The sequence below is a fragment of the Sarcophilus harrisii genome, chromosome 4 (genome assembly GCF_902635505.1).
Source record: "Sarcophilus harrisii chromosome 4, mSarHar1.11, whole genome shotgun sequence".
Classification (NCBI taxonomy): domain Eukaryota; kingdom Metazoa; phylum Chordata; class Mammalia; order Dasyuromorphia; family Dasyuridae; genus Sarcophilus; species Sarcophilus harrisii.
Window position 1 is genome coordinate 307416386 of NC_045429.1, and position 72089 is coordinate 307488474.

The 72089-nt window shown below is 39.5% G+C and overlaps 2 protein-coding genes across 2 annotated transcripts in view; one reads left to right on the top strand and one right to left on the bottom strand.

Annotated features, from left to right (window-relative positions):
- Positions 1–8265: 8265 nt before the first annotated feature.
- ACTG1 (actin gamma 1) lies at positions 8266–12387 on the bottom strand. The gene is made up of 6 exons (XM_031965627.1): positions 12229–12387; positions 10732–10865; positions 10380–10619; positions 9652–10090; positions 9347–9528; positions 8266–9232 (listed from the first exon to the last, which is right to left on the bottom strand). Exons 2-6 carry the CDS (start codon positions 10852–10854, stop codon positions 9089–9091), a joined length of 1128 nt encoding a protein of 375 aa, XP_031821487.1. The 5' UTR covers positions 10855–10865; positions 12229–12387; the 3' UTR covers positions 8266–9088.
- A 56445-nt stretch (positions 12388–68832) lies between these two features.
- FSCN2 (fascin actin-bundling protein 2, retinal) overlaps positions 68833–72089 on the top strand; it is a 20305-nt gene continuing 17048 nt past the window's right edge. Inside the window, exon 1 of the mRNA XM_003768614.2 lies at positions 68833–71188. Coding sequence (XP_003768662.1) covers positions 70366–71188 — 823 coding nt within the window. The 5' untranslated portion in view covers positions 68833–70365. The remainder of the gene's footprint in view (positions 71189–72089) is intronic.

Sequence of the window (72089 nt, forward strand, 5' to 3'; positions counted from 1 at the left end):
CCCAGGCCAAGACTTACTCATAAAACAGGGGTCTGTTAATACACTCTTTGCAAAATTCCTCATTAGGAATTTGCCCCCCTAAGAGAGCTCCTCCTTAGTGAACAATAAACGTTCCTTTTCTGCCATTCAGACTTTTCAGATTCATGAATTCTTTCACACTGGACCTGTGCCCCAACAGAGGGGATTCCCCACCCCGATTCTCGAACCTCACTACTACCACTAACCTCATCATTTGCACCTGATCATTTTGGTTCCCTGGCTGGGAATCCCTGAGAATCTGGACCAGGTAAAACCTTTTCTTGTTTTATTCTATAGCCAGAACAATCCAAATTCCCAGGAAAATCCTCTTAATCAGGGAGCATTTTGTCATCTCTCCATCACTAAAGATGTCTAGAGACAGATGAGGAACTATAGAATCGGGGAAACTAAAGGCTTTTTGTCAAAATGGGACAAAACACCTCTGTTTCTAAGGATCCTTCCTTAGGAAGTCTCTTAAAAAAACAGAGACAAATTTGGCTGGAAAGATCTCAAAACTAAATAGCTTAAATGAAAACAACATTGCAGGATGCTGCTTAAACTTGCTGGAAGGAAATCAAACTCCCTCCTTCCTGCTCCTCCAGGGACACGAGAGTCCCCCTCTGCGTCTCTATGCAGTCCCTATCAGGAGGCTTCTGAATCCTTTCCAGAACAGGACCTTATGTCTGGCAATATCTCTTTAACTCTATCCCCCTCACCTGAACCAGATCCAGCCTTTTTTTCTCCTCTGCCTCAGGATGCTGATTTTAACCTCTCCCCCCTGGGAGAAGCAGCAGACTCTCAGGGAGACACTTAAAGCAGAGGTGCCTTTTTCAATGTCAAATCTCTCCCAGACCGAGGAGAAACCTGGCCATTCTGAGGACCGCACCCAGCTTTTTGAGGGGTCCAAGGCCAATGCCCTCCTTGATCTGTCCTGGGGAGATGTTAATATTTAACAATCTGCCCGAGATATACGGAGGAAGCTGCAGAAGGCAATTCTGGGCCCTCAGATTTCTCCCCCTCCACTGACAAAAACAGCTGTTGGAGTCTTTAATGATAGGGAACAAACTGCAGCAGAGGAGAGAGGTCGCAGAATTAAAGCGAGATTGGGAGAAAAGTCCCTACTCTTGGCTACTGACATTTCCGGGAACCACAGAGGTTCCTGCTTTAGGTGTCATGGAAATTATCCGAGGAAACTCCCCAGTCCTTGCCCTGAGTTTGAGCTGGAGGAGGGACTGTCTACAGGGGCTGAGCTGCCCCCCTCCAATGCCCTCCCTCCAGCAGGAGTTTGGGGCTTGGTCAAGCTCCCCTTTGCTCCATCTCGACAGCCCAACCCCTGGTGGCCCCTAAGACAGTTGAATTTCTCTTTGCTATGGGGACTTCATTCTCGCTCTGGTCTCTGGTCTCACTTGCCCCACCCCCATAGAGTGGGAATTGCAGGGGAACATAATTGTCTTGAGACCTCTCCTCTGCCTCACTAATTTAAACGCTCGTTCCTTATTATTCCCTCCTACCCTGCTCTCTTATTGGGGCGTGATTTAGATTTAATGGTGAAATTGGGGACCCAATTTTCTCTTCTCAGCCTCCCAGATGAATTTCTAAAGCACAGAAGAGATCTGGAACCTTAACTGAATTCTTATCTTGATCTGCAGTCCTGAGGAGGGCCACACCCTGGCCCATCCCAGACCAGCCATTGCTTAACAGCAGTATCACTCAGTACATGGATAATATTTTGCTCTGGAGTCCCTAAATGCAGCCATGAAAACCCTAAATTTCCTACCTCAAGGGGTCTCCTTACCCCAAGCCCACATTGCCTGCCAGTCTGGCAAATGTTTGGGCCACAATCTCACCCCCACTTCTCGCTCTCTGAGGAGAGAAAACAGACCATTTTAGGCCTTCCAGACCTTGCCTCAAAGAAACAGCGAGGCACTCTCCTGGGCAAGGCTCTGCAAGATCTGGATTAAAACCCTGAAGGCCAAACTGAGCTCCTCCCCTGCCCTAGCCCTCCCTAATTTAGAAAAGCCTTTCACTCTGGATGCGGATGAAAGGCACAGACAGGCTTGGGGATCTTAACTCAAATTCTGGGACCTGAATGCAGACCCATTGCCTATTTCTCAAAGAAATTGGACTCGGTTTCCCTAGGATGGCCCTCCTGCCTCAGAGTGATGAGGTCTAGATTTGGGGTCCCTAAATGAAATTAGGGTTTAATTGAGGTCTAGTGGCAGGTTTGGGGTGCAGGGAGTTAAATAGAGCTCCCCTGCAACCCCCTTGGAGGCGGTGCAAGGATATGGAGTTAAATAAGACCTAGAAGTGGCACGAGAGCCCAATAAAGGAATTTATTGGCCCCAAAAGCTAGATTGATAAAAGAGGTTTATTATGGGGTTTGGAAGTAAGGTTAAAGTCTAGACTAAGTCTAAACACTTTTGAGAAGGGTCGGGGGGAATGGGAATGGAAAGAGAAAATAGAACAAATGGGAGGAAATACAGTTAGCAATAGTAATTGGAAAAAAGTATTTTGAAGCAAGTTTCTCTGATGAAGGCCTCATTTCTCAAGTCTATAGAAAAGTTGAGTCAAATTTAAAGAGCCACTCCCCAGGTGATAAATGATCAAAAGATATGAACTATGGCCAAAGGACTATGAAATCATGTATGTTATTTGACCTACCAATACTACTAGTAGGCATGAATCCCAAGAGATTTTTTTTACAGGAAAAAGCCTATATGTACAAAAATATTTATAGTAGCTCTCTTCTCAGGGCAAAGATTGGAAATTGAAGCAATGCCCATCAATTAGGGAATGGCTGAATAAATTATAGTATATGATTATGATGAAATATTATTATTCTATGGAAAGTGAGCAGGATGTTCTCTCAAAGGCTGAAAGTCCTTTGTGAAATCAAACAAAGTGAAATGTATTGTGTACAAAGCAATAGCAATGTGGTGGGATGACCAGCTGTAAATGACTTAGCTATTCTCAGCAATACAATGATCCATGACTACTCTGAAAGTTATGATGAAAAAGGCTACCCAAACCCACTCAAAAAGGAACTGATTTGTCCGAATACAGATTGAAGCAGAATCTTTTTTTAAACTATATTTTTCTTAAGTATTTTTTTTGTGTGGGGGGGGAAATCTATTTTCTTTCACATGACTTATGGAAATGTTTTGTGTAATTTAATCAGGGTTAAAGGTAGAGAGGAAGAAGAGAATCTGGAATTCAATGTTTTAAAAACAAATTTAAAAAAGCAAAGGACAGGGAAATCAAATCTGACTCTTCTAGGTGAGGAATCACCTATTGAAGAATCTTTTCTCAGAGAAACTACTTTGCCACAAGTGAACCTGGAGATGTATATCAGTCTCTTTTGCAATAGATCTCAACCTGGGAGGTCTCAGGAAAGAAGTAGGTGGGATAGAGTCAGGGATGTACCAGCTCTATCTAATCAGGAGCTGATTGTTAAATTTTCCATGCACAGTTATACCTCAGAAATAGGCAAAGATACACATCAGGCATTGATTTAGTGTTTTGTGGACTATTGAGACTTAAGAAGTGATGGGAAAATTGTTCTCTATCTCAGTTTTCTTTTGCAACATGGCTAATATGGAAATATGTTTTCTATAACCTCACATGTATAACTGATATTGCTTTCTCAATGGATAGAGGAGGAAGGAGGTGAGGATAGGAGAAAATCTATAAGTCAATATTTTTTAAAAATGAATTTAAAAAAATTTTTATGTAGGAATATGGAGAAAATTTTAAAACTTCAGATTAAGCTGAATATTTTTTTCTCCCATAAAACCAACATTTATCAGCATACCTCTGGATAGTATGGGCAGGAAGGAGACGAAGGCTATAAAATACTTATAGGAAGTAAGGTTAGTGATAGAACTTCTGGGTAGAGAGGCAGCTAGGTAATACATTGTTTTGAGAACTTTTTTCCACTCTCCACCCCTCTTTTACTAGACCCAGAGTATGGAGGTATACAAATCAAACATTTACTGATAATAAATCATAATTTCATAACCCCCAAATTCAGTTATAACTTCATATGAGATTGAGACCCACAGTTTAAGAAGCTTTGGAATAGAAAACCAGCTCCGGAGTCAAAGGGACCTGAGTTCAAAGCCCACCTCAGACACTAGTTATATGACCCTTAGCAAGTTACTTAACCCTATCATCTCAAAACAAATTTAAAAAAAGAACTTTTGAACAGTAGGGAACATAGCTATTTTTCCTTGTGACAATTGTCTAGGGATGAGGCCAGTGAGATCAATAATCACCATTTTGTGGGGGAGAAATCTAAAGATAATCTGTGAAAATTTAACAATGTAAATTAATGTAAATAATCTATGAGTGTTTAACAGAATGGAAAAAAACAGAAACCCGAAGTTCGGTACCATCTCTGACCACTGTTCCCAATCTAATCATTGTTTGCCTTCCTAATTTCTGGGCCTCAAGTTCTTGATGCTTGAGATAATCTCCCACTGGGGCTTCTTTCTGCCTTGAAATCTCACCAGGCAGTCTGTTTGCCCCTCTGTAAAATGGGCTTTGTGTGGGGTAGATCTGAGCTACTTGGTATCGAGTGGGACCTTGGGAAGGCCCCTTCCTTGGGTCATGTCTTCCGCATTTATGGGTCAGCCAAGCCTAGGGCAGCATTCGTCCCCCAGGATTCAAAGGAGAGGATATTGGCAAAGCATCAATCATCAGGCTCATCATTAACTCCAAGGTTTCCTAGTCCTTGGTCCCATCAGAACAAATGATGTCCACCAATAAGTAATCCTGTGAGGTAGGTAGTGCTAGAATTGTCATCCAAATTTTTCATTAGAGAAAACATCTGAGGAGCTATCAGATTGGCTAATAAGACAAAATGATGGTTATGTGGAGAAATTAGGACATAAAATGAATTGTTGGTGGAGTTGTGAATTGATCCAACTACTCTGAAGAATAAATTGCATCTGTGCCCATTGGAATACCACTACTAGATTTGTATCTCAAAGAGATCATTTAAAAAGGGAAAAGAATCACTATGTACAAAAAATATTTATTGCAATTTTTTGTGGTGGCAAAGAATTGGAAACTGAAGGAATGCCCATCAACTGGGAAACAATTGGACAAATTGCTATATGATTGTAATACAATACTATTGTGATATTAATGAACATATTTAAAAAAAAAAAAAACCTGGAAAGACAAACAAGAACATGATGCTGAATGAAGTGAGCAGAATCAGAACACAAAACACAGTTACTACAGAGATCATAAGTTAGCTCTTTTGAGCAATGATCAAAGACAATTCCAAAATATGCAGTTTGGAAAATGCTATCAAAATCCAGAGAAAGAACTATGGATTCTGAATGCAGATGAAAAGAAGCTATTTTCACTTTTTTTTGTTTGTTTGTTTTCCCTTATGTTGTATGTCTTCTTTCACAATATGACTTCCATGGAAATGTTTAACATGATTGAACACATGTAATCTATTAGATTGATGTCAAGGAGGGAGAAAAATTGGAACCCAAAAATCTTATTTTAAAAAAAAAGTATTAAAAACTGTTTTTACACATAATTTTAAAAATTTTTGCAAAAAAAAAAAATTTAAACTAAAAATATGAAAATGAAAACTTAATTATGTTGGGTAATTCGCATAACCAAGGTCAGGTATTTCAGATTCCTCACCCTAATCCGCTTTTCTAAAGGAGACATGAATCTGAATTGGCACCGATTGCCAAACTGTTAGTGAATTTACCCCTCAGAAGTCAGAAAAACACAGTAAATTGTTTTATTAGTTGTCAATGTTAAAGAATTGATGATGCAGATTAAAGTTGGATGTCACTATGTACATTCAGAGAGCTGGTTGTTGGAACAGTATTACTAACACACTCCTGGGTATTATTTAGATTATGGTCATTGCCATATGTTAAATCCTTATCTGCCTTGGTGGTTGTGCATAAATTCATAAATTCTTAAAGACAGGGACCAGCATGTATACTTATTGTGTATCTAATTTAATTTTAATATATTTAACATCTACTGGTCATCCTGCCATCTGGGGGAGGGGGTGGGGTGGGGGTAAGCGGTGAAAAATTGGAACAAGAGGTTTGGCAATTGTTAATGCTGTAAAGTTACTCATACATATAACCTGTAAATAAAAGGATATTAAAAAAAAAAAAAAAAAAAAGACAGGGACCAGTATTCTTGGTACAGAACCAGCCCATTGCCAAGAATGACTTTTTTGGGTAATGATGTAGTTTTTCTATTGTTAATTCTAATCACTCCAAGAGTCATGTGCATGTTTTTAAAAAAAGGGATCATTTCATAATGTAGCTTGAGATATGCACTTGGATTGGGGTAACACATATCTGAAGAAGGCAACTTTGCATTATCAAATACATTAAAATTTCTGCAATATTTCCTTGCCCACTCTCTGTGGAGAATCACAAATCTGAAACTGCATTAGGTTAGAGTGATGAGGTTGCTTTCCGATTCACTAAATGCCCCAAGTTGTCAGCTCCAAGGTTCTTGCACTTACACTAGAAAATGCTTTAAGCACTAAAATCATGGGATTTCTAAAACTAATAAGATCATCAAATTTATTTGAAACCAGGTCCTTGAACTTCAGGTCCAACACACTATGCAAAAAACACCCCTTACCTCCAATTGTCACCAACCTTCCCAGGGAAGGGAACCAGGGTCCTTCTTGAAAGCTTCTAGTTATTTTTGTCAAGTTGATAAATGGCCCCGAGGTTGGTTTTCCCTTTCCAAGTCTCTCCTAGAAGACTTCTCAAAGCCAAGCATTTGACCCCAATTCATTCCTCTTAAATTCAGGGCACATAAATGCACCATCTGACAATAAATTTATATTATTCTTAGGATTGTATTACTTCTCATTTGGTGGTGAATCATCTCCCCTCTCTTCCCATCTGTTTCCTGGATTGGAATTCTATCCCCTCTGGTGCAGTGATTAATACATTCTCTATCTAGGTGGTTAAGAAAATAACACATATCCTGTACTGTTTACCTTGGAAAAGAAATTAAGACCACTGTACATTGCCAATAAAAATTTCTGTAATGGATGCTCAACTTGATGTTTGTTGTCTCCTAAGATGGAGGAAGCCATTGTACAAACCAAAACCTATTTCATACCCAGCTTCTAAATGCATTTGGTTATTTTTAAATACAATTTCTTCCAGCTTTTTTTTCCCCTAGGAAAGTTGCCCATTAGAGTTAGAACTCAAGACTACTGGCCCAGTCATAAACTGCTTAATAAAAGGCCCAACTCAGAATCAACCCTGATATTTTCATTCCATTAACAACCAGCATGCTGGCAACTGATTTCCTGCATTTGCTCAACACTTTGAAATGGTTTTTACATGACAGTATACTCCTTTGCAGACTACTATTGATATCCTCAAGTAGGCAGTGTTCCCATTAACCATCTTCCAAAGAAAAATCACTGGAGAAAGGCCAAGACTTTTAAAACCCTTCCCCTACTTTATTTTTGTCTGCCTTTGAGAACCATATTTTAATACCTGGTTAATATGGCCAGATGTCAACTGTACTCAAATATTTGTAAATATATGCCAAGCCACATACTTGGAATTCTCCAACCTCCAAGTTAAACCAATTTCAGCTTTTTGGTCCCAAGCCTCAAATTGTTTTAGTTGAATTAGTTCAATTTTAAATTGTGAACCTTTTGTGTAATGTGCATTCACTATGAACCATTAAATTTCTTTCTCCTCAATATGATGGCACAAAACTCTCCTACACAAATTTCAAAATAATCCCATAAAATCCTGTAGAGGCCTCTACTATTCAGACCCTTGAAACATCAGGGAGGGAAGGCATGTAAAACAAGCACTATTTCCAGTAGCTAGAAACAAAACTCAAAAGAAAATGTGCACTTTTGATCAGAATGAATAAATTAATAAGATCCAGGATGTGTAACAAAAAAAAAAAAAAATCACTTTTGCTGTGTGCAAGTGAATTATAGATGTGGGGAGGGGTATTTTAAAAAACCATTTAAGTCAGTGTAGCAACTGGAATTACATTGTCTTTTTCTTGTTGAGCCTTTCTACCACTATCCAATAATATCAAACTAGATATATCAAGTTTAATACCCATACTTTGTTCATGACAGCACACTAGTGGCAATTGATTGGCACAAGTCAGAGTAAGAATTTATATTGCAATATTTGCAAGCTTTTCATTATGAACTTAGTTCATATTTCAGCTTAAATAAAAATACAAACACCTTTATTCAGTTTACTTGCAGCACTTTTATTTTTCCTTACACAATGACGTGTTGGGCATTACAATTCTCAACTCTTAGGATGACTTACAAATTTTGGTATTCTACTGTCATGTGAGAACATTAAGGCAACGTACAAAAATCTTACATAAATTAACTAGATGCACAAATTTACAGGTTGTAAATGCAAACTTTTTTTTGCAACTCAAGGTTGAGTAACTTAGCCCCATGACATTGGGGGAAACAGTGGGTTAAGAGGAAAAAAAAAACTGGTTCCTAAGGCTTGGATCCAATATGTATTCTTGCTAGGAGGGTGGCAAGATATAACACACATTTAATAAACTCTTGCCAGCCTTAGGAGAGAAATTCTGTAAGTCAGCTCTTTTAGATGCTGGAAATCTGACCTTTAGATACCCTGTACAGATCTGATGCTTTATAGAACTAAACTGTACAGCTGTTGAGTGTCAACCAGCCAAATACTATATTGCCATATCAGGTCATCTCTATAGAAGTTAACTTGTAGCATTACCTGTCAAAATGAAGTGACCTGTATCAGGGTTTAGATCAAAGATATGTACAAGGTATGCTAAAATGTACACCAAGGGAACAACTGTTAACTTGAATACGAGGTCAAATCAGTAACGGTTCAACAATCTAAAAAGTGCTGATATTTGTCTAATATCAGTTACAACTTCCCCAAGGACAAGTTTCTTTTCGAAGAAGGCTTATTCCAGTTTCATGAGGCTAACATGAGGTGTATTATTTGCCAGGGCAAATTTTTACTTTGTGAATACTCATGCAGCAAATGCGTAGCATTTACTAGCAGTCCATTTAGAAGCATTTGCGATGGACAATGGATGGGCCAGATTCATCATATTCCTGCTTGCTGATCCACATCTGCTGGAAGGTGGACAGAGATGCCAGAATAGAACCACCAATCCAGACGGAATACTTACGTTCAGGAGGGGCAATGATCTGAAGAAGAACAAAAATATTTAAGTTTAATATTTTAACAAAATTTTCTTCAGAAATAAAATTGTCCTAAGCTTATTAAAAGATGTAGCTGATAATGGGACAATGCATACTTACCTTAATTTTCATTGTGCTAGGGGCCAGGGCTGTGATTTCTTTCTGCATTCTGTCAGCAATACCAGGGTACATGGTAGTACCACCAGACAATACTGTGTTGGCATACAGATCCTTTCGGATGTCAACATCACACTTCATGATGGAATTGAAAGTGGTCTCATGAATGCCACAGGATTCCATACCTAAGGGACAATAATCAAATGTTTACTACCTCTTGTTTTACATGCCAAAGTTCATAATTTTTTTTAAGGCTGTCAAGAATGATTGACCAATATATTCCACATTATTTTCCAAAAGCGCCTTACCCAGGAAGGATGGCTGGAAGAGGGCCTCTGGACACCTGAACCTCTCATTGCCAATGGTGATCACCTGGCCATCAGGAAGCTCATAGCTCTTCTCCAGAGAAGAGGATGAAGCAGCAGTGGCCATCTCCTGCTCGAAGTCCAGGGCAACGTAGCACAGCTTCTCCTTGATGTCACGGACAATTTCCCTTTCAGCTGTAGTAGTGAAGCTGTATCCTCTTTCTGTCAGAATCTTCATGAGGTAGTCTGTCAGGTCACGGCCAGCCAAATCCAGACGAAGGATGGCATGGGGAAGGGCATAACCCTCGTAGATGGGCACAGTGTGGGTGACACCATCACCAGAGTCCATAACAATACCAGTGGTACGACCAGAGGCATACAGAGACAACACAGCCTGAATTGCAACATACATGGCTGGGGTGTTGAAGGTCTCAAACATGATCTGAAAAGTAAAGAAAATTTCTAGTTTAGTCAAGTTCAAGAACGCCAACTAATCCATGCTTCACACACACACCACATGCCAACATGCAACAAATTAGATGTGTGGAAAAAAAAAGAAAAGAATGCAGGCAGAAACACAAAGAAGAAACCTTGAGACTTCAGGGAAGAAATGCCAGGAGAGGTACAGAACCCTGGAAATATCGAAAGAAAAACTTGGGTTTTAGAATTAACAAAAAAGGGCTTGTATAACAGATGGTGTTGATACTTCAAAACCAATGGACTGAAAATACCTGTGTCATCTTCTCTCTGTTGGCCTTGGGGTTCAGGGGTGCTTCTGTAAGCAAAACAGGGTGTTCCTCAGGGGCTACACGAAGCTCATTGTAGAAGGTATGATGCCAGATTTTCTCCATGTCATCCCAGTTGGTAACAATGCCATGTTCAATGGGATATTTCAGAGTCAGGATACCTCTCTTGCTCTGGGCTTCATCACCAACATAACTGTCTTTCTGCCCCATTCCTACCATGACACCCTGGTTTAAAAAGAAAAAGCTGAATCAGACACAACATCTTTACACACTTGCTGCAAATCAGATTTTTAAAATGTCTTTAAAGGCAACGGAGTCAAGGATACTTTTCACTGACCTGATGTCTTGGGCGTCCAACAATGGAGGGGAACACAGCTCGAGGAGCATCATCCCCAGCAAAGCCAGCTTTGCACATACCAGAGCCATTGTCAATGACAAGAGCAGCAATTTCTTCTTCCATTTTTGTTTAATCTGTTCAAGACACATGAAAAAAAATGTAAGTCTTATGGTAGGAGAATGTCAAAATAAATGTAACCAATTACTCCTAGTCCACTTACCAATAGTCAACCATTCATTTCCTTTTAAACCATAATCAACTTAAGCGTTTCACTTGCCCCCGCCCTAGGTCCAAGGCATACAAGCGTGCCCAGGAAAGCACTGCTCCATGGCAGTTCTTGGGGAGCGAGTTAGGATAATAACTGGGGCACCGCAGCACCACCGCTGCCCCTGCCAAGGAAGGAAGCGGCCGGCTCCCCAACCGGCGCTGCTGCATTGCAGCCCCTCCTTCCCGTGAGCTCATCACCACCATCACCCAGGCTCAGCACAGCGCCGCCAGATGCCCGCCGGGGCTCCGCCTAATGCGCAGAAATCCCACCACAGAAAGGTCTCCTCCTCTCGGGGCCACCAAGGGAAAACCCCCCTCGCTCTGTGTCTCACAAACTCCTAGCCTGAGCAGCCCCTCCCCCGCCCAGTAGGTTAGCGCTTTGTTTTGCTTGGGGGAAGGGGGCGGGGGCGAGCACCAAGGCTGAGGTGCCCCTACCGCACGATACAGCAGCTTTGCCTCCTTGGTCCCCACCCAGTAGGATGCACAATGCACGCGCCCCCGCCAGCTGGCAGCGCGGCAACGGGCTGGCGCGAGGGGCACCCACGTCATCCATCCGACCCCCACGGGGCGCCGCGCGCAGCCGCCGCGGCCGCTCGGCCCCACCCCATCACCACTCCCCAACGGACGCGCGCTCACTTCCGCCGGAACCCCGTTCCTCTCCTCTCCCACCGCCCCCCCACCTTCTGCGGCCGTTTGAAATTTACCTTTCCTCCTCTGCCCCTCCCCACCCGAACCAATCCCCGCTAGCCTTCGTCCCTCTCGGCCACGCCCACCTGCTCCGCCGGCCGGGCGGGCGAAGGGGAAGAGGGGGTCAGGGTCGCACCCTTGTCCCAGATAACAGGCTCCGCCTTGCGTCTGCCCCCCCACCGAGTATGGGGGGCGCACGAGGCCCGAGCAAGGACAAGCGGACAGGGGGAGGGGAGTTAACCCCCGAGGTGCCGCGCGCTTCTCGGCTCAATAACGAACCCCGAGATGGGGCCTGGTCGGCCCGCACGACTGGCACAGAAAGACACAGAGGGAGGAAAGGTGGGAGAGGGGAAGGCAAACGCCCAAAGAAAAGACTCTTCCCGCCCGGTCCCTAAGCAATGGAGGCTGGGGCGGGGGGAAGGGAAGGCCGAGGAGGCAGGGACACATTACAAAGCCCAACCCGCCCCACCGCAGTAACACTCTAGCCCCCGGCCCCGGCCCTTTATCCACCGCCGCCTCCTTTAGAAGCCACGAGCCGCTTACCTGAGGTTGCGAACCGTCCTAGTCTCAGAATTTGGAGCCGGGAGAGAGGGAAGGGGCCAAGTAAGGAGGGAGCGTCCACAGTAGCCTACAAGTGCTGCCGGCTACCACTGAGTGAGATAGTGCTCGACCTCCTCCGCCGGTATTTAAAGGGCGAGCGAGGCACGAGCGCGCGGCGGCGGCGCGCGCAGCCCTAGAACATGGCCATATATGGAGATCTTTCCGAAACACGAGCGTCCATTGGGCTGCCCGGCCGGGGCACGTGGGGCCGCCGCCACCAGACTCCGCCTCTTCGCTCCCCACCTTCCTATTCCCCCTCCTTTTTTTTCTCCTCCCTTCCCCCAACCTCCACCCGGCTCCCACCCCCACCCCTTCTCCTGCATACAGCAAAGGAGGAGGGGTGGGGGTGGGGGCTGCGGCCTGGAATGTCAGGCGGAACCTGCAAAAGGCTCGAAATCGATCCCCACCCCTCCCCCCTCCGTATTGCACCAAGGGAACCCTAATAATTCAATGGGGAGCCGGCGGAGGGTAAGGAAAAAACTCCAGGACGCCCCTTTTTACACTCCTTGGTGACAGCTCTTGCTCCTGCCCCCAGGGTCTGCAGTAAATGGGGAGAGGAAGAAAGGATGAGAGTAAACCCACACCCAGATACACACGCCCTCCGGGCCCGTGAGAGGGCCCCCCACATTTTAGAGACAGGATGGGTCTGGCTTTCTGCAGGGGCCTCGGACAAAAGGGGCTCCCTTTCCTTTGTGTGGCTAGCCCCCACCCCACCCTTCTCCGTTCCGCAGGAGGGGCGCCCACCGGCCTTCTGTGGGGGAGGGGATCCAGATTGCCAGAGAGGAGCCTCACCCTAGGATACCCGTGCCTTTGGGTCGGAGCGATTCCCCCGTAAGGGCCCTGCAGAGAGCCTCAGGCAAACTGGGGTTTTCCAAAGGATTTCCAAAATCCTTCTTTGTTTTTTGGATTCGTCTCTAAAATAAAGCTGGAGAACATTTTCGGGGTTACAAGGAGCTGAGGTGGGGCTGGGGGAGGCGGCCCTTCTTTTAATGGGTCCCTCCATACAACAGACTTTGCGTTCCTGCGTTTGGGGCAGATTTTTAGAAGCCAGTTTCAGATCTGAGGGAGTTGGGAGGCCTTTAAAAACCATCACATTCCCTTTCTTCCAAACAATGGAAAGGGCACCGTTTCCCCTTCGGAGCCCAGCTCCACTGAAATCCCGCGGAGAACAATCACTCCTCTATCCCAAACCCTGAAAGAAGGAAGGTGGCAACTGTGAAAGGCAAAGGAAGAGAGAGAGAGGAAGGGAAAGAAAGAAGGGAAAAGCAAGCAAGCTGAATTCACTGGGCATTAATCATCCCCACAGCCTGGGAAGGTTTTTCACAGCTATAACCCATCCAGCGTCTGGAGAGAGCTGCAGCGGATGCACGTTGGAGTGGGAAGGAAGAACATGTTCTCATCCACACTTCATTGCTAGAGCTCGCGTTTTCACCCCTGCAGGGAGATGAGGGTCCCCTCCCATCTGGGGCACTGCCATCGTCAAATCTCCCGTCCCGTAGCCCTATCATTTATTCTCTTCCAACACAGTTCAATAAACCCATTTACTTCGCAGACAATGCATAGAGAAAGACAGACAGACACAGACAGACAGACGTGTCCAGTCCTTGCAGACAGGAAAGCAGATTGTCACAGAATATGGGCTCATCATCCTGACCGAGAACATAATCTCCCTTCCTCCTGCCCAATTGGCCAGATGGGGAAGAGTGGACTGGAGTTACCTTATTTTTCTCCAAAGAAGTCTGCATCTAAAGAATAAAACCTCTTTAATCTGAAAATCTCTGGTTATTCATTTTACTTATACCTCCAGGTAAAGGAATAAACCCACACCTAATTTTTAATCCTGTGGCCAACTGGGGATATTGAGGCAAGGAAAAGCACTTTCTCAGGCTGGTGGGCCAGGGCCAGGAATCTAACCCAGGAGTTCTGATTCCCAGCCTGTAACACTGAATCCCTTACGTACTCCTTGAATGAGACAGTTCTTTAGCTAGTCTGTCCTCGAGCTTTCTCTAAGATTTCAGAAAATTACGTTGGGTCAAAGGAGGAAAAAAGAATGAAACTTAACATTGTCTTTGTTCTCTAATAGTCCTGGAAGTACTCTCCCTTTTCCCTTTCACCTGATCTATTCCTAGCTGCTGTTTTCCTCCCATCCCTCAAGGAGGACATGGGCCATGAGGATTCTTTTTGGTTGTTCACCATGTATTTATTTATTTATTTGCCAGCAAGCCCTGGAGTCAGCAATCTGTCTCCAAAGCTGTGACTGGAGACTCAGCATGGAAAGCATCAACTCTTTAATGGATGTGCAGACCTAGTTCTACCTTTTCCTATCATTGCCGTTTTATCTCTTAGTTTATCCTTAACCAAGGATTCCAGGTCATCTCACTTCAATTCAATGAGCATTTATCAAGAATCATTTAAATGTGCCTAAAAAAACTATAAAATTGTGACCCAACAATTACCCTTCTATAGAAAGATTTTTTTTTTTTTTTTTTTTTTTAGAGGGAGGGTGGGAAAAGGATTTTTATATACAAAAAATTTTATGGCAACTTTTTTGGGGTGGCAAAGAATTGGAAATTGAGGAGAATGTTCATCAATAGAAGAATCACTGAACAAATTGTGGTATATAATTGTAATGAAATACTATTGTGATATAAGAAATGATGGGCACAATGCTTCCAGAAAAACCTGGAAAGATTTATATGAACTGAGGCAAAGTGAAGTGAGCAGAACCAGAAGAACATCGCACACAGTATCAGGAACATTGTTAGGATGATCAATTGTGGATGATTTTACTATTCTCAACAATACAAAAATCCAAAATAATTTCCAAGGACTTGTGAAAAAAATAAATAATAATGCTATCCACCTCTAGAGAAAGAACTGATGGAGTCTGAATACAAATTGAATCATAATACTTTCTACTTTTTTTTTTTCATGGAATTTTTTGGCCTGTGTTTTCTTTCCCAGCATGATTGATATGATATGTTTTTCATGAAGGCACATATATAAATTGTATCACATTGCTTGCCTTTTCAATGAATTGAGGAGGGGAGAGAAATAATTTGGAACTCAAAAAAATGTTTTAAATTGTTTTTACATGTAATTGAAGAGGGAATGTTAAACAACTGAAGAAAAAAAGAATCTAAGTATAATGTACTAGCTAAATTCTGGGGATTCAAAGGCTTTACAAGCCAAGTTGAGTTTGTATTTTGTATTTCAACCTAGAAGCAGACAAGCAGCCTCCTGAAGATTCTTGAGCCAATGAATGACATAGACTTGTGCTTTTAGGAAGATTATTTTGGCAGGAAGATTATTTTGTGTGGATGATGGATTGGGGAGGGGAGAGACTGGAAGCGGGAATGCCAGTTAATCTAGATGAGATGATGAGGCCCTGAATTAGGGTGGTGGCCCTGTGAATAGAAACTGGTAACAACAGATAAGAGAGGTAGTTGAAATAGAATCAAAGAGACTTAGCAACTGATTGAATATAGATGGGGAGATTATTAAAGACTGCAAACCTGAGTGATGGGAAAGATGGTGGTATACTCAAAAATCTATTCACTTCTGAGAAAAAAAAAAAGGCCCCTATGCTTAGGTTATAATGTTTACTATTTTGTATAACTATATACATTTTATATAGATCACTTATTCTCAGTACAAATTTCTCATTTTCCTTTCCCAAATAGACCTATTTTTGCAAAGATTTGTCAAAGAAACCAAAGAGAAAGCATGATTTTACATAGACAAATCCTCAGAGCCTAGGATTTGAAAGGAAAACTGAACTGTGTAGTTTCTGTTTCCTTTGTTATTAAAGCTTCTGGCCACTTGAAATGTAAGGATTAAAAATCAGAAAACCACCCAATGGAAAGAACACTTGACTAGGAGAGTCAGAAGTCAAATCAACTGGCATTTATTAAGCACCTGCCATGTGGCAGGCAGTATGAGAAGAGCTGAGGATATTAAGGCAAAAACAGTTCCTGCTTTTTAGGCATCCACAATCTAATATGAGAAACAACATGAAAACTATGTACAAACAGGATAAATTGGAATTAATCTTAAAAGGCACCAATATAGAGGAGAATGGGAGAAAGGCTCCTTGAAGAAGGTGAGATTTTATCTGAAGCTTGAAGGAAGCTAGGATTCAAGTCTAGGCTCCATTACCAGTTAGCCTTATGACACAAGCTAGGCACTTCATTTTCTTGGTTTTGAGTTTCCTTATCAATAAAATTAGCTGATTAGATTAGATCAGGGCTTCTTAAACTTTTTCCACACTTGACCCCTTTTTGCTCGAGAAAATTTTAGGTGATCCCAGGTATATAGGTATATAAAATAAGTGTACAAATCAAACATTTACTGAGAATAAATCATAATTTCACGACCATCGAATTCAATTGAAAGATTCCATATTAGGTCATGACTCACAGTTTAACAAGCTGGAGATTAGATGGCCTTTATGGTTCCTTCCGATTCTAATAGTCTGTAGTTCTGTTCTAATAATAATAACAAAGTGTCAGGAGCTTGTCAGGGAAGAGTAGGAATGAATGTTGTTTTCTGGTCTCCTATTGCTATTCTCTCTGCCATCTTTATACATGGTTCTGTCTTTGCGTCTTTGAGTCCCAAAAAGCTTTGTTTGTGATGGAACTTTTATACTCTAGGGGTGTTCACTAATATTTGTTGACTTAATAATAAATGGGAGCTATTTTATACTTCTTTTTCACCACATACCAGAAGAGTATGAAATGGGGAAAATGAGGCTCAATGAAGAGTAAATTCACTATTCCAGGATAACCCAGTTCTCTGTAGTTGAAAATCAAGACCCAGTCCAGGTTTTATAGCCTAAGGACCTGCTACTTGAGATATGGAATATATTTGACCTCCCATTTATTTACTAAGGACCTCAATATGGAATCTAATGGAAAATCCTGGGAGGATCTGATTAATAGTGATGAAAAAATTTATACTATGAAAATTGAGAGATAGAAGCCTTTACTTTTATGTTTTTTTTATGTTGATCTAATCCTAATTCCCTCTAATTGCTTGATACAATAGGATAATAAACATCTAATCTTCAAATACTAAAGCCCTAACCTGCTTCCCTAGAAGGGGGTGAAGAGTATCAAATATAACATTTTTGAGCTCCTCCTCCTCCTCTTCCCCAGTGCCAAAGAAAAAAATAATAATGTCCTTGAGGCCCTTGTAACACCACAGTGTTGTGTGTGAAGATGAAAAAATTTTCCAAAGGGAAACTGATTTTCTTTTTTGTTTCCATGGAGTTAATCTTAACTCACTCAGTGTGGAAAGGTTCTGTTTATTTTTCAAAACTCCTCAAACAGAATTTTTTACAATTCTCTTTTTTAGGGTATCCTTGGCTTGGGCTCCACATTCCAGTCTCTGCTCTATCCCTAAGGCTTATCTGCATCTCTATTTCCCCCAGAGACTCCAACTCCTAAATCCCTTTGGGTACAGGAGGGAGGGGAGGGCAGAGGGTGGAGCAGGTTGTTGAAAAAAAATCTGGTCTCTCAGACCTGATGCCTTGTTCCAGGGAACTAGGACTAGATTCCTAGAGTTCTTTGCAGCCTTTCTCCTAAACCTGGGGCATTAGTTTGGTGTGGAGGCCTTATCTTTAATCCCTATTTTGGTTATTCTCCTAACTTCCCACCCATGTTTAGAATGAAAACAAAGGGTAAAGGGAGGCCTTTGATGATTATCACCTAAATGAGATATATGGAGACTTGATAGTTTGAGAAGAACTTAATAGGATTGTGAAATCTAATGGACAGTCCACTAAGCAGATAATAGCTGCAGCATATAATATTAGGGAATTTATATTTGTCCATAAATGAATGAACCAATCAACCCTGAAATGATGTGAAGGCCTTTGTTGGACACTGGGATTCCCTATAACTGGCCCCAATTTCCCAATCCTTTACTCTGATTCCTCAAGGTTGCTCAGTCCCTGACCTTTGATTGCTCACACAGCATTAGATCTAGAAAGACCTTAGAGATAAATGTCTATTGAACAAAATTTTAGAGATCTTCTAAAATCAGAGGTTCCTAACATGGGACCTATGAACTTGAAAAAAAATTGATAATAATTTCAATATAACTGACTTCTTTGAATATATTATATGGAAACCATTGCACCTTCAGAGGACAAAAGCATAATAGGGGTGAGCATGTGTGTGGGCAGGGGATGATTCTTAAGAATTAGCAGGGAGCAGACTAAAATGGGTGCTTTCTTCCTTTCTCTTCCCCTTCCCCCAAAGCGTTCACGGATCCAGCCAGCTGTTAGAGCAACTATTTCCTCTAAGGCAGCCAGTAGCAAATCACCCCAGAGAATGTGTCATTCAGACGGGTGGCCTGACTGGGAGTGGGGCAGGGAGGTGGATGTTGAAACCCAGGTGGGGCCAGCCGGTACAGGTGTACTAGGAAGGAGGAGGCTGGGACTGCCAGCTGCATGTCTATATTTGGTGATTTCAGGCTGCAGCTCTGGAGCTCCGCCCGATGCCGATACCTCCCACCAGCAAACACTCCCACGGGGCTGGTGTGTGCTCAAGGGCTGGACTTTCACTCCCCGGAGAGTTCCTGAGTCACTGACACAGCCCGGTCCCAAACTCGGGGTCCTGGGTCCTTCCTACCTTTTTGGCCCTGTTATTCAAACACTACAATGTAACCAAACTGGCTTTCTGCTGTTCTTCACAAACCCTACATCTTGACTGGTCTTTATGCTTTTATACTGACCTGTCCCCATGCTTCCAAAAAGACTCCCTCCACACTTCCCCCTCTTGGGTTCCCAGGTTTCCTTCAACGATAGACTCAAAAGCATTCCACAGGAGACCTTTTCTCATACCCCACAGCTGTTAAAATCTACCCACTCAGCTACCTTTTATCTATTTTCTATAAACTTATTGTAATAACCAGCCTTCTTCCCATTCAAAAGTAAATTCCCTGAGGTCTGGATCTACTTCTATAAACTTCTTGAGGGCAGGACGTATTTTGATTTGGGTTGATAGTCTCCTTACAGTCCCTTAGTAGGCTTGCTAATATACTGACCTAGTTCCCTGGGAATTCCTGAGTGGGAGGCAGGCTGAAGTAGCTTCTGAGTCCCGGGCTGAAGACTGAATTGAATTAAGAAACAAAGCAAGAGGCTGGAAATATAGGGGAAAAAAAAAGCTAGATCATCCAGGGTTTCCCCTAAAACTTAGTAAATTATGAGTTTACTTTACTGTGGTATTTTCCTTATTTAGTAAAAATCCCATAGCCAGAATTGTTCCATAAGACTAAAAAGGGCATTTTCCTTGAGGCCATCTCCCTAAACTTGCCCTATTCCCAATTTCTGTATTTCTTTTGAATGCATCTTCTGAGTCACCCAGAATCTTTATTTAACTCTTTAACCCTTAATCTGTGGCCAAGCTTATTTATATTTGTCCTCACTCTCTTGCTACCACTGAAACTCTAAAGTATTATACTGGCTCCTGACTGGTTGTAAAGCCTTTGGACTTTTCTGTAACTCCTGGGCTTGAAGGCAGAAAGCTTGAGTTCAAATCCTATCTTGAATAATTATTCAGTTATGTGATCCTGGTTAACATCTCTGTTTTCTCTTCTTGAAAATAATAGCACTTTAGCTCACAGGGTTGTTATAGGGATCAAATGAGTCCACTGTACTTTACAAATTATAAAGAATTATATCAATGTTCACTATTATTTTCGTTTTCATGATCCTTCACACTTCTACCTCTCTATTTTCCTTTTGTTTCACTATGTTCATGTCACTATTGACAAAACCTTCAGTGCTTTCCCCCTTTCCTGACCCTGGGATTCAAAGCCCTCCACAATCTGACTCCAATCTACCTATTAAATGTATCTCATGCTACCTTTTCACATATTCCAAAGTTGAGCCAAGTTGAACTGTTCCCCAAGATTGAACTACCCCACATTCTCCTAAATGCTTTTGTGTAGACAAGGTGCCTACTCCTCAAGCTGATTTACTGTGGGGAGTAAGCCCTCCCTTGCCTTCTCTTTTCCTATTTCACAGAATCTAAGAATCTCAAGAGTTGTAGGGAACCTCAGAAACCATCTGTTCTACCCTATCCCTGAACCAGAATCCTCTCTGCCAAATGACCATCCAGCTGATGATTGAAGACCTCCGGTATAGGAAAGCCCTCTCTTTGCCTGGGGAAGCCGCCCATTCCACATTCCAAAGCTCCAAGTTTCCTTACAAGGAGAGGAAACCTGCTCCTACACCTTCTTTCCACTACTCCTGGCTCTTCTCTTGAAGCTGAGAAGAACAAGACCAATCCCTCACCTCTAATGACATTTCTGAAGATACTCAAACAGCTGTCACCCCCAAGTCTTCTCTTCTCCAGGCTAACCCCCTCTAGTTTCCTCACTTGATGGTTTTATAATAATGGTCTCACATTTTTTTTCTTTATCCTGGTCAACCTCCTTGTGCAGGAGAACAGACACTAACTAGCTCTGTGATCCTAGCCAAATTATTTAATTTCTTTCCTTCTGATAAAATGGAATAATAATAACACCTACTCAGACGGTTATTATGAGGATCTAATGAGATATGTAATACATGAAAGTCACCTATAAATACTAGCTTATTATCATTTCAGCTTTTTCAAAGTCCTTTTTCCCTTCTCTTATTTTCAATTTATCTGTCCATAATTTGATAGTTCATAGACAGTGATATGTTATCTCTTCTTTGCTGTATTGACATTGAAATGGTTTGCCATTTCCTTCTCCAGCTCATTTGATAGATGAATAAACTGAGGCAAAAGCCAGTAAAATTTGAGACTGGATTTGAACTCAGGTCCTCCTGACCCCAGGCCCAAATATTCTATGTACTGTACCATCTACATATTTGTTGACTATTGGCTTACTGACTGAATAAGAATTAAATAAATATTCTAGATGTGGTCTGATCACCACAGATACAGGAGGGCTATCACCTCTCTCCTTCTGTACCTCATCTTAGCTGGAATAGGCTGAGAAGTGATTTCCTTCTTTTTGATCACTACATGGCTTATAATTGTCCACTAAAGAAGACTGTTGAGAAGATCAAATAAGATAACATATATACAATGAATTTGCACGGCTTAAAGTCTATGTGAATGTCAGCTCTTATTATTATCCTTAAGGGTTTATTGGAGATAATACATGAATATAAATCTAACACAGAGACAACAAATCTTAATTGGACAGACACAATCCTCTGGGAATAAAAGAATAGAACTAAAAATCTGGTAGAGCAGACAAGAATTATACCCATGAAACAACTGGAGAAGTATACAAGGCAAAATAAAATCAAATAAAAGACTGTGGGCCATTGCCTTGCAAATGGGAATTGAGGAACAAATTCTCTTCTCTCAGCCCCAAAAGGGGAAAATATTCCATTTGACACCAGGACAAATCAATTAATTTCTCTGGGCCTCAGTTTTCTCCCTGTAAAATTAGGGAGTTGAGCATGATGACAGCTAAGTTTCCTTCCAGCTTTAAATCCTAACCTTCATTTTGGGACAGTTACCTCAGGTTCTAGATAGTCTACAGGCCCATCCTCTCAAAACTATATAGCTCGTTGTTTTCTTTTTTAAAAAAACAAGTTTTTAATCATGCCCTTTACTTTTTACATCTTCAGAGGAATATCCCTCAGCATGCCTTCCCCTCCTGCCCTGTCCCATATAACAAATTATATTTTTAAAAAGTAAAAATAGAGGTGGTGAGGTGGCTCAGTGGATAGAGCATCAGTCCTGAAGTCAAGAAAACCTGAGTTCAAATCTTGTCTCAGACACTTAATACTGCCTAGCTGTGTGACCCTGGCCAAGTCACTTAACCCCAATTGCCTCAGCAAAAAATAAAATAAAAATAGGGAAAAAGTCACCATAACTGATCAATATATTTTAAAAACCTAAAAATATATGCAAACATACAACATTGGTAGGCCTTCCCCTTCTGCAAGGGAATGGACTAATTTAGTCTTTTCATATTTTTTCTTTCAAATCATGCTTTTCTTCATAATTGTGAAACATTCATTTTTGTTTTTTGTATAGATGGTTGTATCAATTGTACATATTGATTTCTTTACTCTGCTCATCTCACCCTTCATCAGTTCATAAAGAATTTTCCATGCTTCTCTATATTCATCACATTCAATATTTCTTACAACAAAGTAATAATCCATTACATTCACATGCACAATTTGTTTACTCATTTCCCAACAGCAGGTATCTTCTATATTTTTAATTCTTTATTATCGTAAAAAGTGATTCTATAAATACTTAAATGTATTTAAATGGGAACTTTCTTCTTATCAATGGCCTCCTTGGAGTAAAAGTAATAGAATCTCTGGTTCAAAGGAAAGGGACATTTTAGACATTTTATTTGCATAATTCTAAATTGCCGTACTGATTCACAGCTCCCCCAACTTCAATATTATGTCTTTACTTTCAATTGGCAGCCAGCTTATCTAATGAATCCAAAGCAAACACATTCATTGAAATGACATGATAAGAACAGCATTCCTTCCACAAACTTGAGGTTCACTCATCCAGAAACTCACATAAAACCAGTAGGAAAAGTGAACATTTAGAGAAAGTTTATAAAAGAGAGGTGTATATGTAGGGAATATTCCTGGCTAAAGCACTTCATAACTGGCACTTCAATGCTCTGTTATCACTTCTATTCATTCTTGGATGGAGGGCAGTTTGCTCAGCTGCCATCCCTGGGTCTGCTCCTCTGCATAGCTCAATTTTGTGCATTAACAGATCTCTCTGGGATTTCATTTTGCTGGACTCTGGATGTCTTAGGAGCTGAATTGCTCCATCACAAGAAGCCACTAATCTTGAGGGTTGGGGGAAGGGAGAAGAAGAGAAAAATACCCTTCCCTGCTCCCTTGACTAGAATTCTCAACTAATTCCAGCACTGGCAAGCTTGTTTTTTAAAGGTCAACAGGAATGTGGCTGATACTATGATTCTACCAAGTACAATTGAGGAACTTCTAAAGAATCAAAGAATTGTAACCACTTCTTCTTTTTTAAAATAGTAATTTTGACAACTTTTGTTATTACATCACTTATATTTCCCCTTATATTAGATCTACCTCTTTCTCCTCTCAGAGACATATCTCTTATAATTTGTATTTTTTTTTTGGTTAAGAAAAAAAAAAGAAAAAGTAAGCAAATCTGATCTATAATACATTGAAAAATTTTGACATTATATGCAATGATCCACACCTATGGATCCTAACTTCTGTAAAGGAGTGAGGGGGAGTGTCTTCTAATTTTTTTCTTTCTTTTCTTTTTTTCTTTAAGAGAAGCTTGCTTTTTTATAATTTTGCAACATTTGGTTGTTCTTTCCAATTACATTATTGTAGTATTGTGTATATTGTTTGTCTAGTTCTGCTTGCTCACTTTACATTAGTTCATATTAAACCTTTTCATGCTCTCTGCATTCAGCATGTTTATTGTTTCAACAGAGTAATATTCTATTACATTAATGTACTGCAATTTGTTTAATATTCACCAGTTGATGGACATCTGTTTTGTTTCCAATTCTTTGCTGCCACAAAAAGTGGGTGTAACCCCAGAATTCTTTTGATTTGCATTTCTTTTATTCTTAGTGATTCCTTCTTAAGATTGTTAGTTGATGATTCTTGTTCTCTAAAGAGTTAAAAAACAAACACAGAAAAATATATGAATAACTACAGGAAATGATTATCTGGGTGGAAGTGAAGAGAAATTTAAAGAGAATAGATAATTGAGGGGTGTGTGTGTGTGTGTGTTTTCACAGTAACTCCTGATCTGGATATTGAAGGATGAACTTGGAAACTTGGGAAGGGAAAAGTTAATTCCATAGTTATGGGAAGGTAGTATGGGTGAGGAACATGTTCAAGGTCACATAGCAGGTAAGTAACGATCTTTTAGTTATACCATAGTTGTCTCTAGTTTGGACCAGCAGGCTGTGCTGTGTTATATTTGCTTTGCATCTTAAGTCCAAAGTTATTTCAAATAGACTTTGACTTTTCCCAAGGTCACCAAGTAATTCAAAGGCAGGATAGAGATAAAAATCAGCTCCAAGGATTTCTAGTAGTCTAGAGAACACAACATGCCTTTTCCTGGAACATCAACCTTCTTCCTAAAAGGTAAAGGAGAGGAGAATAAGCATTATATACCTTGATGATGCTTCTAAGTTTCTTTTAGGTCTTACCAATCATGATGACCTTGAAAAGATGTTGAATACCATAATTTTCCATACTAAAAAATGGTAGATTGCTTTGTGAAAATGTTGGTGCAAACCTCAGCTTTCTTCAAATTTTAGTACCATAATTTTGGAAGGAAGTCACTGATAAACCAGAGGGTCGTCCAAAGAGGTTAACTGGGATGTTGAATGGCTCAGATATTATCCTGTGTGAGAATCTGTTGAAAGAATTAGTGATGTTTAGCCTAGAGAAGAAAATACATGAGACAGTTGATAGCTTTATTCATATAGTTGATGGACTGGTACATAGAAAAGCAGAAAATAGACTTGATCTGCTTGCACCAGAATGTGGAAATCAGGACAAACAGTTGTTAGCTTGGAAATTGAGATTATAATTACAAATGTTAACTTTATAATCCAACCCATAGTTGGCTTGGGAAAGCATGAGGAGGGAGTTGGAGGAGTGGTGATTTTTAAAATATTTAAACAATCTTACTGATGATATTAAAATTTATTGAAAACAAAAAAACTGGGGTTCCTACCTGAAGGAGACTTAAGAGCCTGATTCCATCACCCTGTCTTACTGCCCATGCTCTTGAAGGAGGTAGAAAGACATGGGGCACCATCAGTCTGTCTTTTGTATATCTGCCAGATTAATCCTTCCCAAATAGCAATTTCAATTTGTCATTCCCTTCTTTAAGAACCTCCAAAAGCCTTTGCCTCCTTTGCCTAAAGGAGAAAGCCCAAAGGTCTTTGGTTATGGTGTTCAAGGTCCTCCACCAGCTGATTACACAGACCCATCCAGCTTCATTTCCCACTGTTATAGTCAGGCCAGTTTCCTTCCATAATCTATGCTAGAGAATTAACTAGGAATTATATTACCTGGAGCAAATTCATTTGAGGGGAGGAGGGTCAGAGACCCCAATATATCCCAAGCCCAGGACACATCGGCATTTCTTCTGAGTCTATTGCAAGTCTCTGGAGAGTATTTGTTTCATCGATCCCACTAGAATGCCAGTATTGTATTGGGTGACTCTGGGAAACGGCCATAATAGTGACAAGACATCTTGGAAGGTGATGGTCTGGAAGAGAAGAAACAAATTTACTTTTCATAGTGATCTTCTACTTCCCAGTACCCCACCATGACTTCCTTGAGAAGAAATGTCCCTGTTATGACATCCACTGAACAAAGCCTTAGTGGCCTTAAATTAAAGGCTTGGTTTCTGCTTAATTCAGATGAAAAAGGATTTTTTGAGTACTTTATATGTGCTTAGTGCTAGATAATGCAAGAATATCTACTCATCTGGTCAGGACCCATGGCAGTAGGGAAGGAAGGGGAAGAGAAAGCATTTATATAGTACTTAGTATGTGTCAGGGACTATATTAAGCACTTTTTGCAAATATGCTTCAATGGACATTGAGACATTCACCACATTTGGCCTAACAAAACTGGAAAGTCTTTGTCTTGTAGGCTAGTTGTTCCTTTAAAAGGCAATGAAAAACTTAAATCTCAAGAATTAGTTGACTTGGGGACTAAAACTTGAACTAGCTTCCTGAGTGAAAAGTCCTGTGCACAAATAATCAGCATTCCTCAGGTTTGTCAGTTACCTGTTGCTATGTGACTCAACCCATTTTTCTTACCAGATATGTGATTGTGGTAAACAATGGTAATGTGGTAAAGTTTATTTATAAACTCCCAAATAAATCAACACTATATCTTTACTGAGTATCCTTTCCACATGATTGTTAAGTAAATTTTCTTTTGGGAAAGTTTATGATCAATGATGGTTTCATTCTTTTTTTTTTTTTTTTAATTAAAGCTTTTTTATTTTCAAGATAGATAATTTTTAACATTTACCTTTGCAAAATCTTGTGTTCCAATTTTTTTCCCTCTCTTCCAAATTAGAAAGAAAACACAAGCTAGCAAACAACAACAAAAAGAGTGAAAATACTATGTTGTGATCCACACTCCTCTCTCTGGGTGTAGATGGCTCTCTTCATCAGAAGACTATTGGAACTTGCCTCATTATTGAAGAGAGCCATGTCCACCAGAATTGATCATTTTATAGTCTTGTTGCCATGTACAATGATGTCCTGGTTCTGCTCATTTCACTCAACGTCAGTTCATATTAAGTCTCTCCAGGCCTCTCTGTATTCATCCTGCTGGTCATTTCTTACAGAACAATAATATTCCATAACATTCATATGTCACAATTTATCCAACCATTCTCCAATTGATGGGCATCCATTCATTTTCCAGTTTCTAGCCACTACAAAAAGGGCTGCCACAAACATTTTTGCACATGTGGGTCCCTTTCGATGGTTTCATTCTATTCCACTCCTAAACTTCAACCATCACACCAGACTGAGTCAGGCTTGGCTCAAAAACCAAGAATAAAGAGTTTGGATTCCTTCACTAAGTAGTTGGGAGCCTCTGGAGATTTTTGACTCTTAGACCTGTGCCTTGGACACATTGTTCTGGGAAGTCTGTAGAGAAGATTGGAGGGAGAGAAACTGCAGCCAGAAAAGCCAGTAGCAATAATGAATGAAGAGGAAGAAGGAGATTATGGAAGTATTTGGAAAGAGGAATCTATGGAACATGAAGACTGATTGAACTGAGAGAGGGAAAAGTTAAAGATGACTGATTCTGGAGTTAACCGCATGAATGCCTATTTTTCTTATTAGTTTGCACCCCTGGAAGTCAGGACTCCTTATTTCTCGTTGTATTCTTCACAGTTTTGGATTATACCTTACACTCAGTAGAGATACAAGAATGTTTGTAGCAGACCCATTGATCTAGGAATCTGGGGAACCCTCTTTTTAGTAAAGCGACCCTTTGCCTGATTCATCTCTACCAGATTCTGCCCTGGAGGAATCTGACCTCTCAAGAAAGAAGTCTTTTTTTCCTGGTCTCTAGCTCTTTATACTTCCTTAAGAAAAGAGTACTTAAGTCTTTTAAAATTGTTTATCTTTACAGTATCTCTTTGCTGTCATATAATTTGCTCTATTGGGTCTGCTCACCACACTGTAAATTATTTCAAACAAATCTTTCCAATTTTCTTTGAAATCATACTTTTTATCACTTCTTAAGGCACCATAGTATTCCATTATAGTCATATACTATAATTTGTTCAGCTATTCCCTGTGGATGAGTCGAACTCAGGGAATAATTTCTTAAACTAAGTTTGAGCTTGGTGAACCATCACTACCTGCCCTTCCCTCTCAAAAAAAAAAAAAAAAAAAAAAAGGATTAACAGAGTCCCTTTCAGAAAGGAACATCAGATCTAGAACAGCTATTTATTTCCTTATGACTAAAGAAATGCTTGAATACAAAAGGTTTGTGAATGTGCCCTGACAAATACATAAAGCATGATACAAATAAATACAGACAAGCATTTTTTCTCATCTCAGATCTGCAGTCTGCTGACTCATTCAGGACCCATACCTTCTGGCCAGCCCAGTAGGCATACCTCGTTCTGCTTTTGGGGACATTTTTTTCCTCCAAGAAGTTGTAGCTTCAGAAAGAACCTCCTGTTGGGAGCCAGCACTAAAAGAGGAGTCCAGGAACTCTAGAAGTAACCACTAGGCTTGGAAAATCCATCTCTTGTGATGACTATTTGGTCACTCGTATTCAGTGCAGAAGAGGCCTCTGGGTCCTTAAGATCCAACCTTAGTCTCATCTAGATCTAAATAATACATGCTTTTGCTACCACAAAGAAATAGCTGCTATAGTTGTTGAGATTGAGGGAGGTAGGAGATGGGAGGATGCTCTCCCTTGTCCACCATGAGAAGCCCAAGGGAAAGGCTCCAACCTCAACAGAAAGTAAAAGGGAAAGCTGCAGAGAGCAGAGTCACTCCTTTTAAAATCTACTGAGCTGGCAGTGAAGAGGATCAAGGATCTAGTGAAGGTCATCTCAAAGGGAAAGTCTTTGAGGTTGAGCCAAAATACAGAACACATCACCAGAAGCTCATTTAGCCTTAAGTATAGCACAGTGATCTGCTAACCAAAGTAGACTATGGAGGATTCCTTGATTACCCCCATTACATATTTATTGATAGTTTGATAACTATTTTCAGCCCTTTCTCTTTTTAATGAGCATTTTAAAACATTTTAATTCCTTAAATTTCTTTTCTTATTATGAACTTTACAACTATCAATAAATATTTCCACATATGAAGACCAATAAAGATTTCATATGAACATGTCCATTTCTCTTAAACAGTGGTGTGGGTTTTTTTTTTAAGTGTACATTAAATATAACCCAAAAGTAACAACAAAAAAAAAAAGGCCTCTTTGTGTCCTTTTCTGAAATTCTTTTTATTTTTTTTCTTTCACTTTAAAAAATGTCTTATTGATCTTCTTTTGAGGATTCCCAAATCATTATTCACGCTACTCTTCTTTCAAATAAAAAATCCTCCTTTGTAACACTAATTAGCTCAGAAAAACAGTTTTATCACCTTTTTGAAATGCATGATTCCTTATGAACCTTTAGTCTATCAAACTCTCTGCCAAGAAATGGATAGTATGTTTCATAATCAAGATTCTGGAGCCATATTTGGTCACTGAATTAATCAGAATTCTATAGTCTATAGTCCTATACATGTAGTAAGGTATGTAGTCATTATGTGCTTACAGTCCTTTCTCTTACTCTCTCCCTTCCCAGCCCCTTACCGTATTTACAATGATGTATCTTCCTTTGGGACTCAATTCATCTCTATGTGTTTTGTAAGACAGATCAAGTCTGCAGTGATTTCCTCCCTTTTTAACTCCTAAAGCTTCTATAAGAAATTTTAAGGTTTTCAAATTGCTTTACAAACATCTCATTTTATCAAACTAGGGAGACAAGTGTTATTATTATCTTCATTTAAAAAATTTGGAAACTGAGGCAGACAGTGATTAAGTGACTTACCTAGTTAAGTATCAGAGGATTTAAAAAGAAGCATTTGAATTTGGGTCTTCTTGACTCCAGACACAGTACTATATCTGTGTGCCACCTAGTTGCCTGACATTAATAATGCATTTACTTTATTTAGTTTTTTATTGAAGTTTTTATTTTCAAAACTTATGCAAGGATAATTTTTAACAATGACCCTTGCAAGACCTTGTGTTCCAATTCTCCCTCCCTTTCCTCACCCCCTCGCCTAGATAGCAAGTATTCCAGTATATGTTAAACATGGAAAAATATATGTTAAATCTAATATATGCATATATATTTATACAGTTATCTTGCTGCACAAGAAAAATCAAATCAAAAAAGAAAAAAATGAGAAGGAAAATAAAATTCAAGCAAACAATAACAAAAAGAGTGAGAATGCTATGTTGTGATCCATACTCAGTTCCCACAGTCCTCTCTGGGTGTAGATATGCATTTATTGTGTGCTGAGCTTCATACCAATTCCTGGGAGGGTGAGGGAGGAGGAGAGAACTGATTTAAGTAAGATACATGATACCATGATAAAGTTAGTAGAGAAATGTATATATTGCTGTTGTTTAGTCATTTTAGTCATGTTCAACAATTTGTGACCCTTTTTGGAGGATTGGTTGGCATATATATTGGAGTGATTTACTATTTTCTTCTCTAACTCATTTTGTAGATGAGGAAACTGAGGCAGGCAGGGTTAGGTTGCCCAGAGTCACACAGCTAGTAAGCATCTGAGGACGGATTTGAGCTCAGGTCTTCCTAACTCCAAACATATTGTGATACCTGAAAAAACCAAAGTTAACAAAATTAAGAACATGAAGATTTTGCTCCAATGTTAGCGAATATAGTCCAGCAATTCTTTTATATATCAGTTTGAGCGTACATTTTTGAAGAGGATGTGATCTTCTACTGCTATTATTAATGAGATACATACTCTTGAAGTAAAATACTTATTTGCATGTGTTAAAAGTACTATGGGGGAAGGGATACATTTCATTGTTGCATCTCTGGGAATTTCATTGGTATTTCCATTACCCAGAGTTCAACTTTCTTTTGGTGATCTTTTCATTTACATTTTCATAATTATGTATATTATTCTCTTGCTTCTGCTTATTTGATTCAGCATCATTTCATACAAACTTTCCCTGATTTCTCTTTATATTTTACATTTCTTACTGAACAATACTATTTCATTACATTCAAATTCCTTCATTTTCTTTGGCTATTCATAGATCAATAAGCACTCTCATTGTTTCTCCTTGTCTTCTACTGCAAAGGCTGCTGACATGAACATTTTGGTACATATTGGACTTTTGTTTCCTTCTCTGACTTCCTTGCCCTGTAGTAGGATTGCTGAGTCAAAGGGTATAGATAGTTTGGTCACTTTTCTTGAATAATTCCAGATTGAAATTCAAAATAATTGGATCACTAAATAGATCCGCCAGGAGCACAGCAGTGTATTTATATTCCCATGGCCCTTGCATTTATTTTATTATTAGGCTTTGGAGTATGTGGTCATTTTATCTTATTAATGCTTTGGAGCATGTGAAACATTTTCATCAGATCATTTTTAGTTGGCAAATCCTTTTTTTCCTTTCTATTTTCTCTTTTTTCTTTATTTTAACCTATTCACCACTTGCCTATTAGGGAATGTCTCTTTTTGTAATACATCTGCATCAACCCTTTTATTATTTGGATATCAGATGTTTATCAGTGATTTTTGATGCAAGTGAAAATTGACATAGTAAGGAGAAAAACCTGGCCTCAGAGTTAAGAAGACTTTGTTTAAACTCTTTTCTCTTCTGTACACTGGTTGTGTGACCTTTGGTAAGTCACTCTGGGTCTTAGTGATCTGGGGAACTTTATAAGAGTATAAATTTCAGAGCGGATGCCAATCTGAATTAGGATCTACTTCCTGGAGTCTCCTGTGCAGTGAAATCCTAGGTCTGGTCTAAATGAACTTTTTAATGGAAACTTTTTTCCTACTCATATTCCTCTTCTGTTTTCACTGATTATATTTATTCCAAGGTTTTAATGTGGTCAAAATTCTCTACTATATTTTTATGATCTTATGATTTTGAGTTTGAAATATATCTGCTATAATTGGTTTGAAACGTTTGACAGACAGCTGGTAAGACGGAAGTGAAGTTCAGAGGAGGTTCTAGGGCAGATTATAGAGATTTGGAAGTCATCTGCATAGCAATGTTAATTAAACTCAGGGGAGCTGATGAAGTCATTGAGAGAGAGTATAGGAAAAAAGGAAGATCCAAGGCAAAGCTTTGGGGAACACCTACATTTAAGGGGTAGGATTGGATGGTGAAGGGGGCCTAAGAAGAACTAGTTAGACAGAAAGAAAACTAAGAAAGAGTAGTTTGGTTGTTGCGGTTTTTTTATTTGTTTGTTTCTTTTTTTTTGGTGAGGCAATTAGGATTAAATGACTTGCCCAGGGTCACACAGCTAGGCAGTGTCTGAGGCTCCATTTGAACTCAGGTTCTCCTGATTCCAGGGCTGGTGCTCTCTCCATTGCACCATCTAGCTGCCCCCTAGTTTTACAAAAAATATAATTTCTATCTATACACATATAAATGTATGAATCATGTATATATATATATATATGTTCAAAAACAGTGTCCAAAACGTGTCACATACATATATATACATGGAGCATCCCAAAAGTCCTGTTTGTGTGTCTGCCTGTCTCTCTCCTATATGTATGTGTATATGTATGAAGCTAGAGATAAGATACATATAAAGTTATATGTATATATGCATACATATGCATATATGAATACATATTGCCTAGGTATACACATATATGTACACAGATTTCTGGCCCATGCTTTCCCAGGGTCAGACTTGCTACATCTGTTCCTTAGGGTTTCAGGGCTACTCTGAGGGGTTTGGTGGGTAATCTCAGTTGCAACTCCTACCTGCTTTGTTCCCTCCCATTTTTAGATGTCAGTGTCTCACACCCCAGTTCTATTTCACCATTTAACATCTGCTAACTTTTTACAAAAGGATATTTATTTTGAAAATTTAACAAATGTAACAAAACCAAAAGTACAAACATTTCTCCCCAATACTTTGGGTGGGAGTACAGTCTCTTGTATCCCAACTGTACTTCTGAGGGAAATGGGCTTAAATTTATCTTGGTTTCTATCCTTTTGGTCCTACCAACTTCATGTTAAAGATGGCATAACCATTGGATGAGTCTTTATCTCAGGTCCCACTGGATACTTCTTGTCCCTTGAGGCTTTAATGCTGGCTGCAACATTGGGATAGTGGAACTCTGGCGTTGAGGCCAGTTCTCACTATTATATCACACTGCCTCTACTATGCATATACACATTTATAATAAATTTGCCCCATCTTTTAAACCCACCATTGAAAAAGTTCCATTTGTTTTGCTAATGCTAATCTGAACTTATTGCTTTCTTCCAATTCTGCCTCTCTTCCAGTTTCCTTGATCAATCCCACATTTCTTTGGATTTACTTTGTCATTGTCTTTTTCTACTTTGCTTTGCTCAACACTTCCTTTTCTCACCTTGGAGAAAAATATGGTCTTTAATCTTCCCATTTTTTCATCCCTCCACTTCATTCATTCTTTCTTAGTGATATTATTTTGTAATGTCCATTTTTATAGTATTTTATTTTCTTTCTATTATACATAAAGACAATTTTTAACATTCATTTAAAAATTTGAGTTACAAATTTTTCTCTTTCTGTCCCTCACTTCCCCTCTTCCTAAAATAGTAAGCAATTTGATATATGTGCAATCATGTAAAACCTATTTTCATATTAGTCATGTTGTGAAAGAAGAAAGAGAACAAAGGGGGAAAAACCACACACACACACACACACATATGCAAAACAAAGAAAGTGAAAATAGTATGCTCTGATCTGTATTCACATTCCATTAGATTTTTCTCTGGATGTGCGTAGCATTATCCATCATGAGTCCTTTGGAATCACTGAATTGCTGAGAAGAGCTAAGTCAATCATAGTTGATCATCATACAATGTTTTTTTTGCTTTGTTTTAAAATTTCTAATAGCTTTTTATTTACAAGGTATATGTATGGGTAATTTTACAGCATTGACAATTGCCAAACCTTTTGTTCCAGTTTTTCCCCTCCTTCCCCCCACCCCCTCCCCAGATGGCAGGATGACCAATACATATTAATATGTTAAAGTATAAATTAAATACAAAATAAATCATACAATCATCATACAATGCTGCTGTAACTGTGTATAATGTTGTGCTCATTTTACTTTGCAACAATTCATGTTAAATCTTTCCAGGTTTTTCTGAAATCTTCCTACTCATCATTTCTTAAAGAACAATATCATGGATTCCATTACATTCATATACCAAAACTTGTTCAGCCATTCCCCAATTGATTAATTTAATGTCTATTTCTTTTTTTTAATAATTTAAAATTTTTTAATGCAAAATGAGAAAAATAAACATTGCTATGTATATAGCAAACTATAATCGAGGATTCAATATAAGATATTTCCATTTCAAGAAAACCTACATAATATATTTATGGTTTTTTGTTTTATTGTTTTTGTTTTGCTGAGGCATTTGGGGTTAAGTGACTTGCCCAAGGTCACACAGCTAGGCAGTATTAATTGTCTGAAGTTGGATTTCAACTCAGTTCCTCCTGATTTCAAGGCCAGTGCTCTATTCACTGTGCCATTTAGCTGCCCCTAGATATTATTTTTAAAGCTGCCCAGATTTTCTTTGATTCCTTTGTTGGTTTTCTATTGTTCTCTGCTGTATACTTTTAACTTTATTTTTACCCCTTCCTCCCTCTACCTCCTTAAAGAAGGCCACAATTAAGCATGGATATATATATGTATACATACATATCTATAAACATATAACACACACACACATATATATATATATATATACACATAGATATTCATACACATATATGTAAGTGTACTTTATTTCCTTCTATCATGTTTCTCTGGAAATGAATAGCCATCTTCATAAGTCCAAGTATTTCCATATTTTCCTAAATCAATCAGCTCATTATTTCCCATACCACAATAATATTCTTTTTTTTTTTTTTTTTTTTTATTTAATAGCCTTTAATTTACAGGATATATACATGGGTAACTTTACAGCATTAACAATTGCCAAACCTCTTGTTCCAATTTTTCACCTCTTACCCCCCCCCACCCCCTCCCCTAGATGGCAGGATGACCAGTAGATGTTAAATATATTAAAATATAACTTAGATACACAATAAGTATACATGACCAAAACATTATTTTGCTGTACAAAAAGAATCAGACTCTGAATTATTGTACAATTAGCTTGTGAAGGAAATCAAAGATGCAGGTGTGCATAAATATAGGGACTGGGAATTCAATGTAATGGTTTTTAGTCATCTCCCAGAGTTCTTTTTCTGGGTATAGTTAGTTCAGTTCATTACTGCTCCATTAGAAATGATTTGGTTGATCTTGTTGCTGAGGATGGCCTGATCCATCAGGACTAGTCATCATCTAGTATTGTCCACAATAATATTCTAACCCAATCGCATTAGAGAGATTGTCTGTGAAAGTTTTTCCCCCAATTCTTTCTATTTTTGACTATATAAGTTTTATTTATACAAAAAAAATTTAATTCAAAATTGCAGGCAATCAAAACAGGTTTTCCTAACCATGCAGTTAACAGACCTGACTCAATTGTGGAATATCTGTGTATGCTCTACAGTCTCTCCAAGACATTTCTATTATGCATGAAAATAATAAAAAGGAAAATTTTCAGCCTCTTTTATGTGAGTATTTACACACAGAATTTGAGAATTATTGTTTGATTTATTAATGAGAGGATGAGATTATTTCCTCTAAAATATTAATTCATTTTCTCCACCCCTAATTTTTTAAAAATTTTTATACTGAACTCAAATACCAAAAAAAAGGAGAAATTTCCATAGACACAGCAGAACCCAAAAAGAATATTCTATATAAAACTATGAATCTTCAGTGTTTTCAGAACTGTTTTGTTTCTTTTGTTCTAAAGCACTTCAGTTCTCTTCTGTACATTCAAAAAAATGTTTCAATGACCCTCTTTTTTGGCATCACTATCCTTTTTCATTTTTTTTTAATTTTAAAGTTTTTTTATTTTCAAAACATATGCATAAATGTTTTCCTTGAGTTCCCCCCCAAATTTCCCTCCCTTCCCCCCAATCCTTCCCCTAGATAACAAATAATCCAATATATGTTAAACATGTGCAATTCTTCTATACTTATTTCTACAATTATCATGCTGCTCAAGAAAAATCAAATCAAAAAGGAAAAAAATGAGAAAGAAAAAAAATGAAAGCAAACAACAACAAAAAAGTGAAAATACTATGTTGTGGTCCACATTCAGTTCCTACAGTCCTCTCTTTGGGTGCCAATGGCTCTTTCATCAAAAGACCATTGGAACTGGCCCGAATCACTTCCTTGTTGAAAAGAGTCATGTTCATCAGAATTGATCATCACATAATCTTGCTGTTGTTGTGTACAATATTCTCTTGGTTCTATTCACTTCACTTATCATCAGTGTCTCTCCAGGTCTCTCTGAAATCAGCCTGATGATCATTTCTCACAGAACAATAATATTCTATAACATTCCTATGCCATAACTTATTCAGCCATTGTTAGGCTATTAGGCATCCACTCAGTTTTCAGTTTCTTGCTACTATAAAAAGGCCTGTTTGTTTGTTTGTTTTAATTTTTCTGAAGGAATGATTCAAATTCCTCCTTGTTCCTCAATATCTAGTTTTGGAGTTTTTATGTTTTAGCTCAGCTTTGTTATTTGTTTAACTAAGCATATGTTATTTTGGGTTGTCAACTCATATCCTTCACTCTAGTGAAGTGCTATATTGTAGTTGAATATCCTTTACATTTGGTGACTAAGTAAAGCTTTTATTAACTGCTGAATGACCTATTGGTGTTTCATTTTGTTCCAATTTTAAACCTGAATTACCAGCCTAGCTTTAGTCAGAACTGGCCCATTACAACAGGAAATTTGACTTAGCTGGAGATAAATAAATTTGTCTTGTGGAGAATGGGGTTACTTAAAATCTGTGACAAAATTCTTGCCCATCCTGTCTTTTATCCTTCCCACAAAGGGTAGACCCATTGTGCCGGGGAATTTTCTCAATTTCTTTTGACATGTCAATGATACTGTGTATCAACTGATACAGTCTACTGTGATAGACTATTCATTCTTCATCCCTTGCTCTTTCCATATTCCCAATCCATATTTGTGTTCACATATTTCCTTGGTGCCACTTTTTACACCATTTCTTTTCCATAATTCTTTGTTTATAAAAGGTGGTAGTTTATTCATCATACCCACCATTCACCTCTTCATTGCTTTTTGGGTGATCCTCAATAATTCTTCAGAGACTACTGGTCACCATGAATCATAGACATATAATGTTAGTTGTAATATTCTGGTCATAAAAAAAAAATGGCCATCAGTTTCACAGAGAAGCATGGGGTCATTTAAAAATTTCCCAGAGGCAGACCAACCTGCTCTCATTTTCCTGTTCATTTCTGGGCTCACAACACTGTCCATATGCAGTATGTGGTCAAGATAGTAATACTATACTAGATGAGCTTTATAGGTTCATTCAATTATTTGTAATTGGGGGTGTGTCCCACACCCCAACTGCAATTAGTTTAACTAATAAGATGCTCTGAGACCTCATCCAATGAGACTGACTTTTTGATCAACAAAATCAAACATGTAAAATTGGTTGGAACAGTTCCTAGAGAATTTTACAATCAAAGATTGTATAAAAATTGTATACAAAAATTGTATAAAAGATATTTATTTAATCAAGTTTGGATGGTCTCTAACGCCTGGATAAAATCAAACGATGAAATGTATTAGAATTGGTCAAAATAACAAGAGATGCAGCCTCTTGGCCTAGGGGTGCAGCTAGGTGGTGCAATGCATAGAAGGCCAGGGCTGGAGGCAGGAAGACCTAGTTCAAACTTCACTCAGATAATTACTAGCTGTGTGACCCTGGGCAAGTCACTTAACTCTGACTCAGTTTCCTCATCTGTCAAATGGTCTGGGGAAAAAAAAAATAGTAAACTATTTCAGTATCCTTGCCAAGAAAGCCCCACATGGGGTCATGGAGAAATGATTGAACAGCAACAACTAGACATATGAGAGGAGGAGATTCCAGGAGAAACATTCTAGCAACTGCTTCAGAAGCATATTGAGGAAGTAGATTACTTGTATCTGGGGGAGAGGGAAGAATAGGGAAGAGAATGAACCCAGAGGGAGTGTTTCCTATACACCTAAGAAGCATTGAAGAGACTGTAGCCAACTGGAGCTGGGAGATGGCAAACTAGATATGAGGAGATAATTAGAGCTTCAGAACTCTGTAGAGGTCTTGACCCTTATAGCTCAGAGGAACTTCATGAAAACTCTACATAAAGAGCAAAGGACTTCCATTCCATAAGAAGCTGTGAGTTACCCCTTTGTTGTGTTTGCTTTGAACACCTGAGTTCATTTCCCCCTGGACTCTTGTGCTTGTGGGAGAATGTGCCCCAAGTTTTAGGAGAATGTTTTTACATCAACTATTCCTACTATTGTTGTTCAGTCATTTCAGTTGTGGCCTCATTCTGGGTTTACTTGGTAAATATACTGGAGTGGCTCACCATTTCCTTCTCCAGCTCACTTGAGAGATAAAGTAACTGAGGCAAATGGGGTTAAGTGACTTGCCTAGGGTGACAGTTAGTAAGGGGCTGAGGCTGGATTTGAGTCAAGATAATTCTTCCCGACTCCAAGCCAGGCACTTTATCGACTGTGTCTCTTACCTGCCCTAAACATATGTGTTGATAATTATTGATGTTCATTGTTACCTTTTTTGGTTAACAAAAGTCAGTCTTTCCCTCAGCTCACATTCCTTTGGTACACTGAAAATCCTTCTCATAATATCCTCAGAATTGTGTTGTTTTTTCTACATATCTCACCTGTATATACTCTTTAAATCTCCTGGCTTTTCTCATCTTTGTTTTTGTCAGTGCCATTTCCACTGAAAGTATATGTTGATTTTTATTTTAGACTCTAAATATTGTGGCTTCACAATTGAAAAAAAATTTTTTTTGGCAGATATTTTCTATTTTTTCTCTGTTTATTGTCCTCCCTTCAATTTCATCCTTAAATACATTAAGGCTTTGCTTAGTTGGGCCTTTAGTCAGGAGACTGAGAGAATGGGATTATTCAACAATGTGTATTTATTTTAAATTATTTAATTGTTTTAGGCAGTGTAATATAGTGACAAGAGCATTGAACTTGGTTCCGAAAGACCTGGCTTCTAGGTGTTCATTTAGTATCTATGGAAAAAACATTTTTTTTCATTTAGTCTCTACAGTTGTTGTAGAGTTAGATATGCAATACTTTATGATAATTGCTCATTGTGTTCTCTGATTTACACATCTCTAATTTTAGTTCTGGAATTGGGGTTTTGTTCCAGGACAAGACTGTCTCCAGTTATACTTTTCAGTGAATTGGTCAGTCCTGCTTTATCTTGCCCTATGTCTCCTAAATTCTTGAGCTGACTTTTTCTTTGATGTTAGACCTCCCTTGATCTTTAAGGTTCAGAACACTGGATCTTTCAGGCAATCTAGAAATCAGAGCCCTAGTCTTGAATAATCCCAATCTGAGCTCTGGGATACAGAACTAGTCTACTTTTACCACTCCCTGAGATTTCTAAAGTCCCCTACCCTGGGGCTTTCTCAGGGATCCTGCAGTTCTTACTGCCTCTGGACAAAGAACTTTGCCGTCTCTTCCCACACTGTAATTTCTTTGTTGAGATTATGTGATGATCAGTATGATAAATTCTTCTTTACAATGCAATGATCCAAGACAATTCCAATAGACTTGCTATGGAAAATGCTTTCTGCATCCAGATAGAGAACTATGGAGACTGAATATGGATTAAAGTATAGTATTTCCCCCCTCCTTTTTTTTTTTTTTTTTTTTTTTTTGTCTTTGCTTGTTCTTTCTAGTGGTTTTGATTTTTCTTGCACAACATGATTAATAGTGAAATATGTTTAAAAGGGCAGTACTTGGATAATCTATATCAGATTGCTTGCAGTCTTGGGAAAGGGTGAAGGAAAGGAAATGCTAAAAAACGATCTGTACCTCCATTTGGAAAAAACTTCTATTGCGACAAAAAATCATTTCTTTGCTTGAGAGGTCCCTTTTCCTATTGCTTTGGATCCTCTTTCCTATTGTTTTTGAATTTCTGGTTAATTTTTTGTGCAGTTTTGGGGTGAAAGCATCACTTCCTATATAGGGTTTCTAGGTAATTGCTAGGCCTGACTGAGACTTGCCAGGTGCTTATGTGGGAGCCGGGCAGTTGGCCTCCCACTCAGACGGCCAGTTTTCCCCGGAAGTGCTCCATAACGGCCTATCTGCGCAGTGCTTTGCAATTTACAAAATACGTTATTTTATTTTACTCAGGGTAGACTAAATCAGCACCGCCCTCTCCATTTTCCCGACTGTGGCCCGGAGAGTTTAACGGACTCGGCCCAATTCATACAACGTGTGAGAGGAAGAGCTTGGGCTGAAAGCAGGCCTTCCGGCCTCCACTGGCTCCCGTGGCAGGCTTCTCCCTAAGTGAGCCCCCCGGCTGGCGGAAGACGACGGGAGCCGCCTCTCTCACCGAATTCTCAGTCAGCAGCCGTACCTAGGCTTGCGGGCCCTGGAAAGGGTGGGAGCTCGGACCCCTGGACGGACCCGGCGGATTACGTAATCCGCTCCCGTCATCCCTCCCCCTCCCTGTCCCGGGTTCCCCGTCCTTGCTTGGTGTTTATGCTGCAAAGAAAGAAGGGTGGGGGGAGAAGGAGAATGGCGGGAGGTGAAAGCCGGGAAAAGACCCCGGCAGAGGCGAAAGCTGCTTCAAGCAGACGGGGCTCTCCTTCCGGGAAACCGGGACTCCGGGGTGCAAGGGAGGAGACGGCGCGGAGACGGCGATCTCCGCCCTAAGCCGCGCTAGCCCCGGAGGGTGGGAGAGGAGGCCGGCTATTAGCCCAGAGTAAACGAACGCCGGGCTTCCTTCCTTGGCTGCATTTTTCCCGCCAGAGCCCCCGCTCCGATATTTGCCTTGGGAGATTGCATCTCGGTATCTGGAGGGCCCAGCCCAGGCCCAGGCAGCCAGGCCGACAGGGCCCCGCCCCGCCCACCTGGGAGTCCGGGACTCGGCCCCCGCCCCTTACACTCTCTGCCTGAAGTCTCCGGCCGCACCCTCCCCACGCCGCTATCGGGTTTTCTAACCCGGAAGGTTAATAGGGCAATCAAGGCCGGGGCCGGGGAGGCGGCCGCCAGCTCCGTAAGGGGGCGCCAAGCTACGTCACGGGCATATCTGGAGGGGCGGGGCCTGCGGCGCTGGCGCAGGCCCGGGGGCAGATTTTGTCTCGAGCGGGGTGAGGACGATAAGAATAATGCTTCTAGGACGGCGCTTTCTCGGTCTTTTGTCACGTGCGCGTCAGCGCTGCAAGTTTATGATCCCGTTTTACGGCGCGTAATTAGCCTGACCTCGTGGCCCCGCGCCGCTCCCGCCCTGCTCCGCGGTCCTTACGGGGGAAATCTTGTAAACAGAGTTTTTTTTTTTAACCTTTTAAGGGCAAAGGAGAAGGGAGCAGCAGTTCCTTGATTCCCTAAGAGATTATACGCCCAGTGATATGGAACATTATAAATTCGGGGCCCGGGACATGGGCGAGGAAGGAAATTAGAATGAGTCACCCCGAGGGCTCTAAAGTCCCCGGGTCTAAGCTGGCTTCTCTTTGGGAGCAGAGGCAGCGATCCTTCCTCCGAGGAAGCCGGGAGGGGGGGGGGAGGGGGGGGGAAGGGGGGGAGGGGGGGGGGGGGGGGGGAAGGGGGGGGCGCGCTATGTCATTCCCCAGGTGAGCCACCAGGTGGGTCCGTCCCATCCCATCAGGCAGGCCGGCCCGGCGGGAGGGCGCCATAGAAAAGGGAGCGCCAGAAGAGCCGCCCTCCAGGGCGGAGCAGACACATGGCCATCAGCCTTTCCTCAGAGATTTTCAGGGAGAGGCGCTCGGAGGGAGTCCAAGCATCTCCCCTGGGGACAGCCCTAATGGTGGCTTTTAGAATGATGCTTTTGTTCTTGCAGGCAGGGGCTGGAGTTGCGGCGTAATTAGTACGGGAGCTCCCAGGAGAGGAGACTCCCTCTGCCAGTGCATCTTCCCTGCAAGTATTAGCCATTCCTATACTTTTTCAGGGTTCTAGGGAACTCTAATACTTGTGTCAGACTGGCCGTCCCCCGCGATGAGAGGAGCCCAATCATTTCCTGGAGCAGTAATGAACTGAACCAGCTACGCCCAGAGAAAGAACTCTGGGAGATGACTAAAAACCATTACATTGAATTCCCAATCCCTTTATTCATGCCCACCTGCATTTTTGATTTCCTTCACAAGCTAATTGTACAATATTTCAGAGTCTGATTCTTTTTGTACAGCAAAATAACGGTTTGGTCATGTATAGTTATTGTGAATCTAATTTATACTTTAATATATTTAACATCTACTGGTCATCCTGCCATCTGGGGGAGGGGGGGGGGGGGTAAGAGGTGAAAAATTGGAACAAGAGGTTTGGCAATTGTCAATGCTGTAAAGTTACCCATGCATATATCCTGTAAATAAAAGGCTATTTAAAAAAATACATGTGTCAGAAATAGGACTATGTCTTCTTGGTTTAAGTTGATCTCTATATACACTGTACTCGAATATATACCTCCCTATGTCTCCTGCCCAGGGAGGTCTCCTGCCCTTTCCTTCTAACAAAGATGAAAAGAAAGAAGAAAAGAAGTCAGGAAAATCAATACATTGACCATATTTGATAGCATGTGCAATATATTTCCATACCCCAGCTCTTCAATGAAGTATTTTCTCAGCTCTTCTCAGGGCCTAAGTTTTGTCATCATATTATATAATTGATCAGTTCCTATTTTTTGTTGTTCTTTTCATTTAGGTTGTTATAGTAATTGTATTATTTTCTTGGTTCTGCTATTTCACTCTGTATCAGTTTATATAAATCTTATTTTTTTCTATATTCATATTTATGCTTTTATTAATTTTGCTCATTTTAATTTTCAGATCCAAATTTTCTCCCTCCCTGCATTTCTTCTGAATCTATTGAAAAAGCAAGAAATGTGATGTTCATTACACATATGAAGTCATGTAAAACGTTTTCATAGTAGTCATGTTGCAAAAAAAATTAAATTTAAAAAGGGTACAGGGATATATGTCATTCGTATACTATTCAAACATGTATGCATGCATGTATTTATTCACACATGCTTCTAACAGGTAGGCAGGTGCATGTCATACATATGAGTGCCATATACACAGTTGTGCACATGTATGCATGTATACATATTCTATTTATTATTTATTCTATCATACATATTCTATTCTATTTTTCTACTCCTTCCCTGACCTGCTACCACAAAAAAAAAAAAAAAAAAATGCTGGGAAAGCTCTAATTCTTATTGAAGTTTTTTTTTCCTCCTTTTATCAAACCTAGATTTTAATTTGCCTCTTTTGTGATTTCCCCCTATTGCTCCTAGTTTTGCTATCTGACACTGTACAGAATTTCAGTCGTGTTTCAGTCATATCCAACTTTCCATTTCCCCATTTGAGGTTTGCTTGGCAAAGATACCAGAATAGTTTGCCACTTTCTTCTTTACTCATTTTACAAATGAGGAAACTGAGGCAAACAGGGTTAAGTGACTTTCCCAGGGTCACACAGCTAGGAAATATCTGAGGTCAGATTTGATTCAAGAGAAATCTTCCTGCTTCTAAGACCAATACTTTATCCACTGGGTCACCTAGGTGCCCTAATCATTTCAAATCAAGATAGCTTTCCAAATACTTAAAGACAACTATTATGTTTTCTCTTCTCCAAACTAAACATCTTCCTTTAAATGATCCTCTTGTGGTCTGATCTCTAGGTTTCTTCAGTATCCATTACCCTCCTCTGGATCATTTATCATATTAATATTCTTCATAAAACATGAGAGTTATAGAACTGAACTGGACTCTAGACTCTGACCAAAAGACAATAAAAAGAGACCCTCATCTCCTTAGTCTTGGATGCCATGACATGGCTGCCAAAGCACACTGTTGACTCATGTAGTTCATCAAAACTCCCATATGTTTTTAGATCAGGGGTTTTTCATCTGGCATCTGTGACCTTTAGAAAAATATTTTGACAACTATTTCAATAGAGTTGGTTTGCTTTATAATCCCATGAATTTTATTTTATGCATTTAAAAATATTTTTTGGAGACAATTGAGTTTAAATGACTCGCTCAGGGTCACACAGCTAGTAAGGCACCTGAATCAGAGTGTGAACCCAGTTCCTCCTGACTTCTGGGTCGGTGCTCTACTGAGCCATCTAGCAGCCCCTTAAAAACATTTTTTCCTGAAAAAGGGGTCTGTAGGTTTCACCAGACTACCGGAGAGATCTATGACACAAAAATGTTGAAAACCTATATTTTTAGAGGAATTTTTGTCTAGCCATGTCTTCCCCATATTGAATCTGTGAAATCAATTTTTAACATTTAACATTTATGCTTATTAAATTTCATTTCACTAGACTCAGCCTCAAAATCCTAACTTTGTGTTGTCTGCAACTTGGATACAGTTGCATACTTTAAGTGTTTAATGAGTGCTTTTTCTTTCATTCTTCTATACTTTTATCTGATTAAAATATCACTGATTAAAAATATCACACAACAGAGGGCCAAGGACTCAAATCTACAGAAGTTTTCTTCAGAGTCTTCATTAAGTCTTCTGGTCTACCTCCAGAGAAAGAACTGGTAAATAGAAGTACCCTAAGGCAGGGTAGAAAGGAAGGGGGAAAAAATAAAAAGTGCACAGCAGAGAATAAAGGAAAACTTAGAAGGAAACAGAAAAGCAGGGTAGCTTTGAAAATGACAAGTAGTATTTATTATATAGTTTTTAAAAAGCAAAAAGTGAAATGAAAATTCATGATTTTATATCGAATGCTCTTTTCATGTTGTGCTGTGTACATGAAAATGTTCTTTTTGTAAAAAAAAAAAAAAAAAAAAAAAAAAAATTAAAGGACCATTCTAGTTATGGGCCATTCATTGCTGCTTTTCAAAAACAAAGAATAAACAATAACAATCCAACCAGTTCAGAATCTAACAAATGCTAGTTCTAGTTCACACTTTGTCATCTTTTCTAGAAGGATAGCAGGGCAATTTTTTTTTTTTTTAAATCAAATGCTTTGGCAAAATCTAGGTGAACTGTATCTATAGTTCACAGCAGTCTTCAGCTCTGTCTTTCCTGCACACTGTTGTCTCAGCCAGATACATATACCAATCACTACAATAGCTTTAAGATTTCACCCCCATGGGAAAAGGCTGGAGGTGGCCAGTAGGGAGAGGAACCCTATAGGATCAAAAAGAAGGAGTAGAGATAACTGAGCTCTTATTCCCACAGGGGCTGAATAGTGACAAGTTTCCAGGACCTGGGTTTGTGCTTAGAAATTTAGTGATGTAGGGAGAGTCCCTGTGTGCCTCTAGGTGAGAAGAGAGCTTTCAGCTGATTCACTGTGACCTGAATCAGTAATTGGCAAATAAGGGTCTTTGAATTCCCATTCAACCAACTGGAGCCATTCACAAAATTTGAGAAAAGAATTCAAACAATATTTCCAGTTCCTATTCAATTTAATTCAACAAGCAGATATTAAGAAACTACTGTGTGCCAGGCCCTGTGCTAAACATTGGAAAAACAAAAACAAAAACCAACATGTTCCCAGCCCTTAGGGGACTTGAATTTTGGGGAAGGGGGATGGACATAGACTCATAAATAAATTCAAAATATTTATAAAATAAATTTTAAAGGGAGAGAACTAGCAACTCAAGGGATAGTATAGTATGACTGGTGTAATCTCTACTATGATACTGGGCAGATCTCTCTTTAGATCTGTCTCTTCCTCTATAAAATGAGGGCACTGAATTTTTTTTTTAATTGTAATTTTTTATTGACAGAATATATGCCTGGGTAAGTTTTTACAATATTATCCCTTGCACTCACTTCTGTTCCAACTTTTCCCTTCCTTCCCTCCACCACCTCCCCTAGATGGCAAGCAGTCTTATACATGTTAAATATGTCACAATATATCCTAGATACAATATATGTGTGCAGAACTGAACAGTTCTCTTGTTGCACAGGAAAAATTGGATTCAGAAGGTAAAAATAACCTGGGAAGAAAAGCAAAAATACAAGTCGTCCACATTCATTTCCCAGTATTCCTTCTCTGGGTATAGCTGCTTCTTTCCATCATTGCTCAACTGGAACTGAATTAGATCTTCTCTTTGTCGAAGAAATCCACTTCCATCAGAATACATCCTCATACAGTATTGTTGTTGAAGTATATATTGATCTCCTGGTTCTGCTCATTTCACTTAGCATCAGTTCATCTAAGTCTCTCCAAGACTCTGTATTCATCCTGCTGGTCATTTCTTACAGAACAATAATATTCCATAACATTCATATACCATAATTTACCCAACTATTCTCCAATTGATGGACATCCATTCATTTTCCAGCTTCTAGCCACTACAAACAGGGATGCCACAAACATTTTGGCACATACAGGTCCCTTTCCCTTCTTTAGTATCTCTTTGGGATATAAGCCCAGTAGTAGCACTGCAGGATCAAAGGATATGCACAGATAACTTTTTGGGTATAATTCGAGATTGTTCTCCAGAATGGTTGGATTCGTTCACAACTCTACCAACAATGCATCAGTGTGAGGGCACTGAATTTAAAGATATCTTTTTAATTTATTTATGAACTTTTGAACCAGAGGGGAATCAGGAAAGGCATAGTGTAGGGATGCTGCTTATTTCTCAGATATGTAGGGAACTCAGTCAAATTTATAAAAATAAGAGCCATTCACTAGTTGCTAAATTGTCAAAGGATATGAATAAGCAGTTTTCAGAATAAGAAAGCATGGCTATCTATGGTCACAAAAATGCTCTAAACCACTACTGATTAAAGAAATGCAAATGAAAACAATTCGAAACCAAGGTACTAGTAATACCTATCAGATTGGCTAATATTAAGAGAAAAGGAAAATGACAAGTGCTGGAAAGGGAATGTGGGAAAATAGGGACTTTGATGTACTGTTGGTAGAATCCATCAACTTGGGAATGGCTGAACAAGTGTGATATATAATTGTGATTGAATGTTAATTATGCTTTAAAAAATGATGAGCAGTATAGTTTCAGGAAAAACATGGGAAAACTTATATAAACTGATGCAAAATGCAGTAAATAGAATCAGGAGAACATTGTACACAATGACAGCAATGTTGTAATGTTGATCAGTTGTGAAAGAATTATTCTGATTAAGACAATCCCAAAGGATCCATTATGAAAAATGCTATACATTTTCAGAGAACTGATGAATGTGGGGTGATCAGCTGTGAAAGACTTATGATGAAAAATGCTATTTATATCCAGGGAAAGAACTGATTGTGTCTGAATACCATGGGGGATGAGGTGAAAAGGAAGGGAGAGAATCTGGAACTTAAAAGTTTTAAAAACCAATGTAAAAAATTGTTTTACATGTAACTGGGGAAAATAAAATATTAAAATATTTTTTAAAAATCAAAATTGCTTGCCTTTTCAAGAAGGAAAAATGGAAGATAATTTGGAACTCAAATTTAAGAAAAAATAATTATTAAAAAATTTTCATGTAATTGGGAATTGTTTAACAAAATAAATAAAAATTCTTCTTGAGAAGGAGTAAGAGGTAGCTCCTGAACTGTACTTTGAAGAGAATTGGAGATTCTAAAAGGTAAACAGGAAGTATCTATCAGATATGGGAACAGCTTCTATAATATCATGGATGGGAGATGGAATATCAGATTTCTTTTTTTTTTTAATAAAGCTTTTTATTTTCAAAACATAAGCACAGATAATTTGACAACATTGACCCTTGCACAGTCTTATGTTTCAGATTTTCTCTTTCCTCCCCCTCTCCTAGATGGCAATATGTTAAACATGTTAAAATATACATCAGATCCAATATGTGTAAATATATTTATACAATTCTCTTGCTGCACAAGAGAAATCAGATGAAAAAAAGAAAGTAAATGAGGAAGAAAACAAAATGCAAGAGAACAACGACAAAAAAAAAAAAAAAAGAGAGAGAATGTTATATCATGATCCACACTCAGTTCCCACAATCCTCTCTCTGGGTATAGCTGGCTCTCTCATCACAAGATCATTGGAGCTGGCCTCAATCATCTCATTGTTGGAAAGTCACATCCATCAGAATTGTCATATAACCTTGTTTTTGCCATGTACAATTATCTCAGGGTTCTGCTCATTTCATTCAGCATCAGTTCATGTAAGTCTCTCCAGGCCTTTTTAAAATCTTCTTCTTGATCATTTCTTATATAACAGTAATATTCCGTAACATTAATATACCATAATTTTCACATGGGGTTCCCTTTCCTTCCTTTAAGATCTCTTTGGGATATAGGCCCAATAGAAACACTGCTGGGTCAAAAGATATGCACAGTTTGGAGTAACAGGTTTCTCAGGATTAGCAAGTACATAGTCTGATGGAATTAGAATGAGGAAAAAGTGAAAGAGCAGAATAGGAAATGAAACTGAATTATGGAGGACCAATTTTAAATGCCAAATTGAAGATTTTTTTTCTTTTATTTTAGAAACTATGGAGAGTTAATGAAGAATTTTAAAGAAGAAAATATCAGGAAAATCAATTCAGCAAGCAATGGGAAGATGGATAAAGAAAAAAAGAAAATTCTTTCAAGGGAATGGTGCTCTTTCCCATATCTGCACAAAGTATAAGTGCTTCCCAAATGTTTGTTAAATGATGACTGAAAAGGTGAATAGGATTCCACAAGGAAAGATAGGGACATGGAGAACATTTAAGAGGAAGAAAACAATTTGTGCAAAAACAGGGACAAGGCAGAAAGGCAAAAAGGAACAAGATTTGTAAAGTTGCAGGCTAGGTACAAGAGAGAGACATGGCTGGGTCCCCACTTCTCTTTCCCTCAGAGATGTCTCTTTTTTTTGGCATCATCCAGGCTGAATCCTGGATCTATCTCTTTTTCTTAAAGCAGTGTTTAACCTAACTTTTTTTGTGTCATAGGAGGGGAAAAAATAAGCATTTTTTATATTGATATTTTTTGTTTATTGTTTTATATTTTTATTTTTCTCCAGTTACATTTAAAACTATTTTTTAAACATTTGTTTTTAAAACTTTGAGTTCCAAATTCTTTTCCTTCTTCCTCATCCCACCCCCATTAAGAAGGCACATGTGAAGTTTCACAACATGACTTTTATAGAAATGTTTTGCAAAGAGAACAGGGTCCTTCCTCTCAAAAAAAAAAAAAAACTTTCAAGAAAAATAAAGTAAAAAACAACAATAAAAAGTGTACTTTAATCTGTATTCAGACACAATCAGTTCTTTCTCTTCATATGAATAGCATTTTTCATCATAAATCCTTCAGAGAAGTGGTAGGTGATTGTATTGCTCAGAATAGCAAAGTCATTCACAGCTGATCATCCCACAACATTGTTATTACTTTGTACACAGTGCATTTCACTTTGCTTGAGTTCATGGAAGACTTTCCAGGTTTTCCTGATAGCATCCTGGTTATCAGGAAATAAGCATTTTTGTAATGCTTACTACATATGAGGCATTGTGTTAATGGCTTAAAAGTATTATTGTATTTGAGCCTCACAAACCACCTTATGAGACAGGTGCTGTTATCATATCTATTTTACAGTTGAGAAAACTGAGGCAGACAGAAATCAAGTGACTTTTCCAGGATCACAGAAGCTAGAAAGCATCTGAGGCTGTATTTGAACTTCATGACTCCAAGGTTCGGTACTCTATCCACTGAGACACTTAACAGCCCATTGATAGTTTGGTATGTCTCTGGGGCTTCTCAGAATAATATTTTTAATTCATGAAATAAAATACACAATATATTTAAAGTAACTATGTTGAAAAAAGTTATCAAAATTGAAAGTCCATGAACAGCCAGTTCCAATGATCTTGTGATGATGAAAGTGATCTACAGAGGAAGGACTGTGGGAACTGAGTGTAGATCACAATATAATATTTTCACTTCTTTTGTTGTTTTTTGCTTGCATTTTATTTTCTTTCTCATTTTTCCCCTTTTTGATCAGATTTTTCTCATGCAGCAGGATAATTGTATAAATGTGAGCCTATATTATATTTAATATATATTGAATTACTTGACATCTAGGGGAGGGGATGGGGGGAAAGGCCATTTAACCAGGCAAGTGCAAACTACGGTGTACTTCAGTGTACTGAAAGCTGCCATTGTCAATCCTTTTTGCCAGTAAGAGCAAATACAAAATACAAAATTATCTGTTCTATGAGGCAGCCCCCTCCTACCTTGCCAGTCTTCTTATACTTTACTCCCCCAAAGTACTCTTCATTCCAGTAACACTGGTCTCCTGGCCGTTGCATTTATTTCCAAATCCAACTCTCTTTGTAGTTCTCCCTATCTCTTTACTGTAGTCTCTATCTCTTGACTCTGGGCATTTTTTTCCTTGTCCCCCATGTCTAGAAGCTTTCCCGTCTCTGCCCTAATTACTGAGCTCCCCAGTTTCCTCTAAGTCTCAATTAAAATCCCATCTTTTACTGGAAACCTTTCTTTATTCCTCTTAATTCTGCTGCCTTCCTTTTGCTAATTATTTCCTATATATCCTGTATATAATTTGTTTGTATGTATTTTTGCTTGTTGTCTCCCTTAATAGATTGTAAGCTCCTTAAGGGCAGGAACAGCCTCTTCTTTTTAATACTGCACTGTAAGATACTATACATGACACATGACAGTCTCACAGGTAAATTGAATGAGTCTGCTAGTATCATTTCAAATACTAAATATTAGTAAAGTTTCATATCTTTTCTTTTCAGATTAAAAAAATAAAAGGTTTAATATTATCTTCCACTTCTATTCTGTTTTGGAGTACTGATGTAAGGAGGTTCTAATATGGAAAATTCTACCAGTAGAGATCAACTGTTGGTCCGTAAATTCTAGTCTGAGAGAATTAACCTGAGGACATTAAGAGATTGAAAGATTGTGCTTGGTATAATGCATCAAATACAGAATCTGAGTCAAAATTGTGCTGCCTTTAGGGCAGACAGGGTCTACTAAACTCACAGCCCCATATGAGGACTCATGGTCACGATATCATGATTTATCATTGGTAAATGCTGATTTCTATGCCTGTTTTATATACCCATGTACTCACAGTCACAATTTCTCTGATGAAAAGGGGTCAAGAGTGGAAAAAGTTTAAGAAGCCTGGACTAAGACACAATGTGGCACTTATTCAGATTAACCAGGATGTTGAAGGAGGACAGTATGTAAAGTGATACAGAGCAAAGTCAGTAAGATGGTTAAATAATATACATGATGACAACAAAAATGAATATGAGAAGAACCAAAACCCCAAACTGAATCTTAGATAATTATAATGACTAAGCTTCTTAGAAGAAAAGAGAAAACACATCTCCCACCTTTCTTAGCAGTGGCAGGAGTGATAGTATGGAATATCACATGAACTTTCTGACTTATTTGATGTTTTCATTAACTTTTCCTGAAATGTTTTTCCCTTTTCTTCTTCCTTTTCTCCTCCATTTCTTTCTTACTTCCCATCTTTCCTCCTTTCCTCTCTTTTCTTCTTTTTTTCTTCCTCCCTCCTTCCTCCTTTTCTCCTTTCTTTTCTTCTTTCCTTCTCTCCTTCCTTCCTTCTTCCCTCCCTCCTTTCCTTCCATTGGCCTTCCTTCTTTTCCTCCTTTTCTTCTTTCCTTCCTCCCTTCTTTCATCCCTCTCTCCTTCCTTTCTTCTTTCTTTCCTCTTTTCTTTCTTGCCTTCTCTCTTTCTTTCCTTTCTTCTTTCCTTCACTCTTCTCTTTTCCAACCTTCTTTCTTTACTCCCTCTCTCCTTCCCTCTCTCTCTTTCCTTACTTGCTTCCTTCCTTGCTTCTTTCTTTCTTCCTTCTTCTCTTCCTTCCTTCTGTTCTTTCTCTCTTTCTTCCCCTTACAAAAAATAGCTTTCTGAGGAGAATAGTAAAGATCTGTATTTGGAATTAAAGATGATGTAAAACTTAATACATATATATTTATATATATATATATATATGAAGAAAAACAACTATTTTTAAAAAGCATAAAGAAAAAAATATGCATGGAGTGTTTGGAGAACATAAAAGAAACAATTGAGCTGGAGTATAGGCTTTCAATAAAGCACACCCTCTGAGCTTCCTTCCAGATCTGGTCCCATGAGCTATGATCTTCTGAGTTTGTGATTTTGAGATTGGAGAGTAATGAGGAAGTCCCTTGGATTTTTATCAGTAGATAATAAGACAGGGATTTTCAGAGCCGGAGGGACAAGGTAGTAGGGACTGTGTGTTGTTCTGCCAGTAATGTGGGTATTAAGACTGGCCTGAAAGAAAGGAAGCAAAGGGACAAGTTAGAAGAATACTGTTGGTGTGATCATAGGAGAGCTTCAATTAGGGATGATGGTCTTGGGAATGGAAGCATTCATGGCATCATGGAAAAAGCCTTAGTTTTGATGATCTATGATGCTTTCAAGCTGTATAACCGAGAAGGGAAATGACAACTTCTCAAAGAACTTAGTATTTTGGGGAGGCAGAGTGTTAAGTGAAAAGAAAGAAAAAAAAGAAGAAAACAAGCATTTATTAAGCATCTGCTACATGCCAGGCACTGTGCTAAGCATTTAAAAAAATTTTTATTAAAGCTTTTTATTGACAAAACATATGCAGGGGTAATTTTTCAACATTGACCCTTGAAAACCTTCTGTTTTAAATTTTCCCCCACTTCTCCCCACCCCCTCCCCTAGATGGCAGGTAGTCCAATACATTAAATATGTTAAATATATGTTACATCCAATATATGTATACATATTTATACAGTTATCTTGCTTGTGCTAAGCACTTTTACAAAAATATCTCATTTGATCCTCACAACAACCCTGGGAGGTAAGTGGTTTTATATCCCTATGAAACTGAGGCAGACAGAGATTAAGTGACTTGCTCAGGATCATAGAGCTAGTAAGAGACTGAATTTGAACTCAGATCTTCTCGTCTCTGTCTTCTGCCCCATTTATCTGCCTCTAAACAAAACACTAAATTTTAGACTTAGAAGTTTGTTGCTGAGTCATTCAATTGTATCTGACTCTTTGTGACTCCAATGGACCATAGAACCTTAAGCCCTTCTGTCCTCCATTATCTCTTGAAGTCTGTCCAAGTTCATTTTAGGGAGTTAGAAGACCAATGTTCAAATCTGGAATCTAACACTGTAGGCAAATCATGTGACCACTATGAGTCTTGGTTATCTCGACTGTATTTTTTTTTTTTCTAATTAAAGCTTTTTATTTACAAAACATATGCATGGGCAATTTTTCAGCATTGAGCCTTGCAAAACCTTGTGTTCCAAATTTTCCCCTTCTTCCCCCTACCCCCTTCCTAGATGCAGGTAATCAAATACATATTAAATATGTTAAAGTATACATATTTATACAATTATCTTGCCACACAAGAAAAATCAGATCAAGAAGAAAAAAAGAACTAGCTCATCTGTAAAATGAGTGATAGATAATCTTTTAAATGTTTTAAATTGATTTTAAAATATCATCTTTATTACTCAATATATAATTCTTCTAATCTCACCTAGAGACCCACTCTTTATAAGAAAGAATGCAAGAGGGGGAGAGAATATCTAGGTTGTAAGCCCAGGTGACTGAAAAAATGGCAGTATTTAGAGCTGAATGGGACTTTTAAAATGTTCTAGTCTATAGAGGTTTCATACCTTTTGACTCCGAGATCCCCAGATATTTCAAGAAAGTCAAAGACAGAAAAGTTTTATATATATGAAGATATTTATAGTAGTAGTTTTTATGGTAGGAAAAAACTGTAAGCAAAATACTTGCCCATCAGTTCGGAAATGATTAAGTGAACTGTAACACATGAATATAATAGAATATTACTGTGCTATAATACATGATAAATAGGAAGACATATGGGTAGAGACATATGGAAAGACTGACATGAACTGATAAGAAATCAAGTAAGAACCAGGAAAACAACATACATAATGACTACAAGAATATAACTGGAAATAACAAAAAATTAAATAAAACTGAACTTTGTATAATTATAATGACTAAATCTGGCCCTGAAGAAGAGGTGTGAGAATTAATTTCTCTCACTTCTTAGCAGAGGCTAAGTATGAATGTGGAACTCTGCACTAGTGCATGGAGCATGGTAAACACTTTAGAAATGTTCATTCATTTATTGATATCAAAACAGAGATAAATCTTTCCCATAAAATCCTCTCCTCTAATGTCCATATTTCTGTGGAGGCTCACAGTCATTCAGGCTCATAACCTTGGACTCATTTTTGACTGATTATTCTCTCATTCCACATAAAACAGATATAAAAGCCTTATACCTCATATCCATCCTGTTTTCTCAACTCAGATAGTCAATGCCCTAGTTCAGGACCTCCCATTGTCTCTCCTAAGTGGTCTCCCAAGCCTCCAGTCTTTCCCCACTCCAAATCCCATCCTTTACACAGTTGCCACAGTGACATTCCTAAAGTAATAGGTTTGACAGCTACTCAAGAAATGTCATAGCTCCCCATTACACCTAGGATAAAGTGGAAACTTCTCTCTCTTTCACTTTCCGACTCCAATCCACCTTTTCAGGTTTGTTGCATTCACATTTTTTTTTTTTAAATACACTCAAATGCCAGGAAAACGGGCTCATATTTTCTCTAGATAGGAACTGATGAACTCTTGAGTTCCAACTTTGTAACTTTCCACAGGCCATCTCTTAAGCCTGGAATGCATTTGGAGCCAGGACTGCAAACAGAAGTTATAGGAAATCATTGGAAATCATCAGGGAGTGACTTATGTTTTAAGAATATTAGAATGAAAAGAATACAGTTTCTAGTTTAAAAGCTCCATAGGCACCAGCTCAGAAAAGCATTCTCTACTTAGATATAATCTCTGATGAAATTCCTACCTATGCTGGACATCAAAGCAGTCATATGACCTTTGCCTCTTTAAAGAATCAGCCCAATCTACTTGCTGCTTGGGTCACTTCCCAATATAGAGAGTACTGGATGGAGCTACTAATGAAGGAAAAAGGAGAGGTTAGAGGCATGAAAGAGAAAGTGAGAAAGAAAGGCTCGATCAAGGAAGGAACACAGAAAGGATCTTGTTTTCAGCTATCTTTTCTATTTTGGCCTACCTATCTAAAACAAACATAACTCCTGCTACATCCCACTCCTTGGTGAAAAGGTCCACAACATTTTCTAGGGAACTTTCCACTACTAGAAGAATATTAAAATGATCTTAGCAAACACAGAAGCTTAATACAAATCATAAAAACCCAAAATAATAAAAAAAATTCTAAAAAAGTAGAAATCATACCAGTTTATTATAGATCTTTCAAGGTCATGATGGCCCTGTGCAACACAGAATAAATGAAGGTATTTTCCACGGCCATCACAAGTCCCATCACATAGAGAAGCATGGAAAAATATACCTTTCAGTTCTGTGAATAACAGAAGAGATTATGATCAGACAAGAGTTAGAGAGCATCACTAGAAGTAGAACAGATAATTTTGATTACATGAAATTAAAAAAGGTTTGCACAAGCAAAACTAATGCAGCCAAAATTAGAAGGAAAACAGAAAATTGGGGGGCAAATTATACATCAAATTTCTCTGATAAAGGCCTCATTTCTCAAATATATAGGGAACTGAGCCAAATTTATAAAAATAAGAACCATTCCCCCAGGAGATAAAAGGTCAAAGAATATGAACAAGCAGTTTGCGGAAGAAGAAATGAAAGCAATCAATAGTCACATGAAAAAATGCTCTAAAGCACTACTGATTAGAGAAATGTAAATTAAAACAACCCTGAGACATCACCTCACAATTACCAGATTGACCAATACAACAGAAAGAAAACAGACAAATGCCCGGAGGTGATGTGGGAAAATTGGGATGCCGTTGGTGCAGTAATAAACTAATCCAACCATTCTTGAGAACAATTTGGAACTATGCCCAAAGGGCTATAATAAAAGTATACACATACTCTTTGATCCAGCAATACCACTAGTAGATCTCTATCTCAAAGAGATTAAAGAAAGGGACAAGGCTCTATTTGTACCAAAATATTTATAGCACCTCTTTGCTCTTTTTGTGGTAGGAAAGAATTGGAAATTGAGGAGATAACCTATCAATTTTCAAATAAACAAGTTGTAATATATGATTGTGATGAAATATTATTGTGCTTTGGGCAGCTAGGGGGGTGCAGAGGGTAGAGTGCCAGCTCTGGAATGAGGAAGATGAATTCAAATCAGGTCTCAAACACTAGCTGGGCAAGTCACTTTTGCCCCAGTTTCCTCATTTGAAAAAATGAGCTGGAGAAGGAAATGGCAAAACACTCTATCATGTTTGCCAAGAAAGCTCTAAATGAGGTTATGAAGAGTCAAACACAACTAATCAATTAATAATAACTATTGTGCTATAAGAAATGACAAGCACAAGGCTTCAGAAAAACATAGGAAGACTTATATGAACTGATGCAAAGTGAAGTGAACGGAACCAGAAGAACATTGTATATGGTAACAGCAATATTGTAAAATTGTGGAAGACCTACTACTTTGCTTGAAATAATGATCCAAGACAATTCCAAGGAACTCATGATGAAAAATGCTATATACTTCCAGAGAGAAAATTGATATATTCTAAATACAGATTGAAGCATATTTTTTATAAACTTTATTTGTATTGTTTCATTTGTGTGTGTGTGTGTGGTTTTTGTTTTTGTTTTTTGCAATATATCTAATACAAAAATATGTTTTAGGGGCAGTTAGTTGGCACAGTGAATAGAGCACTGACCCTGGAGTCTGAAAGACCTGAGTTCTAGGGGTCTGAGTTCAAATCTGATCTCTGATTATCACTTATCAACTATATGATCCTAGACAAGCCATTTAATCCTAATTGCCTCTCAAAAAAATATGCTTTGCATGAATTCTCATGTATAGTCAACATCAAATTGCTTGACTTCTCATGAGAAGAGGGACAAGAGAAAGGGAGAGAAATTGGAACTCAAAATTAAAAAAAAAAAGAATGTTAATTTTTTGTACATGTATTGAGAAATATTTAATGAAATAAAAATGCATTTTTAAAAAAGTCCCCATCACAGGTCTGAATCATTTATTTTGATATAGCTTAAGAGATCAGAACCTTCTTGGTTCAATTCCAGGATTCATTCTGTACCACTACCACCTTAGCTTCCTCCAACTCAGAAGCCTGTAAAGAACTAAGGGTCATTTTCTTCATTTTTATCCAGGGACTCAAAATAATTGCTAAGTCAACTAAAGTATTCCCTACCTTAGGGAATGTAGAAATGTAGAAACCCTTTTCCAATCCCTCTTAATTCTAGTGTCTTCCCTCTTTTGATTACTTCTTATTTATCCTGTGTATAGGTTTGCTAGTACATAGTTATTTGCATGGTGTATGTGACAACATTAGATTGTGAACTCTGTGAGAGTAGGAACTCTCTTTTGCTTTTCTTTGTATACAGAACTTAGCATAGTATCCTGCACATAGGAGACAATAAATGCTTATTGACTGACTATATGATTTAAATAAGCTCTTATTTACCACAACTATGACCAGACATTTTTATTTGCCATATATCATTAAAAAGAAAGCAACTTCTTCATAATTCTCCCCCAAATCCTTTTTAGGAAGAAACTGTCCATGCCAGGGAAAAGATATCTACCAACTAAATGGCACCTGAATTGTTTTCCTGCATAGATGATCAAATAAGGAAAGGGCAGGTGGGGCCAGCTTGTATAATAGTGATTTGCTTGCTGGTATCTAGCCCCAACCCTTTTTGAGTCACAGGGATTGTATCTATGGCCTCCCTCTCAATATGTCTGGATCTCAAAGAGTTGGGGTTTTTTTGTTTGTTTGTTTTTTAAGGAAAAGAAAAAGGACCTATATATACAAAAATATTTATAGCAGCTCTTTTTGTGGTGGTAAAGAATTGGAAATTGAAAAGTCTATTAATTGGAGAATGGCTAAACAAGATATGACCTATGATTGTGATAGAATGTTATTGTGCTATAAGAAATGATGAGTTTTGAGGTATCTTAAGGCTCTAAATCCATGATCCTAATATCCAATTAAATTTGAAAAATAAGTATAATTTAAATATTTTTTAAAAAGAGAGAAATGATGAACAAGATGCTTCCAGAAGAATCTGGAAAGACTTAAATGAAGTGAAGTGGGCAGAACCACTTGTACCCTGTAACTACACTATTATAATAATGATCAACTGCTAATAACTTAGCTGCTCTCAGCAATATGATAATCCTAAACAATCCTGAAAGACTCATGATGAAAAGTGCTGTCTATCTCTAAAGAAAGAACGGACAGAATCTGAATGCAGACCAAACCTTATTTTTAAAAAACTTTATTTTTGTTTGTGGTTTATTTGTCTGTGTTTTCTTTCACAACATGACTAATATGGAAATATGTCCTGCATGATTACATATGTATAGTTTACATTAAATTGCTTGCCATCTCAGGGAAGGGGAGTTGAGGGAAGGAGACAATTTGAAACTTGAAGTTTTTAAGAAACATGTTAAAAATTGTTTTTACCATGTAATTGGAAAAAATAAAATATTAAATTTTCTAAAAATCCTGAGACATAGGAAATCCTTGATCTCCAGCCAACATGCATCCAACCAGTCCTGAAATCTGAATCCAAAGACTTAGGTAATTTTAGAGATTCAGTCAGGAGAATGACTAAATGAGAAAAGAAGCTTTCAAAAGATGTTCTAAATTTTTTCAGGATAGAGTTTTTATTGGCCTGGTTACCTATGTCCTGATAGATTGATATCAATCATTTTCTTGTCCACTTCATGTTTCAGAAGCAATACTCAAAGTTCTTTATGGGAAAGAGTTCCACCACTCTCTGTCCGTCTCACATGGAAGAGACATTATACCTTCTTCCATCATCCTTAGATGAGTACAACCCTACTTGTCCAGAGTTGCTGAGCCTGCCCCAATTTTTTGCTCAAAATTCACTAATTATCTGAGACTTCTATAATGGTTTTGAGGAGAAATTCCATAGCTAAAGTCTGACACTTTTTAGGTAAGACTTTGCTCAAAAGGTAGGACCTAATTGTACTCAAAGCAGTTTTAGAGGGGATGGATTATAGAGCTCATGGATAAATCCAATTCACAAAATCCATCTCTTAAAAAGATCACAACATCCTGTTAGAAAACTGACTATAGAGGGAATCATCTTTATGGGATCAAACTTGCAGAATTACCTATTTTATCTTCTAACAAAGGGACCAATGGCAATCTTCATTCAAAGCTTCCAATTAATTCAATTGACTTTGCAAGAACAAATCATCTGTAAACTGTAATCAGGAAAGGAACCAATAAATAAAAACATGTTTCTTGCCTTGATGACATTCTCATTTCTGAGTATGTATGGCTTCATGACCCCATCTGGGGTTTTCTTGCAAAGATATTGAAGTCATTAACCATTTTCTTCTACAGTTTATTTTACACATAAGGAAACTGGCTGTTGAGGCAAACAGGGTTAAGTGACTTTCCCAGGATCACACAGCTAAGGGTCTGACACCAAATTTCTTCCATAAACTCTTCAGCATATTGAACCCCCTCTAATTCCTCTACAGAGGAAGTGACTCCATTGGAAGTAGTATCAAAAGGGCTGGTAATAGAATAAGCCTGAGGCTCTCTTACGACTTGTTCCAGTTTTTACTCATGATCACCCTTTCTCCTGTTTTCTTCTTTTCTAACTCTAAACTAAGCTGAGTTGAACATACTCTTTAAAGTAACCTCAGGGTCAAAGATCAAAGCTCCCACTCATTGACTATCTGTTCCCATCTTTCTTGCTGTTTTTTTTTTTTTTAAGTTTAAAACTTGGTTAATGACCCCATTCATTAATCTTTCTTCTACCTTCAAAGACGTATTCTTTAAAAATCAAAAGCTCATTTACCGCTTCCTCTAATTGTTTAATATACCTGGACAATTCATCTTTATTCTCCTTGCTTTGGCAATACCATTTTTCCAAAGATGTCAATAAGAGTTAGAGAATAATTTTTTTTTATGTCCCTATCAAGCATCTCAAATATCCATTATGCCAATCCCATAGAATGAATGGACTCCACATTTATCTCAAGAACATTTTCACCACAGGAAAACAAAAGCCTTTTTTTGGCCACCCCATCACTCAGGGATCCTCCAGCTAAAAAAAAGGAAAGGTAATAGGAATTTAATCACAAAATTATTGCAAAACAACCTCCTGCAGATTTATGCCAAATATTTTGAACTAGACCTAATCCAAGCCTAGGCCAGTAATTTAGGCTCAGGAGTTCAAATACGATTTATAGGCCATAAAATAGAATAGAATAAAAATATTTTTACTAATCACAAGAAAGTAAAAGAATACTGTGTTTAGTTTAAAAAGATATAAAACACTACTTTTCTTCACCTCCACAGTCCTCAGGTTAGGAAATCATTCCTTGCAAACCAAATTTAATTATAAATTTATCTTTTTCCCCCCAAGGCTGGGCAGTAGCTATGTTCCTAGCCAAATGGCCTAAATTTCTTTTCAAGGATCAGCCCAGGTTATACTGCCTTGAATATAGACTGCTGAAGAATAAGGGGAAGGTAGAAGGACCAAAGGTGAAAGGGAAAGTAGGAAGAAGAGACTCTAGCTACAACTGCAGAGGAAGCGTTAGGGATTCCACCTTTATTTCCTCAGGTCTATGGACCCCAATAACTCCTGTGTTCCTATTTCCACCCACATAAAACAAGGACAACTTCTATCAGAGACTGGAAACCAGATTGCCAACGATTGAGAAAAGAGTGGGACAAGAGAGTTATATCAATGACTATAAACAGCTTTCTCTAGAATTTTGGTATGAATGGAAGCAGAGAAATATAAGGATAACTTGACGGATAAAGAGTTATTATTGTTGTTTTGAAGAAGGAAAATCTGGGCATGTTTGGAAGGAAGAGGAAAGGTATGATATGAGTCAAGCTATGCTTCTGGCCCTGTCCACAAAGCAAATCTTAACTAAGTTCAGCCTAGAAAACCTTCTCTCTTCTGAATTCCTCTATCATGTATAATCTTTAACACCCATTGAATTTAGATCATGCTTTAGCAAATTTTATGTATTATCATATTTGTTAATTATCCTTCTATATGTACACTATTTCTCTGAAGAGTTTATAAGCTTCTTAGAGTGCAAAAAAAAAAAAATACTTAGTATTGCCAATAGCCCGTGGCCAGCCTATCTTTTTAAAATAGTATTTTTTCCCCCAATTTCATGTAAAAACAATTTTAATAATTTTTTTAATTTTTGAGTTCCAAATTGTCTTTCTACTGCCCACTTTCCTAGGATGAAGATACACTTGATGAACTTGATACACAAAATGAATTTGATGCACATGTACAATCATTCAAAACACCATTAGTCATGTTGTGAAAGAAAACAAAGAAGAAGAAGGAGGAGGAGGAGGAGGAGAAGAAAAGAGAAAGGAAGAAAGAAAAGAAAAAAGGAAGGAAGAAAGAAAGAAATGAAGAAAGAAGGAAATTGTCTTGTCTTATTGTATTGCTGAGAATGGCTAAGTGGATCACAGTTGATCATCATTACAATATTGCTGTTACTGTATACAGTGTTCCCCTGGTTCTCACTTCATTCTGTATCAGTTCATTATAAGTCTTTTTGAGCTTTTCTGAAAACAATGTGCTTGCTGTTTCTTATTCCATTATAATCATATACCATAACTTGTTCAGCCATTTCCTAATTGATGGACATCTCCTCAATTTCCAATTCCCACCACAAAAAGAACTATTTTAATATTTTTGTACATACAGATTCTCCCTCCCCCCTTTTAATCTCTTCAGGATCCAGACCTTGTAGAGTTATTAGGCCTCAGATTTCCATTTCTCTGAAATACCCAATAGCCAGTTTGATTCATGTGACTGGAGAACAGAAGAGAGATTAGGGTTAGGGTTAGAGTTCTGGAAATCAGAGTTTTAAGCTGTTAAAGGCTACAACTTAACTAAGACTTTTGGGACACCTTGAATGGGAACCCCTTTTCTGCATTCTGGGGTCCAGGTACTTTTTTCTGATTCTTACATCTTCCATTTCTATGCCTTTGAGGACTGTCTCTAGTGCCTTAAATATCCTCCCTTCTCACCTCCTCCTCTGACAATTCTTAGTTTTTTTCAAAATTGTTAACTTATCACTTTCTACCTAAAGCCTTTTCTGCTACCTTCACTGTTAATTTTACTTATATTTGTTTATATTTCACATAAACTTCATTATCTACATGTTTTCTCTCCCTGAGACAACAGAAGAAGAGTCTTTGAGATAAAGACTCTTTGAGGTGCTTAATAATGCTTGGTGATAGATAGAATGATGGATCAATCAGTTGCTGAACATGTAACATATTGACAGGCATACCAGTGAATGAAGTGGTTTACATTCGTAGAGAATATGGATTTGGCATCCATCCATGTGCATATATATGTCTATGTATATATAATGTTTAGGGAAGCTAGGTAAAACAGTGGATGGAATGCTGGACCTGGAGTCAGGAACATTTATCTTCCTAAGTTCAAATCCAGTCTCAGATACTTACTACTTGTGTGACTCTGGGCAAGTCACTTAACCTTGTTTGCCTCAGTTTCTTTGTCAGTAAAATGAACTGGAGAAGGAAATGGCAAACCGCTCCAGTATCTTTGCCATGAAAATCCCAAATGGGGTTACAAAGAATACATAATATTTATAAATATAATAAGTCAACAATGACTCAACAACATATATATATATATATATATATATATATATATATATACATTCGGTTTTGGGTGGGGTGAGAGTGAAAGCATGTGCCAAATACCATAATTTATATAAAATGCTTTGCAAATCTTAAAACACTATATAAATATCATCTATTATTTTTCTTTTATGTGTGGCAACTTGGCATAGTGAATAGAGAGCCAACTTCAGAACCAGAAAAACCTGAGTTTAAGACCCATGCCTTATCCATAAATGGATATGTAACTTTAATTCTTTGGTGCTTCTTTTATCCTATAAGTTGCAGAGGAGATACTTTTCTGTCTATTTCCTGCAGGAATTTCCATCTGTTCCAGGTTCAGTCAGCCTCTATCATTATCCCTATTTCTATCTTCGGGTAACATAATTATGCAAAGGATGGGTGATTTGGAATAAAGGGGAACAAAAATCTTCTGCAGGAACTCCTGCAGTGCTAATCCTAACCCATTTATGACTTAAGTCTCAGAGAGTCTTTTAAGACACAAAGTTTTATCACAAACTTCATATCCATTGTGTCATTTGATTCCCACCATAAATCTGTGAAGTAGTTATTACAAGTAATCCTATTTGACAGATGAAGAAACTGAGGAGGCTCCTTGAGGTCACACAGCAAGAAGGTAACAGAAGCAGAGGTTCAAATCCTGGGCCTTTTCCCACTCTGCACACTCCAGCTGCCTCTGCGTGGGTGCCTGAGCGTGGGACCACACTCTGGGAAACATGGAGTGTCAGCCCAATTTTAGTAGCCTGTCTGGGGGAGCCCACGTTCCTATAGCAACAGCCTTTCTCATCCTCCAAGCAGCTTCTGCATTCCAGCGCTGGCTTGGTGACAGTAAGTGTGCCCAGCGAGAGTGTCACCCTAAACCGCCAGCGCAGGGCTCGAGTAAACCAACCCAGTGCTGAGGAAGACAAGTGCTGGCCCAACTCCAGTGTAAGTGGAACCACGGAGGAAAGAGAGATCTCGGCCATAAAAAAATCATTAGCCAACCAATCCCCTGGGCCTATTTTCAGGAACAATGAGAGCAGCCTGAGCCCAGGGAAACCTGACCAGAACCCTGGGGGGACCTGGGGAGCCGGGCCTGAGCTAGAAAGAAAGAAATCAGGGCCTCTGGCTAATTCCCTGAAAGATGGATCCAATGAATTCTTCCTCTTCCTCCTTCTGTTCGTCTTCCTCCTCCTCCCTTCTCTTCCTTGTCTGCTCTGGATCCTTGAGGAATTAAGGAAACGAAGAAAAGGAGCTGAAGGTCTAAAGAGAAACTGGGGAGTCTTTGACTTGAACATACACTGGCCCCAAAAGCCTACTGGAAGGTGACCCATCCAGGCTGGCTGTAGGAAGAAGGATGCCAGAGAGCTGGCAGTTATTCCAGGAGCTAGGAAGATTTCTAAATTGACTATTATTATTGGAGAATTTGAGGGTGGACTCAAGAGATCTCACCAGGAATTTTTTTTCATTTGGGATAAAATGAGGGAAGAGGGCAATTCCTTGATTCTGGTCCCCTTAATTGGGAAATGTTTTTTTCCTTCCTTTCAAATAATTAATGTATGTTTTTCTGTTATATGTCATCTCCCTTGGGAAGAATATAAACTCTATCAGTGGTACAGAGGGGCTTGCTAATATACCAGATTGAGGGGATGTTCTGAGACCAGAGCAACAGGATGTTGGGTTTGTCCCCAGTAGCTGTTTGTGTTCCCAGGACCATTAAGGAACTCAAAGTGAAGTTCAGGGATGAAGGTATCCTGGGACAAAACCTTCAACTAATTACAGCTCTGGCTGTTAAACTCAAGGCAGGTTGTTAAATTCAAGCCTTGTAGTCCTGCTTTAGACACAGGAATAAAATGGGCTGGCTCTGAGCCTACAGATCTGAGCTGTTTGCAGGTGGCTTTGACAAGATGCTTCATTATCACCAGGATAGCCCCTGGAGGATTTCCAGAGATTTCCCAAACTTCCGGGCTCTTTTCAGCCTGGAGGAGTCTGTTTGGGCCCTAGTCGGGCCTGCTCACGGGAGCTGTCAAAACTCTGCCAGCTCACCCCACCCGCTACAGCCTCGCCTGGGCACCGGGCCTGGGCTCACTGCGTTGCCATGGTGTCAGGGCCCGAGCCAGCTCTGGGAGCTTTGTACTGCCTTGAGCTTGCTGTGGAACCTTGGGGGGAAAACCTACTCAGAACCCAGGCTCAGAGAGGACTTTTCCTTACCTCCAGCTGATTGGGATGCCCACCCATTGCTGCCATTGGAGGGGAGAGAGGCAGGGCAAACACAGGGACCTTGGTTTTGGTTGGCTTGGTAGCTGATGTAAGCTCAATAGATAAAAATCCTGAATTTGAATCCTGACTGTGTCCTTGACTCAGATCTTTGGATGAGGTGGTTAAGCCAACAGGAGTTCTTAATTTGTGGGTAGATTTTAGATTTCAGAAGGTCTGTGAATTTGGATAGGAAATAATTATATGTTAATTTTAATAGAATTGATTTCCATCAGAATTCTACTATTTCACTTAGAATATTTAAAACCATCCTTCCACAAAGAAGCTCATAAACTTCATCATAATCCAAAAGGAAGCCCTAAAAGCTGAAAAAACTCCTGGACTAGATTTTTGAGATCTCTTCTAGCTCTAAATCTGATATTTCTTATCACTCTTCCCAGTCTGGTCTGTGGGAGCTGGCCATTCCCTATGTTGCCCCAGTCTTTCCCTCTCCCTCTCTAAAAGGAGAAGGAAGACTATTTTGAGAGTAGCTGAGCAGGGAAATTCCCCATGCTGAGACAAAAAACACCCTTCCCAAAGAGACTGGACGACTACAGGTGACTTTCAAGTCATTCTTGTCCAGGCCAGTGGATCCGGATTGAGGAAAACCTGAATTCAAATACAGCCTCAGACATTCTAGTGTGTGATCCTGAATAAGTCCCATAATCTCTATCAGTTTCCTCAACTGGAATATGGGAATAATCGTAGTACCTACCTCCAGAAATATTGTGAGGATCAAGTTAGATATTTGTAAAGCAAACCTTAAACTTCTATGTGGATATTATCTTGTTATTATTATTAACTTTCTTTTTTGAAGAGGGAATCAGAAACCTGTCTGTCGGTCTGTCTATATAGTGAAAGTTGAAAGATCAAAGGGGAGGGAGAGTAGGGAGAGTCTTAATGCCCAGGACACTTCCTACTTTAATGTCCTCTGGTTGATCACAGGCTGATAGGGCCATCCCCAAAGCCTAGAAGATAGTCCCTCCTCATCTTTGCTTTTCAGGATCCTGATTTTCCATTAAGGCCCAGCTTCTGAAGCATCTCCTGATTTCCTGAATAGTTTAGTGCTTCCTCATGTATCCTAAAGGCTCTTTGCTCTTTTTTGTTCTCTCTTCCTATCAGTCTACATGTGGCACATCCCTCTCTTCAAGCACCTATCAAGCACCAAGCATCAACTACCAGCCGGCTGAAGCAGTTTCTTACCCCTGACATCTAGCACTTAATATTTTTTAATTGAATCATCTAATTCAACTCTGTTTTTTGCAGATGGGGAAACTGAGACCATGAGTTGCTCAAGGGCAGCTGGCAGAATTCAAAGCTAGGATCTCATGTTCTTTCCTGCACTCCTCAGAGAAGGTGAACTATGTCCCCAGCACTTCAGACTGCTGAACAAAATTTCCAGGGGCCCAGGCCACTTACTTTTCTTATGGTTGAATACAAAATATACAGTCTGCTTCTCTAAGGACTTCTGGAGAATTTCTTGTCCTGAAAGGGGACGCTGTCCCTTTGTGGGAAAATTCAAAGGATTAATGACAGTGGGGGCCCAAGAGATCCTAAATGTCAACCCACCTCTGACTTCTTTGTCCCCTCGGGGAGTACATAAGCAGGCCCTGTGGTCCTAGGAAAAGGGCCTCGTCCACATTCTTCTCAACCCCCACTCAGCTGGTTCAGGTTCTCACAAGAGGTCCAGTTAGAGTCTGAGCACCCACCCCCAGCTCCAATAGGGCACCGATGCCTATTAGTGAGCTGTCAGCCTCCCATTCTTATGCTAATGAGGCTATTAAGCTAATCATCCTGAATGCTGTCCAGCAGCCTGAGCATCTCTTACAGGGACCTGGTAGTGTCCAGAAGTGGCCCATAGCTCTTTTGAAATGAAGCCAGGGTAGCCTAGGTGTGAGCTGGGAAGGTTCCTAAGTGGCTGCACAAGTAAGACCATTCATACACAACCCTACCTCTGTGCAGTTGCTGTGTCTTCCTGGTCAGATCATCCACACAATGTTCATCACTATATACATCTACATTTGATTTTATCCACAGACTGGAATATACCCTCGATACCCACCCGCACATAGCCCTTTGGGTCACATAAATAGTGGAGCAATTTAGGTTGTTTCTATTACTGGTTCCTCAAATATCCACCATTTGCTCCTCCATTCATCCATTAGCTACACATTTATTAAGCCCCTATTTTATAGAGAACACTGAATTTAGTATTGGAAAAGATACAAGGTTTACTTAAGACAAAAATCCTGCCTTTGTGGACCTTATAGTTTAGTAAATCTCTTCTCTCTATTCTATTCTCCCTTACAGACCTCCCTATACCAAGTTACTGAATCAAAATCCAATTTTTGTCTCATCCCTAGCCCATAAACATGGTTGACTGCCCATATTCATGAGTCCTAGTCTGGAGAGGGATCTTTGATGTGGGGATACCTCGTATTTTCAGACCTCAACTCGAGTCACCAGAAAGGTTGTAGAGTTTACAGAGGATCAGAGAATTAGACATTTAGAGCTGGACTTAGTCTGGCCCCTTTATTTTATTAGAGAAGGAAACTGAAGTTTAGAAAGGCTTTCAATAGGGATTCTCTTCTTCAAAAACAAAGTTAATAATAATAATAACAGCTAGCATCTATAAAGCACTTTAAACAAAATTAATAGTAATAACAGCTAGCATCTACAAAGCACTTTAAACAAAGTTAATAATAACAGCATCTACAAAGCATTTGCAAGTTTGCAAAATATTCTACAAATATCTATTTTGATCTTCACAATAGTCCTGGGGGTAGTTGCTGTTATATATATATATATATATATATATATATATATATATATATATATATATATTCCCATATTCCAGTGGAGGAAACTGAGGCAGATAGGGTTATGGGACTCAGGGTCACATAGCTAGTGAGTATTTGTAGTAGGTATTTAACAATTACTTGTTGATTGATTGGTTACTCTAGGCTCACAACTAGTAAGTAGTAGATATTACAGATAAGCTTTCTAACTCCTCTGGGACTGTGGAGGAGTGTGAAAAAATCACCTAAGAGAGTTGGGACCATGAATACTTGCAGATTCCTCTGTTTTTGTCCAAAATTTAGGCTAATTCTCCTCAGATTCAAAGAAGTCCCCCTACTTCTTTCTTCTCTCTCAGTTCCTCTCCCCTTTTGAGTCCCCAGGGAGACATTTGGGTCAAAACACCAAGATGAGGAAGAGGACACCTTGGTTGGTTGCCTCCCAGCATGGAGAGATCCGATTTCTATTCTGGCTCCTGGCCCCCTGGGCAGGTGCAGAAGACAGACTGGCCTGGAGATGGGAAAAGGAGGTGGGAAGACTGCTCAGGGACCTCCCTAGACACCTAGAGTAGCGACAGAGGTTATGTCACTACTAGAGAACGTATTGCAATTTGGGGGGCCATATTTGTCCCAGGGAGTGCATGGGGGCAGAGAGAACTGGGGAAGGAGAGCCTGGTGCTTTTGAAGGCAGGGAAAAGTGGAAGGGAGAAGTCTCAATTTCCTCAGCATCCTATGAGAGAATCCTGGCAGTGCCTCCAGTCCTCCCAGGACATGTAGCTTTCTGAGTCCCTATGATGGCATTTGACTGTCACCCTAAAAAATAGGACTAGATCTCTCACTCTCTTCATATAGTATTCAACAGACTGTCCCCATGCAACATAATTGTGACAGCTCAGATTTCTGACAGTCCTTTGAGGTTTACAAAGCCTATGTCCCCTACAGGAACTCAATCAGCAAATATTTGTTAAGTGCCATGCCATGCCATGCTAAGCTCAGTGAGTTCCTTGGTATAAATATGATTAACTCCATTTTACAGATAAGAAAATTGAGAGGTTAAGGTCCACTTAGCCAAGGTCACAAGCCAGTGTTGGAACCTGGATTCAATGCCCTCCGGACTTCAAGCCCAACTTTCCTGTATAGCATCCTTGTGCAGCTGAGAAAAATTCATGGCTTCCTCTACTAATGAAGAGAAAACAGAATGGGGGGAAATCCATCAAATCCAACCTCTGACATCTACATATATACTGTAGGCAAGTTCCTCAACTCATCTGAGTACCTTTCTCAACACCCAAATGGTGAAGCCCCAGGTCTGTGTTCCTGTGTTCCTGATCTAGGATTTCTTCCCTCTGCCCAATAATTAAGTGCCTTTCAGAGCCACTAGCAAACCTCTGCCACTGCATCACACAAACCTCAGCTCTGTTATCTCCCAGCCATATCGGGGGCATTGGAGGTGTCCAAACAGGAGGTGAAGGATTATTTGCCTGAGGGCCAGAAAGCGGTTTGAAGGGCTGGCTAGGTTGGGGAATGGGCTTTGAGGAATGCTCAGGTCTCCTGAATCTCTGAAGCTCAATGATTTGTGATTCCTCCGACATACAGAGTTAGGACAGAGGGAGGAAAAAAGGGGGTGTTATTTAGCCTGCTCTGGGGCTATCTGGGGCTAGCTTGATGTTAAGAGTCCATCGTGTCAGATCTCAAACAACAATCCATTGCCCCCCCAAGCTTGCCCTTTAGTGTGGCTTCCTTTCCCCAAGGTCAGAGATCTGGGCACTGAATCTCAGGGTCAAGGCCAAGGAGTATTTGCTCTCCTCTGTCCCAGAAGCCACCAGTTCCCACATCACTTTCCCCTACTCAGCTCTCCTAGGGGAGAGGATAGCTGGCTTGGGTCAGAGTGGCCAAAAGGCTCGGCCAGATGGTCTCCTCTGAGGGGACTGGGACAGGACACCAGTGGATTCCCCTCTCCTAATCCCCTGAGCTGGAGTCAGGGCTGGGAGGATGCCCAGAGGGACAGATGGAGAGGGCAAGGGACAGGAGGAAGGACAGAAGGTCTAAACCAATAACAAATTGGACTAATTGATTAAGGAGCTTATGGGCCCAACAGGCCAGGGGGGTGAGATGACCCACTCCTGGCAGCAGTAGGAATCAGAGAAGCGTAATTTTATCCCGACATGAAAGGGAACAGATCTGGAAGGCCAGCTGAGGGAGGCCTGGGCAGTGATCAGGTTACACTGTAAGTTTTCCACCAGAAGCTTTTGCTGAGCCTCCAAGGAGAGCTGGGCTGTGCAGCACAGATCCAGGGAAAGGAGCCCCCAGAAGAGGCTGAGGGAAGGCGCAAAGGAAAGGGGGCTGGAAGATAGGGAGAAGGCAGAGCTGCTGGGGTTCAGGCTTCCTGGGAGGGTGGGCAGAGTGGGCAAGGACCACTGTCTTCAGCTCAGAGCCCCCCTTCCTTCCTGGGGCTGACTTGCTTACTGATGGCTCTGGTCTCATTGAGCTCTGGGAGAGCTCTGTAATCCTAGCTGTGGCTAATTAAACCAGGCGGCAGCTCCTAAGTGTACACATTGTCTGATCCACCCCATCACTCCTCTCTCCCTGGTCATGTAAGAGGTGACCTGCACAGTGTCTCTGAGGAAGGGACTGGTCATTGGAGGAGCTGGTGGCCCTGGGGATCCCTGACCCATGGAGTTCAATGAGGGGATCCCAGGTGATAGCTAAAGAATCGGCTCCCAGGGAAGGTGGCCCCTGACTTCCATCAGCAGAGATCCTCAACTCCAGCTAGCTACCCAGAATTTGCTGGAGAACAGGAGAGTCTGGAGCAAAGCGACAAAGCGGGGTACCCACACCAGGTGGGGCAGGAGAAGCTATCGTTGCAAGGGGTCCCCTGGGGGCCCCAAAGATGCCAACCAATGGGATCCACCAGGTGCTGAAGATCCAGTTTGGCTTGATCAATGAAGAGGACCGCTACCTGACGGCAGAAAGCTTTGGTTTCAAGGTAAATGCCTCAGCCTCCAGTCTTAAGAAGAAGCAGATTTGGGTCCTGGAGCAGGATGAAGGCAGCAGTTCAGCCGTCTTCTTCCGAAGTCACCTAGGACGCTACCTGGAAACCGACCAGGATGGGAAGGTGTCCTGTGAGGCAGAGAAGCCAGGCCGGGATGCCCGTTTCCTCATCGTCACCCACTCGGATGGGCGCTGGGCCCTGCAGTCCGAACCCTACCGGCGATTTTTTGGGGGCTCCGAGGACCACCTCTCCTGCTTCTCACCAACCATCACACCTGCCGAGCTCTGGACGGTCCACCTCGCCATCCATCCGCAGGCCAACCTGTTGAGCATCAGCCGCCGGCGCTATGCCCACCTGTGCCCACAGGAGGATGAGATTGCAACTGACAGCAACATTCCTTGGGGCGTGGACGCCCTTATTACTCTTATATTCCTAAATAAGCAGTACTGTCTGAAGACTTGTGACAGTCGCTACCTGCGCAATGATGGCAAATTGGTGTGGGAGCCAGAGCCCCGGGCTCGCTACACACTGGAATTCAAAGCAGGCAAACTGGCTTTCAAGGATTGTGATGGCAGGTACCTGGCCCCCATGGGGCCCACTGGGACCCTCAAGGCTGGGCGCAGCTCTAAGCCCAGCAAGGATGAACTCTTTGACCTGGAGGAGAGTCACCCCCAAGTGGTGTTTATGGGTTCCAATGGGCGCTACGTTTCCATCCGTCAAGGTAATTCTACTGCTTCCCTTCCTCCTCTTCTTTCAGGCTCTCTCCCACAACCAGAGCCCCCTGGGAGTGGTATAATGGGAACAGAGTCAGCAAGTGTCCAGCCCAGAACTGGGAGGGGGTTGGGACCAAGCTGAAAACCACTCACCTCTGCATTAACTAACCCCTCGGAGTGGGGAAAGATGCAGAAGAACTTAACAGGCTTGGTGAAGTGGAGAAGTCCCACAACTGGGAGAGAAGGGTGCGGAGGTCAAGGTTAATGAGTAAGTGGGACTTGGAATAAATACAAAAAGAGCAGGAGAGGATTTAAACCAGTTCCAATTGTTCACTGAGGAAGGGAGCCATCTACACCCAGAGAGAGGATGGTGGGAACTGAGTATGAACCCCAACATAGCATTTTTGTTGTTGCTTATTTGCAATTTATTTTGCTTTTTTTTTTTTTACTTATTTTATTTGATTTTTCTTGTGCAGCACAATAATTGCTTAAATATGTATATATTGGATTTAACATGTTTAACATATATTGGACTACTTGCCATCTAGGGAAGGGTGCAGGGGAAGGGAGGGAAAATTGGAACACAAGGTTTTGCAAGGGTAATGTTGAAGAATTGCCCATGCATATATTTTGAAAAATAAAAAGCTTTAATTAAAAAAAAATAGAACTAGTTTCAGGAATTTCAGTCAGTTCAACCGATAGTTGTTGAATTAATTAATTAATTCATGTCTGTGTGCATATATATGCATGTATATTCAATGTATTTAAATGTGTATGCATGTATTTAAAGCATCTAATGATATATGCACATAATATTATTCTAGGAACTAGGGGTACAAATATAGAACTTGATATAGTCTTGGCCCTCAAAGAGTTTGTGTTCAATGATAAATAAGAGTAGAAAGGAAC

Coding starts and splice junctions, on each gene's coding strand:
- ACTG1 (XM_031965627.1), bottom strand. CDS start 10,854: ATGGAAGAAGAAATTGCTGCTCTTGTCATTGACAATGGCTCTGGTATG. Junction 10,620..10,731: donor TTGGACGCCCAAGACATCAG/GTCAGTGAAAAG, acceptor TTTTTAAACCAG/GGTGTCATGGTAGGAATGGG. Junction 9,233..9,346: donor CTAGCACAATGAAAATTAAG/GTAAGTATGCAT, acceptor GTTCTTCTTCAG/ATCATTGCCCCTCCTGAACG.